We start from the raw sequence: 69,134 nt of genomic DNA, 5'->3' as shown, positions 1-69,134 counted from the left end.
TCAATGGCAGGGTGCGGGCCGGCCCGGCGGCGATTGCGGCGGGCAGCAGGCCTCTTGGACAGGTTGAGAGATAAAAAAATAATAATTCCCGTGCAGTCTCAATGGCGGGGTGCGGGCCGGGGAATAGGCCTCTTGGCCGGGGTGAATAGTGTTGGAACACGGCCCGCGGAAATAGTAGCGGCTGGAGGTACCGGGGGCGATGCCCGCCCCGGGCCGGCGGCCAAGTTAAAAAAATAAATAATCCCCGTTCAGTCTCAATGGCAGGGTGCGGGCCGGCCCGGCGGCGAGTGCGGTGGGCAGCAGGCCTCTTGGACAGGTTGAGAGATATAAAAATAATAATTCCCGTGCAGTCTCAACGGCGGGGTGCGGGCCGGCCCGGCGGACGAGTGTGGCCGGGGAATAGGCCTCTTGGCCGGGGTGAATATGTTGGAACGCGGCGCGCGTAAATAGAAGCGGCTGGAGGTACCGGGGGCGAAGCCCGCCCCGGCCCGGAGGCCGAGTTAAAAAAAATAATAATCCCCGTTCAGTCTCAATGGCGGGGTGCGGGCCGGCCCGGCGGCGATTGCGGCGGGCAGCAGGCCTCTTGGACAGGTTGAGAGATAAAAAAATAATAATTCCCATGCAGTCTCAATGGCGGGGTGCGGGCCGGGGAATAGGCCTCTTGGCCGGGGTGAATATGTTGGTACGCGGCGCGCGTAAATAGAAGCGGCTGGAGGTACCGGGGGCGAAGCCCGCCCCGGCCCGGAGGCCGAGTTAAAAAAAAAAATAATCCCCGTTCAGTCTCAATGGCGGGGTGCGGGCGGGCCCGGCGGCGAGTGCGGCGGGCAGCAGGCCTCTTGGACAGGTTGAGAGATAAAAAAATAATAATTCCCGTGCAGTCTCAATGGCGGGGTGCGGGCCGGGGAATAGGCCTCTTGGCCGGGGTGAATATGTTGGAACGCGGCGCGCGTAAATAGAAGCGGCTGGAGGTACCGGGGGCGAAGCCCGCCCCGGCCCGGAGGCCGAGTTAAAAAAAATAATAATCCCCGTTCAGTCTCAATGGCGGGGTGCGGGCCGGCCCGGCGGCGAGTGCGGCGGGCAGCAGGCCTCTTGGACAGGTTGAGAGATAAAAAAAATAATAATTCCCGTGCAGTCTCAATGGCGGGGTGCGGGCCGGGGAATAGGCCTCTTGGCCGGGGTGAATAGTGTTGGAACACGGCCCGCGGAAATAGTAGCGGCTGGAGGTACCGGGGGCGATGCCCGCCCCGGCCCGGCGGCCAAGTTAAAAAAATAAATAATCCCCGTTCAGCCTCAATGGCAGGGTGCGGGCCGGCCCGGCGGCGATTGCGGCGGGCAGCAGGCCTCTTGGACAGGTTGAGAGATAAAAAAATAATAATTCCCGTGCAGTCTCAATGGCGGGGTGCGGGCCGGGGAATAGGCCTCTTGGCCGGGGTGAATAGTGTTGGAACACGGCCCGCGGAAATAGTAGCGGCTGGAGGTACCGGGGGCGATGCCCGCCCCGGGCCGGCGGCCAAGTTAAAAAAATAAATAATCCCCGTTCAGTCTCAATGGCAGGGTGCGGGCCGGCCCGGCGGCGAGTGCGGCGGGCAGCAGGCCTCTTGGACAGGTTGAGAGATAAAAAAATAATAATTCCCGTTCAGTCTCAATGGCAGGGTGCGGGCCGGCCCGGCGGCGATTGCGGCGGGCAGAAGGCCTCTTGGACAGGTTGAGAGATAAAAAAATAATAATTCCCATGCAGTCTCAATGGCGGGGTGCGGGCCGGGGAATAGGCCTCTTGGCCGGGGTGAATATGTTGGAACGCGGCGCGCGTAAATAGAAGCGGCTGGAGGTACCGGGGGCGAAGCCCGCCCCGGGCCGGCGGCCAAGTTAAAAAAATAAATAATCCCCGTTCAGTCTCAATGGCAGGGTGCGGGCCGGCCCGGCGGCGATTGCGGCGGGCAGCAGGCCTCTTGGACAGGTTGAGAGATATAAAAATAATAATTCCCGTGCAGTCTCAATGGCGGGGTGCGGGCCGGCCCGGCGGACGAGTGTGGCCGGGGAAGAGGCCTCTTGGCCGGGGTGAATATGTTGGAACGCGGCGCGCGTAAATAGAAGCGGCTGGAGGTACCGGGGGCGAAGCCCGCCCCGGCCCGGAGGCCGAGTTAAAAAAAATAATAATCCCCGTTCAGTCTCAATGGCGGGGTGCGGGCCGGCCCGGCGGCGAGTGCGGCGGGCAGCAGGCCTCTTGGACAGGTTGAGAGATAAAAAAATAATAATTCCCGTGCAGTCTCAATGGCGGGGTGCGGGCCGGCCCGGCGGACGAGTGTGGCCGGGGAAGAGGCCTCTTGGCCGGGGTGAATATGTTGGAACGCGGCGCGCGTAAATAGAAGCGGCTGGAGGTACCGGGGGCGAAGCCCGCCCCGGCCCGGAGGCCGAGTTAAAAAAAATAATAATCCCCGTTCAGTCTCAATGGCGGGGTGCGGGCCGGCCCGGCGGCGAGTGCGGCGGGCAGCAGGCCTCTTGGACAGGTTGAGAAATAAAAAAATAATAATTCCCGTTCAGTCTCAATGGCAGGGTGCGGGCCGGCCCGGCGGCGATTGCGGCGGGCAGCAGGCCTCCTGGACAGGTTGAGAGATAAAAAAATAATAATTCCCGTGCAGTCTCAATGGCGGGGTGCGGGCCGGGGAATAGGCCTCTTGGCCGGGGTGAATATGTTGGAACGCGGCGCGCGTAAATAGAAGCGGCTGGAGGTACCGGGGGCGAAGCCCGCCCCCGCCCGGAGGCCGAGTTAAAAAAAAAAAAAATCCCCGTTCAGTCTCAATGGCGGGGTGCGGGCCGGCCCGGCGGCGAGTGCGGCGGGCAGCAGGCCTCTTGGACAGGTTGAGAGATAAAAAAATAATAATTCCCGTGCAGTCTCAATGGCGGGGTGCGGGCCGGTGAATAGGCCTCTTGGCCGGGGTGAATATGTTGGAACGCGGCGCGCGTAAATACAAGCGGCTGGAGGTACCGGGGGCGAAGCCCGCCCCGGCCCGGAGGCCGAGTTAAAAAAAATAATAATCCCCGTTCAGTCTCAATGGCGGGGTGCGGGCCGGCCCGGCAGCGAGTGCGGCGGGCAGCAGGCCTCTTGGACAGGTTGAGAGATAAAAAAATAATAATTCCCGTGCAGTCTCAATGGCGGGGTGCGGGCCGGGGAATAGGCCTCTTGGCCGGGGTGAATAGTGTTGGAACACGGCCCGCGGAAATAGTAGCGGCTGGAGGTACCGGGGGCGATGCCCGCCCCGGCCCGGCGGCCAAGTTAAAAAAATAAATAATCCCCGTTCAGTCTCAATGGCAGGGTGCGGGCCGGCCCGGCGGCGATTGCGGCGGGCAGCAGGCCTCTTGGACAGGTTGAGAGATAAAAAAATAATAATTCCCATGCAGTCTCAATGGCGGGGTGCGGGCCGGGGAATAGGCCTCTTGGCCGGGGTGAATAGTGTTGGAACACGGCCCGCGGAAATAGTAGCGGCTGGAGGTACCGGGGGCGATGCCCGCCCCGGGCCGGCGGCCAAGTTAAAAAAATAAATAATCCCCGTTCAGTCTCAATGGCAGGGTGCGGGCCGGCCCGGCGGCGAGTGCGGCGGGCAGCAGGCCTCTTGGACAGGTTGAGAGATAAAAAAATAGTAATTCCCGTTCAGTCTCAATGGCAGGGTGCGGGCCGGCCCGGCGGCAATTGCGGCGGGCAGCAGGCCTCTTGGACAGGTTGAGAGATAAAAAAATAATAATTCCCATGCAGTCTCAATGGCGGGGTGCGGGCCGGGGAATAGGCCTCTTGGCCGGGGTGAATATGTTGGAACGCGGCGCGCGTAAATAGAAGCGGCTGGAGGTACAGGGGGCGAAGCCCGCCCCGGCCCGGAGGCCGAGTTAAAAAAAATAATAATCCCCGTTCAGTCTCAATGGCGGGGTGCGGGCCGGCGCGGCGGCGAGTGCGGCGGGCAGCAGGCCTCTTGGACAGGTTGAGAGATAAAAAAATAATAATTCCCGTGCAGTCTCAATGGCGGGGTGCGGGCCGGGGAATAGGCCTCTTGGCCGGGGTGAATATGTTGGAACGCGGCGCGCGTAAATAGAAGCGGCTGGAGGTACCGGGGGCGAAGCCCGCCCCGGCCCAGAGGCCGAGTTAAAAAAAATAATAATCCCCGTTCAGTCTCAATGGCGGGGTGCGGGCCGGCCCGGCGGCGAGTGCGGCGGGCAGCAGGCCTCTTGGACAGGTTGAGAGATAAAAAAATAATAATTCCCGTGCAGTCTCAATGGCGGGGTGCGGGCCGGGGAATAGGCCTCTTGGCCGGGGTGAATAGTGTTGGAACACGGCCCGCGGAAATAGTAGCGGCTGGAGGTACCGGGGGCGATGCCCGCCCCGGCCCGGCGGCCAAGTTAAAAAAATAAATAATCCCGATCAGTCTCAATGGCAGGGTGCGGGCCGGCCCGGCGGCGATTGCGGCGGGCAGCAGGCCTCTTGGACAGGTTGAGAGATAAAAAAATAATAATTCCCATGCAGTCTCAATGGCGGGGTGCGGGCCGGGGAATAGGCCTCTTGGCCGGGGTGAATATGTTGGAACGCGGCGCGCGTAAATAGAAGCGGCTGGAGGTACCGGGGGCGAAGCCCGCCCCGGCCTGGAGGCCGAGTTAAAAAAAATAATAATCCCCGTTCAGTCTCAATGGCGGGGTGCGGGCCGGCCCGGCGGCGAGTGCGGCGGGCAGCAGGCCTCTTGGACAGGTTGAGAGATAAAAAAATAATAATTCCCGTGCAGTCTCAATGGCGGGGTGCGGGCCGGGGAATAGGCCTCTTGGCCGGGGTGAATAGTGTTGGAACACGGCCCGCGGAAATAGTAGCGGCTGGAGGTACCGGGGTCGATGCCCGCCCCGGCCCGGCGGCCAAGTTAAAAAAATAAATAATCCCCGTTCAGTCTCAATGGCAGGGTGCGGGCCGGCCCGGCGGCGATTGCGGCGGGCAGCAGGCCTCTTGGACAGGTTGAGAGATAAAAAAATAATAATTCCCGTTCAGTCTCAATGGCAGGGTGCGGGCCGGCCCGGCGGCAATTGCGGCGGGCAGTAGGCCTCTTGGACAGGTTGAGAGATAAAAAAATAATAATTCCCATGCAGTCTCAATGGCGGGGTGCGGGCCGGGGAATAGGCCTCTTGGCCGGGGTGAATATGTTGGAACGCGGCGCGCGTAAATAGAAGCGGCTGGAGGTACCGGGGGCGAAGCCTGCCCCGGCCCGGAGGCCGAGTTAAAAAAAATAATAATCCCCGTTCAGTCTCAATGGCGGGGTGCGGGCCGGCCCGGCGGCGAGTGCGGCGGGCAGCAGGCCTCTTGGACAGGTTGAGAGATAAAAAAATAATAATTCCCGTGCAGTCTCAATGGCGGGGTGCGGGCCGGGGAATAGGCCTCTTGGCCGGGGTGAATAGTGTTGGAACACGGCCCGCGGAAATAGTAGCGGCTGGAGGTACCGGGGGCGATGCCCGCCCCGGCCCGGCGGCCAAGTTAAAAAAATAAATAATCCCGTTCAGTCTCAATGGCAGGGTGCGGGCCGGCCCGGCGGCAATTGCGGCGGGCAGCAGGCCTCTTGGACAGGTTGAGAGATAAAAAAATAATAATTCCCATGCAGTCTCAATGGCGGGGTGCGGGCCGGGGAATAGGCCTCTTGGCCGGGGTGAATATGTTGGAACGCGGCGCGCGTAAATAGAAGCGGCTGGAGGTACCGGGGGCGAAGCCCGCCCCGGCCCGGAGGCCGAGTTAAAAAAAAAAATAATCCCCGTTCAGTCTCAATGGCGGGGTGCGGGCCGGCCCGGCGGCGAGTGCGGCGGGCAGCAGGCCTCTTGGACAGGTTGAGAGATAAAAAAATAATAATTCCCGTGCAGTCTCAATGGCGGGGTGCGGGCCGGGGAATAGGCCTCTTGGCCGGGGTGAATATGTTGGAACGCGGCGCGCGTAAATAGAAGCGGCTGGAGGTACCGGGGGCGAAGCCCGCCCCGGCCCGGAGGCCGAGTTAAAAAAAATAATAATCCCCGTTCAGTCTCAATGGCGGGGTGCGGGCCGGCCCGGCGGCGAGTGCGGCGGGCAGCAGGCCTCTTGGACAGGTTGAGAGATAAAAAAATAATAATTCCCGTGCAGTCTCAATGGCGGGGTGCGGGCCGGGGAATAGGCCTCTTGGCCGGGGTGAATAGTGTTGGAACACGGCCCGCGGAAATAGTAGCGGCTGGAGGTACCGGGGGCGATGCCCGCCCCGGCCCGGCGGCCAAGTTAAAAAAATAAATAATCCCGTTCAGTCTCAATGGTAGGGTACGGGCCGGCCCGGCGGCGATTGCGGCGGGCAGCAGGCCTCTTGGACAGGTTGAGAGATAAAAAAATAATAATTCCCATGCAGTCTCAATGGCGGGGTGCGGGCCGGGGAATAGGCCTCTTGGCCGGGGTGAATATGTTGGAACGCGGCGCGCGTAAATAGAAGCGGCTGGAGGTACCGGGGGCGAAGCCCGCCCCGGCCCGGAGGCCGAGTTAAAAAAAATAATAATCCCCGTTCAGTCTCAATGGCGGGGTGCGGGCCGGCCCGGCGGCGAGTGCGGCGGGCAGCAGGCCTCTTGGACAGGTTGAGAGATAAAAAAATAATAATTCCCGTGCAGTCTCAATGGCGGGGTGCGGGCCGGGGAATAGGCCTCTTGGCCGGGGTGAATATGTTGGAACGCGGCGCGCGTAAATAGAAGCGGCTGGAGGTACCGGGGGCGAAGCCCGCCCCGGCCCGGAGGCCGAGTTAAAAAAAATAATAATCCCCGTTCAGTCTCAATGGCGGGGTGCGGGCCGGCCCGGCAGCGAGTGCGGCGGGCAGCAGGCCTCTTGGACAGGTTGAGAGATAAAAAAATAATAATTCCCGTGCAGTCTCAATGGCGGGGTGCGGGCCGGGGAATAGGCCTCTTGGCCGGGGTGAATAGTGTTGGAACACGGCCCGCGGAAATAGTAGCGGCTGGAGGTACCGGGGGCGATGCCCGCCCCGGCCCGGCGGCCAAGTTAAAAAAATAAATAATCCCCGTTCAGTCTCAATGGCAGGGTGCGGGCCGGCCCGGCGGCGATTGCGGCGGGCAGCAGGCCTCTTGGACAGGTTGAGAGATAAAAAAATAATAATTCCCATGCAGTCTCAATGGCGGGGTGCGGGCCGGGGAATAGGCCTCTTGGCCGGGGTGAATAGTGTTGGAACACGGCCCGCGGAAATAGTAGCGGCTGGAGGTACCGGGGGCGATGCCCGCCCCGGGCCGGCGGCCAAGTTAAAAAAATAAATAATCCCCGTTCAGTCTCAATGGCAGGGTGCGGGCCGGCCCGGCGGCGAGTGCGGCGGGCAGCAGGCCTCTTGGACAGGTTGAGAGATAAAAAAAATAATAATTCCCGTTCAGTCTCAATGGCAGGGTGCGGGCCGGCCCGGCGGCAATTGCGGCGGGCAGCAGGCCTCTTGGACAGGTTGAGAGATAAAAAAATAATAATTCCCATGCAGTCTCAATGGCGGGGTGCGGGCCGGGGAATAGGCCTCTTGGCCGGGGTGAATATGTTGGAACGCGGCGCGCGTAAATAGAAGCGGCTGGAGGTACAGGGGGCGAAGCCCGCCCCGGCCCGGAGGCCGAGTTAAAAAAAATAATAATCCCCGTTCAGTCTCAATGGCGGGGTGCGGGCCGGCCCGGCGGCGAGTGCGGCGGGCAGCAGGCCTCTTGGACAGGTTGAGAGATAAAAAAATAATAATTCCCGTGCAGTCTCAATGGCGGGGTGCGGGCCGGGGAATAGGCCTCTTGGCCGGGGTGAATATGTTGGAACGCGGCGCGCGTAAATAGAAGCGGCTGGAGGTACCGGGGGCGAAGCCCGCCCCGGCCCAGAGGCCGAGTTAAAAAAAATAATAATCCCCGTTCAGTCTCAATGGCGGGGTGCGGGCCGGCCCGGCGGCGAGTGCGGCGGGCAGCAGGCCTCTTGGACAGGTTGAGAGATAAAAAAATAATAATTCCCGTGCAGTCTCAATGGCGGGGTGCGGGCCGGGGAATAGGCCTCTTGGCCGGGGTGAATAGTGTTGGAACACGGCCCGCGGAAATAGTAGCGGCTGGAGGTACCGGGGGCGATGCCCGCCCCGGCCCGGCGGCCAAGTTAAAAAAATAAATAATCCCGATCAGTCTCAATGGCAGGGTGCGGGCCGGCCCGGCGGCGATTGCGGCGGGCAGCAGGCCTCTTGGACAGGTTGAGAGATAAAAAAATAATAATTCCCATGCAGTCTCAATGGCGGGGTGCGGGCCGGGGAATAGGCCTCTTGGCCGGGGTGAATATGTTGGAACGCGGCGCGCGTAAATAGAAGCGGCTGGAGGTACCGGGGGCGAAGCCCGCCCCGGCCCGGAGGCCGAGTTAAAAAAAATAATAATCCCCGTTCAGTCTCAATGGCGGGGTGCGGGCCGGCCCGGCGGCGAGTGCGGCGGGCAGCAGGCCTCTTGGACAGGTTGAGAGATAAAAAAATAATAATTCCCGTGCAGTCTCAATGGCGGGGTGCGGGCCGGGGAATAGGCCTCTTGGCCGGGGTGAATAGTGTTGGAACACGGCCCGTGGAAATAGTAGCGGCTGGAGGTACCGGGGTCGATGCCCGCCCCGGCCCGGCGGCCAAGTTAAAAAAATAAATAATCCCCGTTCAGTCTCAATGGCAGGGTGCGGGCCGGCCCGGCGGCGATTGCGGCGGGCAGCAGGCCTCTTGGACAGGTTGAGAGATAAAAAAATAATAATTCCCGTTCAGTCTCAATGGCAGGGTGCGGGCCGGCCCGGCGGCAATTGCGGCGGGCAGTAGGCCTCTTGGACAGGTTGAGAGATAAAAAAATAATAATTCCCATGCAGTCTCAATGGCGGGGTGCGGGCCGGGGAATAGGCCTCTTGGCCGGGGTGAATATGTTGGAACGCGGCGCGCGTAAATAGAAGCGGCTGGAGGTACCGGGGGCGAAGCCTGCCCCGGCCCGGAGGCCGAGTTAAAAAAAATAATAATCCCCGTTCAGTCTCAATGGCGGGGTGCGGGCCGGCCCGGCGGCGAGTGCGGCGGGCAGCAGGCCTCTTGGACAGGTTGAGAGATAAAAAAATAATAATTCCCGTGCAGTCTCAATGGCGGGGTGCGGGCCGGGGAATAGGCCTCTTGGCCGGGGTGAATAGTGTTGGAACACGGCCCGCGGAAATAGTAGCGGCTGGAGGTACCGGGGGCGATGCCCGCCCCGGCCCGGCGGCCAAGTTAAAAAAATAAATAATCCCGTTCAGTCTCAATGGCAGGGTGCGGGCCGGCCCGGCGGCAATTGCGGCGGGCAGCAGGCCTCTTGGACAGGTTGAGAGATAAAAAAATAATAATTCCCATGCAGTCTCAATGGCGGGGTGCGGGCCGGGGAATAGGCCTCTTGGCCGGGGTGAATATGTTGGAACGCGGCGCGCGTAAATAGAAGCGGCTGGAGGTACCGGGGGCGAAGCCCGCCCCGGCCCGGAGGCCGAGTTAAAAAAAAAAATAATCCCCGTTCAGTCTCAATGGCGGGGTGCGGGCCGGCCCGGCGGCGAGTGCGGCGGGCAGCAGGCCTCTTGGACAGGTTGAGAGATAAAAAAATAATAATTCCCGTGCAGTCTCAATGGCGGGGTGCGGGCCGGGGAATAGGCCTCTTGGCCGGGGTGAATATGTTGGAACGCGGCGCGCGTAAATAGAAGCGGCTGGAGGTACCGGGGGCGAAGCCCGCCCCGGCCCGGAGGCCGAGTTAAAAAAAATAATAATCCCCGTTCAGTCTCAATGGCGGGGTGCGGGCCGGCCCGGCGGCGAGTGCGGCGGGCAGCAGGCCTCTTGGACAGGTTGAGAGATAAAAAAATAATAATTCCCGTGCAGTCTCAATGGCGGGGTGCGGGCCGGGGAATAGGCCTCTTGGCCGGGGTGAATAGTGTTGGAACACGGCCCGCGGAAATAGTAGCGGCTGGAGGTACCGGGGGCGATGCCCGCCCCGGCCCGGCGGCCAAGTTAAAAAAATAAATAATCCCGTTCAGTCTCAATGGTAGGGTACGGGCCGGCCCGGCGGCGATTGCGGCGGGCAGCAGGCCTCTTGGACAGGTTGAGAGATAAAAAAATAATAATTCCCATGCAGTCTCAATGGCGGGGTGCGGGCCGGGGAATAGGCCTCTTGGCCGGGGTGAATATGTTGGAACGCGGCGCGCGTAAATAGAAGCGGCTGGAGGTACCGGGGGCGAAGCCCGCCCCGGCCCGGAGGCCGAGTTAAAAAAAATAATAATCCCCGTTCAGTCTCAATGGCGGGGTGCGGGCCGGCCCGGCGGCGAGTGCGGCGGGCAGCAGGCCTCTTGGACAGGTTGAGAGATAAAAAAATAATAATTCCCGTGCAGTCTCAATGGCGGGGTGCGGGCCGGGGAATAGGCCTCTTGGCCGGGGTGAATATGTTGGAACGCGGCGCGCGTAAATAGAAGCGGCTGGAGGTACCGGGGGCGAAGCCCGCCCGGGCCCGGAGGCTGAGTTAAAAAAAATAATAATCCCCGTTCAGTCTCAATGGCGGGGTGCGGGCCGGCCCGGCGGCGAGTGCGGCGGGCAGCAGGCCTCTTGGACAGGTTGAGAGATAAAAAAATAATAATTCCCGTGCAGTCTCAATGGCGGGGTGCGGGCCGGGGAATAGGCCTCTTGGCCGGGGTGAATAGTGTTGGAACACGGCCCGCGGAAATAGTAGCGGCTGGAGGTACCGGGGGCGATGCCCGCCCCGGCCCGGCGGCCAAGTTAAAAAAATAAATAATCCCCGTTCAGCCTCAATGGCAGGGTGCGGGCCGGCCCGGCGGCGATTGCGGCGGGCAGCAGGCCTCTTGGACAGGTTGAGAGATAAAAAAATAATAATTCCCGTGCAGTCTCAATGGCGGGGTGCGGGCCGGGGAATAGGCCTCTTGGCCGGGGTGAATAGTGTTGGAACACGGCCCGCGGAAATAGTAGCGGCTGGAGGTACCGGGGGCGATGCCCGCCCCGGGCCGGCGGCCAAGTTAAAAAAATAAATAATCCCCGTTCAGTCTCAATGGCAGGGTGCGGGCCGGCCCGGCGGCGAGTGCGGCGGGCAGCAGGCCTCTTGGACAGGTTGAGAGATAAAAAAATAATAATTCCCGTTCAGTCTCAATGGCAGGGTGCGGGCCGGCCCGGCGGCGATTGCGGCGGGCAGAAGGCCTCTTGGACAGGTTGAGAGATAAAAAAATAATAATTCCCATGCAGTCTCAATGGCGGGGTGCGGGCCGGGGAATAGGCCTCTTGGCCGGGGTGAATATGTTGGAACGCGGCCCGCGGAAATAGTAGCGGCTGGAGGTACCGGGGGCGAAGCCCGCCCCGGCCCGGAGGCCGAGTTAAAAAAAAAAATAATCCCCGTTCAGTCTCAATGGCGGGGTGCGGGCCGGCCCGGCGGCGAGTGCGGCGGGCAGCAGGCCTCTTGGACAGGTTGAGAGATAAAAAAATAATAATTCCCGTGCAGTCTCAATGGCGGGGTGCGGGCCGGTGAATAGGCCTCTTGGCCGGGGTGAATATGTTGGAACGCGGCGCGCGTAAATACAAGCGGCTGGAGGTACCGGGGGCGAAGCCCGCCCCGGCCCGGAGGCCGAGTTAAAAAAAATAATAATCCCCGTTCAGTCTCAATGGCGGGGTGCGGGCCGGCCCGGCAGCGAGTGCGGCGGGCAGCAGGCCTCTTGGACAGGTTGAGAGATAAAAAAATAATAATTCCCGTGCAGTCTCAATGGCGGGGTGCGGGCCGGGGAATAGGCCTCTTGGCCGGGGTGAATAGTGTTGGAACACGGCCCGCGGAAATAGTAGCGGCTGGAGGTACCGGGGGCGATGCCCGCCCCGGCCCGGCGGCCAAGTTAAAAAAATAAATAATCCCCGTTCAGTCTCAATGGCAGGGTGCGGGCCGGCCCGGCGGCGATTGCGGCGGGCAGCAGGCCTCTTGGACAGGTTGAGAGATAAAAAAATAATAATTCCCATGCAGTCTCAATGGCGGGGTGCGGGCCGGGGAATAGGCCTCTTGGCCGGGGTGAATAGTGTTGGAACACGGCCCGCGGAAATAGTAGCGGCTGGAGGTACCGGGGGCGATGCCCGCCCCGGGCCGGCGGCCAAGTTAAAAAAATAAATAATCCCCGTTCAGTCTCAATGGCAGGGTGCGGGCCGGCCCGGCGGCGAGTGCGGCGGGCAGCAGGCCTCTTGGACAGGTTGAGAGATAAAAAAATAATAATTCCCGTTCAGTCTCAATGGCAGGGTGCGGGCCGGCCCGGCGGCAATTGCGGCGGGCAGCAGGCCTCTTGGACAGGTTGAGAGATAAAAAAATAATAATTCCCATGCAGTCTCAATGGCGGGGTGCGGGCCGGGGAATAGGCCTCTTGGCCGGGGTGAATATGTTGGAACGCGGCGCGCGTAAATAGAAGCGGCTGGAGGTACAGGGGGCGAAGCCCGCCCCGGCCCGGAGGCCGAGTTAAAAAAAATAATAATCCCCGTTCAGTCTCAATGGCGGGGTGCGGGCCGGCCCGGCGGCGAGTGCGGCGGGCAGCAGGCCTCTTGGACAGGTTGAGAGATAAAAAAATAATAATTCCCGTGCAGTCTCAATGGCGGGGTGCGGGCCGGGGAATAGGCCTCTTGGCCGGGGTGAATAGTGTTGGAACGCGGCCCGCGGAAATAGTAGCGGCTGGAGGTACCGGGGGCGATGCCCGCCCCGGCCCGGCGGCCAAGTTAAAAAAATAAATAATCCCGTTCAGTCTCAATGGCAGGGTGCGGGCCGGCCCGGCGGCAATTGCGGCGGGCAGCAGGCCTCTTGGACAGGTTGAGAGATAAAAAAATAATAATTCCCATGCAGTCTCAATGGCGGGGTGCGGGCCGGGGAATAGGCCTCTTGGCCGGGGTGAATATGTTGGAACGCGGCGCGCGTAAATAGAAGCGGCTGGAGGTACCGGGGGCGAAGCCCGCCCCGGCCCGGAGGCCGAGTTAAAAAAAAAAATAATCCCCGTTCAGTCTCAATGGCGGGGTGCGGGCCGGCCCGGCGGCGAGTGCGGCGGGCAGCAGGCCTCTTGGACAGGTTGAGAGATAAAAAAATAATAATTCCCGTGCAGTCTCAATGGCGGGGTGCGGGCCGGGGAATAGGCCTCTTGGCCGGGGTGAATATGTTGGAACGCGGCGCGCGTAAATAGAAGCGGCTGGAGGTACCGGGGGCGAAGCCCGCCCCGGCCCGGAGGCCGAGTTAAAAAAAAAAATAATCCCCGTTCAGTCTCAATGGCGGGGTGCGGGCCGGCCCGGCGGCGAGTGCGGCGGGCAGCAGGCCTCTTGGACAGGTTGAGAGATAAAAAAATAATAATTCCAGTGCAGTCTCAATGGCGGGGTGCGGGCCGGGGAATAGGCCTCTTGGCCGGGGTGAATAGTGTTGGAACACGGCCCGCGGAAATAGTAGCGGCTGGAGGTACCGGGGGCGATGCCCGCCCCGGCCCGGCGGCCAAGTTAAAAAAATAAATATTCCCGTTCAGTCTCAATGGCAGGGTGCGGGCCGGCCCGGCGGCGATTGCGGCGGGCAGCAGGCCTCTTGGACAGGTTGAGAGATAAAAAAATAATAATTCCCATGCAGTCTCAATGGCGGGGTGCGGGCCGGGGAATAGGCCTCTTGGCCGGGGTGAATATGTTGGAACGCGGCGCGCGTAAATAGAAGCGGCTGGAGGTACCGGGGGCGAAGCCCGCCCCGGCCCGGAGGCCGAGTTAAAAAAAAAAATAATCCCCGTTCAGTCTCAATGGCGGGGTGCGGGCCGGCCCGGCGGCGAGTGCGGCGGGCAGCAGGCCTCTTGGACAGGTTGAGAGATAAAAAAATAATAATTCCCGTGCAGTCTCAATGGCGGGGTGCGGGCCGGGGAATAGGCCTCTTGGCCGGGGTGAATATGTTGGAACGCGGCGCGCGTAAATAGAAGCGGCTGGAGGTACCGGGGGCGAAGCCCGCCCCGGCCCGGAGGCCGAGTTAAAAAAAATAATAATCCCCGTTCAGTCTCAATGGCGGGGTGCGGGCCGGCCCGGCGGCGAGTGCGGCGGGCAGCAGGCCTCTTGGACAGGTTGAGAGATAAAAAAATAATAATTCCCGTGCAGTCTCAATGGCGGGGTGCGGGCCGGGGAATAGGCCTCTTGGCCGGGGTGAATAGTGTTGGAACACGGCCCGCGGAAATAGTAGCGGCTGGAGGTACCGGGGGCGATGCCCGCCCCGGCCCGGCGGCCAAGTTAAAAAAATAAATAATCCCCGTTCAGTCTCAATGGCAGGGTGCGGGCCGGCCCGGCGGCGATTGCGGCGGGCAGCAGGCCTCTTGGACAGGTTGAGAGATATAAAAATAATAATTCCCGTGCAGTCTCAATGGCGGGGTGCGGGCCGGCCCGGCGGACGAGTGTGGCCGGGGAAGAGGCCTCTTGGCCGGGGTGAATATGTTGGAACGTGGCGCGCGTAAATAGAAGCGGCTGGAGGTACCGGGGGCGAAGCCCGCCCCGGCCCGGAGGCCGAGTTAAAAAAAATAATAATCCCCGTTCAGTCTCAATGGCGGGGTGCGGGCCGGCCCGGCGGCGAGTGCGGCGGGCAGCAGGCCTCTTGGACAGGTTGAGAGATAAAAAAATAATAATTCCCGTGCAGTCTCAATGGCGGGGTGCGGGCCGGCCCGGCGGACGAGTGTGGCCGGGGAAGAGGCCTCTTGGCCGGGGTGAATATGTTGGAACGCGGCGCGCGTAAATAGAAGCGGCTGGAGGTACCGGGGGCGAAGCCCGCCCCGGCCCGGAGGCCGAGTTAAAAAAAATAATAATCCCCGTTCAGTCTCAATGGCGGGGTGCGGGCCGGCCCGGCGGCGAGTGCGGCGGGCAGCAGGCCTCTTGGACAGGTTGAGAAATAAAAAAATAATAATTCCCGTTCAGTCTCAATGGCAGGATGCGGGCCGGCCCGGCGGCGATTGCGGCGGGCAGCAGGCCTCTTGGACAGGTTGAGAGATAAAAAAATAATAATTCCCGTGCAGTCTCAATGGCGGGGTGCGGGCCGGGGAATAGGCCTCTTGGCCGGGGTGAATATGTTGGAACGCGGCGCGCGTAAATAGAAGCGGCTGGAGGTACCGGGGGCGAAGCCCGCCCCGGCCCGGAGGCCGAGTTAAAAAAAATAATAATCCCCGTTCAGTCTCAATGGCGGGGTACGGGCCGGCCCGGCGGCGAGTGCGGCGGGCAGCAGGCCTCTTGGACAGGTTGAGAGATAAAAAAATAATAATTCCCGTGCAGTCTCAATGGCGGGGTGCGGGCCGGGGAATAGGCCTCTTGGCCGGGGTGAATAGTGTTGGAACGCGGCGCGCGTAAATAGAAGCGGCTGGAGGTACCGGGGGCGAAGCCCGCCCCGGCCCGGAGGCCGAGTTAAAAAAAATAATAATCCCCGTTCAGTCTCAATGGCGGGGTGCGGGCCGGCCCGGCGGCGAGTGCGGCGGGCAGCAGGCCTCTTGGACAGGTTGAGAGATAAAAAAATAATAATTCCCGTGCAGTCTCAATGGCGGGGTGCGGGCCGGCCCGGCGGACGAGTGTGGCCGGGGAAGAGGCCTCTTGGCCGGGGTGAATATGTTGGAACGCGGCGCGCGTAAATAGAAGCGGCTGGAGGTACCGGGGGCGAAGCCCGCCCCGGCCCGGAGGCCGAGTTAAAAAAAATAATAATCCCCGTTCAGTCTCAATGGCGGGGTGCGGGCCGGCCCGGCGGCGAGTGCGGCGGGCAGCAGGCCTCTTGGACAGGTTGAGAAATAAAAAAATAATAATTCCCGTTCAGTCTCAATGGCAGGATGCGGGCCGGCCCGGCGGCGATTGCGGCGGGCAGCAGGCCTCTTGGACAGGTTGAGAGATAAAAAAATAATAATTCCCGTGCAGTCTCAATGGCGGGGTGCGGGCCGGGGAATAGGCCTCTTGGCCGGGGTGAATATGTTGGAACGCGGCGCGCGTAAATAGAAGCGGCTGGAGGTACCGGGGGCGAAGCCCGCCCCGGCCCGGAGGCCGAGTTAAAAAAAATAATAATCCCCGTTCAGTCTCAATGGCGGGGTGCGGGCCGGCCCGGCGGCGAGTGCGGCGGGCAGCAGGCCTCTTGGACAGGTTGAGAGATAAAAAAATAATAATTCCCGTGCAGTCTCAATGGCGGGGTGCGGGCCGGGGAATAGGCCTCTTGGCCGGGGTGAATAGTGTTGGAACGCGGCGCGCGTAAATAGAAGCGGCTGGAGGTACCGGGGGCGAAGCCCGCCCCGGCCCGGAGGCCGAGTTAAAAAAAATAATAATCCCCGTTCAGTCTCAATGGCGGGGTGCGGGCCGGCCCGGCGGCGAGTGCGGCGGGCAGCAGGCCTCTTGGACAGGTTGAGAGATAAAAAAATAATAATTCCCGTGCAGTCTCAATGGCGGGGTGCGGGCCGGGGAATAGGCCTCTTGGCCGGGGTGAATAGTGTTGGAACACGGCCCGCGGAAATAGTAGCGGCTGGAGGTACCGGGGGCGATGCCCGCCCCGGCCCGGCGGCCAAGTTAAAAAAATAAATAATCCCCGTTCAGTCTCAATGGCAGGGTGCGGGCCGGCCCGGCGGCGATTGCGGCGGGCAGCAGGCCTCTTGGACAGGTTGAGAGATAAAAAAATAATAATTCCCATGCAGTCTCAATTGCGGGGTGCGGGCCGGGGAATAGGCCTCTTGGCCGGGGTGAATAGTGTTGGAACACGGCCCGCGGAAATAGTAACGGCTGGAGGTACCGGGGGCGATGCCCCCCCAGGCCCGGCGGCCAAGTTAAAAAAATAAATAATCCCCGTTCAGTCTCAATGGCAGGGTGCGGGCCGGCCCGGCGGCGATTGCGGCGGGCAGCAGGCCTCTTGGACAGGTTGAGAGATATAAAAAATAATAATTCCCGTGCAGTCTCAATGGCGGGGTGCGGGCCGGCCCGGCGGACGAGTGTGGCCGAGGAAGAGGCCTCTTGGCCGGGGTGAATATGTTGGAACGCGGCGCGCGTAAATAGAAGCGGCTGGAGGTACCGGGGGCGAAGCCCGCCCCGGAGGCCGAGTTAAAAAAAATAATAATCCCCGTTCAGTCTCAATGGCGGGGTGCGGGCCGGCCCGGCGGCGAGTGCGGCGGGCAGGAGGCCTCTTGGACAGGTTGAGAGATAAAAAAATAATAATTCCCGTGCAGTCTCAATGGCGGGGTGCGGGCCGGCCCGGCGGACGAGTGTGGCCGGGGAAGAGGCCTCTTGGCCGGGGTGAATATGTTGGAACGCGGCGCGCGTAAATAGAAGCGGCTGGAGGTACCGGGGGCGAAGCCCGCCCCGGCCCGGCGGCCGAGTTAAAAAAAATAATAATCCCCGTACAGTCTCAATGGCGGGGTGCGGGCCGGCCCGGCGGCGAGTGCGGCGGGCAGCAGGCCTCTTGGACAGGTTGAGAGATAAAAAAACAATAATTCCCGTGCAGTCTCAATGGCGGGGTGCGGGCCGGGGAATAGGCCTCTTGGCCGGGGTGAATAGTGTTGGAACACGGCCCGCGGAAATAGTAGCGGCTGGAGGTACCGGGGGCGATGCCCGCCCCGGCCCGGCGGCCAAGTTAAAAAAATAAATAATCCCCGTTCAGTCTCAATGGCAGGGTGCGGGCCGGCCCGGCGGCGATTGCGGCGGGCAGCAGGCCTCTTGGACAGGTTGAGAGATAAAAAAATAATAATTCCCATGCAGTCTCAATGGCGGGGTGCGGGCCGGGGACTAGGCCTCTTGGCCGGGGTGAATAGTGTTGGAACACGGCCCGCGGAAATAGTAGCGGCTGGAGGTACCGGGGGCGATGCCCGCCCCGGGCCGGCGGCCAAGTTAAAAAAATAAATAATCCCGGTTCAGTCTCAATGGCAGGGTGCGGGCCGGCCCGGCGGCGATTGCGGCGGGCCGCAGGTCTCTTGGACAGGTTGAGAGATATAAAAATAATAATTCCCGTGCAGTCTCAACGGCGGGGTGCGGGCCGGCCCGGCGGACGAGTGTGGCCGGGTAATAGGCCTCTTGGCCGGGGTGAATATGTTGGAACGCGGCGCGCGTAAATAGAAGCGGCTGGAGGTACCGGGGGCGAAGCCCGCCCCGGCCCGGAGGCCGAGTTAAAAAAAATAATAATCCCCGTTCAGTCTCAATGGCGGGGTGCGGGCCGGCCCGGCGGCGAGTGCGGCGGGCAGCAGGCCTCTTGGACAGGTTGAGAGATAAAAAAATAATAATTCCCGTGCAGTCTCAATGGCGGGGTGCGGGCCGGGGAATAGGCCTCTTGGCCGGGGTGAATATGTTGGAACGCGGCGCGCGTAAATAGAAGCGGCTGGAGGTACCGGGGGCGAAGCCCGCCCCGGCCCGGAGGCCGAGTTAAAAAAAATAATAATCCCCGTTCAGTCTCAATGGCGGGGTGCGGGCCGGCCCGGCGGCAATTGCGGCGGGCAGTAGGCCTCTTGGACAGGTTGAGAGATAAAAAAATAATAATTCCCATGCAGTCTCAATGGCGGGGTGCGGGCCGGGGAATAGGCCTCTTGGCCGGGGTGAATATGTTGGAACGCGGCGCGCGTAAATAGAAGCGGCTGGAGGTACCGGGGGCGAAGCCTGCCCCGGCCCGGAGGCCGAGTTAAAAAAAATAATAATCCCCGTTCAGTCTCAATGGCGGGGTGCGGGCCGGCCCGGCGGCGAGTGCGGCGGGCAGCAGGCCTCTTGGACAGGTTGAGAGATAAAAAAATAATAATTCCCGTGCAGTCTCAATGGCGGGGTGCGGGCCGGGGAATAGGCCTCTTGGCCGGGGTGAATAGTGTTGGAACACGGCCCGCGGAAATAGTAGCGGCTGGAGGTACCGGGGGCGATGCCCGCCCCGGCCCGGCGGCCAAGTTAAAAAAATAAATAATCCCGTTCAGTCTCAATGGCAGGGTGCGGGCCGGCCCGGCGGCAATTGCGGCGGGCAGCAGGCCTCTTGGACAGGTTGAGAGATAAAAAAATAATAATTCCCATGCAGTCTCAATGGCGGGGTGCGGGCCGGGGAATAGGCCTCTTGGCCGGGGTGAATATGTTGGAACGCGGCGCGCGTAAATAGAAGCGGCTGGAGGTACCGGGGGCGAAGCCCGCCCCGGCCCGGAGGCCGAGTTAAAAAAAAAAATAATCCCCGTTCAGTCTCAATGGCGGGGTGCGGGCCGGCCCGGCGGCGAGTGCGGCGGGCAGCAGGCCTCTTGGACAGGTTGAGAGATAAAAAAATAATAATTCCCGTGCAGTCTCAATGGCGGGGTGCGGGCCGGGGAATAGGCCTCTTGGCCGGGGTGAATATGTTGGAACGCGGCGCGCGTAAATAGAAGCGGCTGGAGGTACCGGGGGCGAAGCCCGCCCCGGCCCGGAGGCCGAGTTAAAAAAAATAATAATCCCCGTTCAGTCTCAATGGCGGGGTGCGGGCCGGCCCGGCGGCGAGTGCGGCGGGCAGCAGGCCTCTTGGACAGGTTGAGAGATAAAAAAATAATAATTCCCGTGCAGTCTCAATGGCGGGGTGCGGGCCGGGGAATAGGCCTCTTGGCCGGGGTGAATAGTGTTGGAACACGGCCCGCGGAAATAGTAGCGGCTGGAGGTACCGGGGGCGATGCCCGCCCCGGCCCGGCGGCCAAGTTAAAAAAATAAATAATCCCGTTCAGTCTCAATGGTAGGGTACGGGCCGGCCCGGCGGCGATTGCGGCGGGCAGCAGGCCTCTTGGACAGGTTGAGAGATAAAAAAATAATAATTCCCATGCAGTCTCAATGGCGGGGTGCGGGCCGGGGAATAGGCCTCTTGGCCGGGGTGAATATGTTGGAACGCGGCGCGCGTAAATAGAAGCGGCTGGAGGTACCGGGGGCGAAGCCCGCCCCGGCCCGGAGGCCGAGTTAAAAAAAATAATAATCCCCGTTCAGTCTCAATGGCGGGGTGCGGGCCGGCCCGGCGGCGAGTGCGGCGGGCAGCAGGCCTCTTGGACAGGTTGAGAGATAAAAAAATAATAATTCCCGTGCAGTCTCAATGGCGGGGTGCGGGCCGGGGAATAGGCCTCTTGGCCGGGGTGAATATGTTGGAACGCGGCGCGCGTAAATAGAAGCGGCTGGAGGTACCGGGGGCGAAGCCCGCCCGGGCCCGGAGGCTGAGTTAAAAAAAATAATAATCCCCGTTCAGTCTCAATGGCGGGGTGCGGGCCGGCCCGGCGGCGAGTGCGGCGGGCAGCAGGCCTCTTGGACAGGTTGAGAGATAAAAAAATAATAATTCCCGTGCAGTCTCAATGGCGGGGTGCGGGCCGGGGAATAGGCCTCTTGGCCGGGGTGAATAGTGTTGGAACACGGCCCGCGGAAATAGTAGCGGCTGGAGGTACCGGGGGCGATGCCCGCCCCGGCCCGGCGGCCAAGTTAAAAAAATAAATAATCCCCGTTCAGCCTCAATGGCAGGGTGCGGGCCGGCCCGGCGGCGATTGCGGCGGGCAGCAGGCCTCTTGGACAGGTTGAGAGATAAAAAAATAATAATTCCCGTGCAGTCTCAATGGCGGGGTGCGGGCCGGGGAATAGGCCTCTTGGCCGGGGTGAATAGTGTTGGAACACGGCCCGCGGAAATAGTAGCGGCTGGAGGTACCGGGGGCGATGCCCGCCCCGGGCCGGCGGCCAAGTTAAAAAAATAAATAATCCCCGTTCAGTCTCAATGGCAGGGTGCGGGCCGGCCCGGCGGCGAGTGCGGCGGGCAGCAGGCCTCTTGGACAGGTTGAGAGATAAAAAAATAATAATTCCCGTTCAGTCTCAATGGCAGGGTGCGGGCCGGCCCGGCGGCGATTGCGGCGGGCAGAAGGCCTCTTGGACAGGTTGAGAGATAAAAAAATAATAATTCCCATGCAGTCTCAATGGCGGGGTGCGGGCCGGGGAATAGGCCTCTTGGCCGGGGTGAATATGTTGGAACGCGGCCCGCGGAAATAGTAGCGGCTGGAGGTACCGGGGGCGAAGCCCGCCCCGGCCCGGAGGCCGAGTTAAAAAAAAAAATAATCCCCGTTCAGTCTCAATGGCGGGGTGCGGGCCGGCCCGGCGGCGAGTGCGGCGGGCAGCAGGCCTCTTGGACAGGTTGAGAGATAAAAAAATAATAATTCCCGTGCAGTCTCAATGGCGGGGTGCGGGCCGGTGAATAGGCCTCTTGGCCGGGGTGAATATGTTGGAACGCGGCGCGCGTAAATACAAGCGGCTGGAGGTACCGGGGGCGAAGCCCGCCCCGGCCCGGAGGCCGAGTTAAAAAAAATAATAATCCCCGTTCAGTCTCAATGGCGGGGTGCGGGCCGGCCCGGCAGCGAGTGCGGCGGGCAGCAGGCCTCTTGGACAGGTTGAGAGATAAAAAAATAATAATTCCCGTGCAGTCTCAATGGCGGGGTGCGGGCCGGGGAATAGGCCTCTTGGCCGGGGTGAATAGTGTTGGAACACGGCCCGCGGAAATAGTAGCGGCTGGAGGTACCGGGGGCGATGCCCGCCCCGGCCCGGCGGCCAAGTTAAAAAAATAAATAATCCCCGTTCAGTCTCAATGGCAGGGTGCGGGCCGGCCCGGCGGCGATTGCGGCGGGCAGCAGGCCTCTTGGACAGGTTGAGAGATAAAAAAATAATAATTCCCATGCAGTCTCAATGGCGGGGTGCGGGCCGGGGAATAGGCCTCTTGGCCGGGGTGAATAGTGTTGGAACACGGCCCGCGGAAATAGTAGCGGCTGGAGGTACCGGGGGCGATGCCCGCCCCGGGCCGGCGGCCAAGTTAAAAAAATAAATAATCCCCGTTCAGTCTCAATGGCAGGGTGCGGGCCGGCCCGGCGGCGAGTGCGGCGGGCAGCAGGCCTCTTGGACAGGTTGAGAGATAAAAAAATAATAATTCCCGTTCAGTCTCAATGGCAGGGTGCGGGCCGGCCCGGCGGCAATTGCGGCGGGCAGCAGGCCTCTTGGACAGGTTGAGAGATAAAAAAATAATAATTCCCATGCAGTCTCAATGGCGGGGTGCGGGCCGGGGAATAGGCCTCTTGGCCGGGGTGAATATGTTGGAACGCGGCGCGCGTAAATAGAAGCGGCTGGAGGTACAGGGGGCGAAGCCCGCCCCGGCCCGGAGGCCGAGTTAAAAAAAATAATAATCCCCGTTCAGTCTCAATGGCGGGGTGCGGGCCGGCCCGGCGGCGAGTGCGGCGGGCAGCAGGCCTCTTGGACAGGTTGAGAGATAAAAAAATAATAATTCCCGTGCAGTCTCAATGGCGGGGTGCGGGCCGGGGAATAGGCCTCTTGGCCGGGGTGAATAGTGTTGGAACGCGGCCCGCGGAAATAGTAGCGGCTGGAGGTACCGGGGGCGATGCCCGCCCCGGCCCGGCGGCCAAGTTAAAAAAATAAATAATCCCGTTCAGTCTCAATGGCAGGGTGCGGGCCGGCCCGGCGGCAATTGCGGCGGGCAGCAGGCCTCTTGGACAGGTTGAGAGATAAAAAAATAATAATTCCCATGCAGTCTCAATGGCGGGGTGCGGGCCGGGGAATAGGCCTCTTGGCCGGGGTGAATATGTTGGAACGCGGCGCGCGTAAATAGAAGCGGCTGGAGGTACCGGGGGCGAAGCCCGCCCCGGCCCGGAGGCCGAGTTAAAAAAAAAAATAATCCCCGTTCAGTCTCAATGGCGGGGTGCGGGCCGGCCCGGCGGCGAGTGCGGCGGGCAGCAGGCCTCTTGGACAGGTTGAGAGATAAAAAAATAATAATTCCCGTGCAGTCTCAATGGCGGGGTGCGGGCCGGGGAATAGGCCTCTTGGCCGGGGTGAATATGTTGGAACGCGGCGCGCGTAAATAGAAGCGGCTGGAGGTACCGGGGGCGAAGCCCGCCCCGGCCCGGAGGCCGAGTTAAAAAAAATAATAATCCCCGTTCAGTCTCAATGGCGGGGTGCGGGCCGGCCCGGCGGCGAGTGCGGCGGGCAGCAGGCCTCTTGGACAGGTTGAGAGATAAAAAAATAATAATTCCAGTGCAGTCTCAATGGCGGGGTGCGGGCCGGGGAATAGGCCTCTTGGCCGGGGTGAATAGTGTTGGAACACGGCCCGCGGAAATAGTAGCGGCTGGAGGTACCGGGGGCGATGCCCGCCCCGGCCCGGCGGCCAAGTTAAAAAAATAAATATTCCCGTTCAGTCTCAATGGCAGGGTGCGGGCCGGCCCGGCGGCGATTGCGGCGGGCAGCAGGCCTCTTGGACAGGTTGAGAGATAAAAAAATAATAATTCCCATGCAGTCTCAATGGCGGGGTGCGGGCCGGGGAATAGGCCTCTTGGCCGGGGTGAATATGTTGGAACGCGGCGCGCGTAAATAGAAGCGGCTGGAGGTACCGGGGGCGAAGCCCGCCCCGGCCCGGAGGCCGAGTTAAAAAAAAAAATAATCCCCGTTCAGTCTCAATGGCGGGGTGCGGGCCGGCCCGGCGGCGAGTGCGGCGGGCAGCAGGCCTCTTGGACAGGTTGAGAGATAAAAAAATAATAATTCCCGTGCAGTCTCAATGGCGGGGTGCGGGCCGGGGAATAGGCCTCTTGGCCGGGGTGAATATGTTGGAACGCGGCGCGCGTAAATAGAAGCGGCTGGAGGTACCGGGGGCGAAGCCCGCCCCGGCCCGGAGGCCGAGTTAAAAAAAATAATAATCCCCGTTCAGTCTCAATGGCGGGGTGCGGGCCGGCCCGGCGGCGAGTGCGGCGGGCAGCAGGCCTCTTGGACAGGTTGAGAGATAAAAAAATAATAATTCCCGTGCAGTCTCAATGGCGGGGTGCGGGCCGGGGAATAGGCCTCTTGGCCGGGGTGAATAGTGTTGGAACACGGCCCGCGGAAATAGTAGCGGCTGGAGGTACCGGGGGCGATGCCCGCCCCGGCCCGGCGGCCAAGTTAAAAAAATAAATAATCCCCGTTCAGTCTCAATGGCAGGGTGCGGGCCGGCCCGGCGGCGATTGCGGCGGGCAGCAGGCCTCTTGGACAGGTTGAGAGATATAAAAATAATAATTCCCGTGCAGTCTCAATGGCGGGGTGCGGGCCGGCCCGGCGGACGAGTGTGGCCGGGGAAGAGGCCTCTTGGCCGGGGTGAATATGTTGGAACGTGGCGCGCGTAAATAGAAGCGGCTGGAGGTACCGGGGGCGAAGCCCGCCCCGGCCCGGAGGCCGAGTTAAAAAAAATAATAATCCCCGTTCAGTCTCAATGGCGGGGTGCGGGCCGGCCCGGCGGCGAGTGCGGCGGGCAGCAGGCCTCTTGGACAGGTTGAGAGATAAAAAAATAATAATTCCCGTGCAGTCTCAATGGCGGGGTGCGGGCCGGCCCGGCGGACGAGTGTGGCCGGGGAAGAGGCCTCTTGGCCGGGGTGAATATGTTGGAACGCGGCGCGCGTAAATAGAAGCGGCTGGAGGTACCGGGGGCGAAGCCCGCCCCGGCCCGGAGGCCGAGTTAAAAAAAATAATAATCCCCGTTCAGTCTCAATGGCGGGGTGCGGGCCGGCCCGGCGGCGAGTGCGGCGGGCAGCAGGCCTCTTGGACAGGTTGAGAAATAAAAAAATAATAATTCCCGTTCAGTCTCAATGGCAGGATGCGGGCCGGCCCGGCGGCGATTGCGGCGGGCAGCAGGCCTCTTGGACAGGTTGAGAGATAAAAAAATAATAATTCCCGTGCAGTCTCAATGGCGGGGTGCGGGCCGGGGAATAGGCCTCTTGGCCGGGGTGAATATGTTGGAACGCGGCGCGCGTAAATAGAAGCGGCTGGAGGTACCGGGGGCGAAGCCCGCCCCGGCCCGGAGGCCGAGTTAAAAAAAATAATAATCCCCGTTCAGTCTCAATGGCGGGGTGCGGGCCGGCCCGGCGGCGAGTGCGGCGGGCAGCAGGCCTCTTGGACAGGTTGAGAGATAAAAAAATAATAATTCCCGTGCAGTCTCAATGGCGGGGTGCGGGCCGGGGAATAGGCCTCTTGGCCGGGGTGAATAGTGTTGGAACGCGGCGCGCGTAAATAGAAGCGGCTGGAGGTACCGGGGGCGAAGCCCGCCCCGGCCCGGAGGCCGAGTTAAAAAAAATAATAATCCCCGTTCAGTCTCAATGGCGGGGTGCGGGCCGGCCCGGCGGCGAGTGCGGCGGGCAGCAGGCCTCTTGGACAGGTTGAGAGATAAAAAAATAATAATTCCCGTGCAGTCTCAATGGCGGGGTGCGGGCCGGCCCGGCGGACGAGTGTGGCCGGGGAAGAGGCCTCTTGGCCGGGGTGAATATGTTGGAACGCGGCGCGCGTAAATAGAAGCGGCTGGAGGTACCGGGGGCGAAGCCCGCCCCGGCCCGGAGGCCGAGTTAAAAAAAATAATAATCCCCGTTCAGTCTCAATGGCGGGGTGCGGGCCGGCCCGGCGGCGAGTGCGGCGGGCAGCAGGCCTCTTGGACAGGTTGAGAAATAAAAAAATAATAATTCCCGTTCAGTCTCAATGGCAGGATGCGGGCCGGCCCGGCGGCGATTGCGGCGGGCAGCAGGCCTCTTGGACAGGTTGAGAGATAAAAAAATAATAATTCCCGTGCAGTCTCAATGGCGGGGTGCGGGCCGGGGAATAGGCCTCTTGGCCGGGGTGAATATGTTGGAACGCGGCGCGCGTAAATAGAAGCGGCTGGAGGTACCGGGGGCGAAGCCCGCCCCGGCCCGGAGGCCGAGTTAAAAAAAATAATAATCCCCGTTCAGTCTCAATGGCGGGGTGCGGGCCGGCCCGGCGGCGAGTGCGGCGGGCAGCAGGCCTCTTGGACAGGTTGAGAGATAAAAAAATAATAATTCCCGTGCAGTCTCAATGGCGGGGTGCGGGCCGGGGAATAGGCCTCTTGGCCGGGGTGAATAGTGTTGGAACGCGGCGCGCGTAAATAGAAGCGGCTGGAGGTACCGGGGGCGAAGCCCGCCCCGGCCCGGAGGCCGAGTTAAAAAAAATAATAATCCCCGTTCAGTCTCAATGGCGGGGTGCGGGCCGGCCCGGCGGCGAGTGCGGCGGGCAGCAGGCCTCTTGGACAGGTTGAGAGATAAAAAAATAATAATTCCCGTGCAGTCTCAATGGCGGGGTGCGGGCCGGGGAATAGGCCTCTTGGCCGGGGTGAATAGTGTTGGAACACGGCCCGCGGAAATAGTAGCGGCTGGAGGTACCGGGGGCGATGCCCGCCCCGGCCCGGCGGCCAAGTTAAAAAAATAAATAATCCCCGTTCAGTCTCAATGGCAGGGTGCGGGCCGGCCCGGCGGCGATTGCGGCGGGCAGCAGGCCTCTTGGACAGGTTGAGAGATAAAAAAATAATAATTCCCATGCAGTCTCAATTGCGGGGTGCGGGCCGGGGAATAGGCCTCTTGGCCGGGGTGAATAGTGTTGGAACACGGCCCGCGGAAATAGTAACGGCTGGAGGTACCGGGGGCGATGCCCCCCCAGGCCCGGCGGCCAAGTTAAAAAAATAAATAATCCCCGTTCAGTCTCAATGGCAGGGTGCGGGCCGGCCCGGCGGCGATTGCGGCGGGCAGCAGGCCTCTTGGACAGGTTGAGAGATATAAAAAATAATAATTCCCGTGCAGTCTCAATGGCGGGGTGCGGGCCGGCCCGGCGGACGAGTGTGGCCGAGGAAGAGGCCTCTTGGCCGGGGTGAATATGTTGGAACGCGGCGCGCGTAAATAGAAGCGGCTGGAGGTACCGGGGGCGAAGCCCGCCCCGGAGGCCGAGTTAAAAAAAATAATAATCCCCGTTCAGTCTCAATGGCGGGGTGCGGGCCGGCCCGGCGGCGAGTGCGGCGGGCAGGAGGCCTCTTGGACAGGTTGAGAGATAAAAAAATAATAATTCCCGTGCAGTCTCAATGGCGGGGTGCGGGCCGGCCCGGCGGACGAGTGTGGCCGGGGAAGAGGCCTCTTGGCCGGGGTGAATATGTTGGAACGCGGCGCGCGTAAATAGAAGCGGCTGGAGGTACCGGGGGCGAAGCCCGCCCCGGCCCGGCGGCCGAGTTAAAAAAAATAATAATCCCCGTACAGTCTCAATGGCGGGGTGCGGGCCGGCCCGGCGGCGAGTGCGGCGGGCAGCAGGCCTCTTGGACAGGTTGAGAGATAAAAAAATAATAATTCCCGTGCAGTCTCAATGGCGGGGTGCGGGCCGGGGAATAGGCCTCTTGGCCGGGGTGAATAGTGTTGGAACACGGCCCGCGGAAATAGTAGCGGCTGGAGGTACCGGGGGCGATGCCCGCCCCGGCCCGGCGGCCAAGTTAAAAAAATAAATAATCCCCGTTCAGTCTCAATGGCAGGGTGCGGGCCGGCCCGGCGGCGATTGCGGCGGGCAGCAGGCCTCTTGGACAGGTTGAGAGATAAAAAAATAATAATTCCCATGCAGTCTCAATGGCGGGGTGCGGGCCGGGGACTAGGCCTCTTGGCCGGGGTGAATAGTGTTGGAACACGGCCCGCGGAAATAGTAGCGGCTGGAGGTACCGGGGGCGATGCCCGCCCCGGGCCGGCGGCCAAGTTAAAAAAATAAATAATCCCCGTTCAGTCTCAATGGCAGGGTGCGGGCCGGCCCGGCGGCGATTGCGGCGGGCCGCAGGTCTCTTGGACAGGTTGAGAGATATAAAAATAATAATTCCCGTGCAGTCTCAACGGCGGGGTGCGGGCCGGCCCGGCGGACGAGTGTGGCCGGGTAATAGGCCTCTTGGCCGGGGTGAATATGTTGGAACGCGGCGCGCGTAAATAGAAGCGGCTGGAGGTACCGGGGGCGAAGCCCGCCCCGGCCCGGAGGCCGAGTTAAAAAAAATAATAATCCCCGTTCAGTCTCAATGGCGGGGTGCGGGCCGGCCCGGCGGCGAGTGCGGCGGGCAGCAGGCCTCTTGGACAGGTTGAGAGATAAAAAAATAATAATTCCCGTGCAGTCTCAATGGCGGGGTGCGGGCCGGGGAATAGGCCTCTTGGCCGGGGTGAATAGTGTTGGAACACGGCCCGCGGAAATAGTAGCGTCTGGAGGTACCGGGGGCGATGCCCGCCCCGGCCCGGCGGCCAAGTTAAAAAAATAAATAATCCCCGTTCAGTCTCAATGGCAGGGTGCGGGCCGGCCCGGCGGCGATTGCGGCGGGCAGCAGGCCTCTTGGACAGGTTGAGAGATAAAAAAATAATAATTCCCGTGCAGTCTCAATGGCGGGGTGCGGGCCGGGGAATAGGCCTCTTGGCCGGGGTGAATAGTGTTGGAACACGGCCCGCGGAAATAGTAGCGGCTGGAGGTACCGGGGGCGATGCCCGCCCCGGCCCGGCGGCCAAGTTAAAAAAATAAATAATCCCGTTCAGTCTCAATGGCAGGGTGCGGGCCGGCCCGGCGGCGATTGCGGCGGGCAGCAGGCCTCTTGGACAGGTTGAGAGATTAAAAAATAATAATTCCCATGCAGTCTCAATGGCGGGGTGCGGGCCGGGGAATAGGCCTCTTGGCCGGGGTGAATAGTGTTGGAACACGGCCCGCGGAAATAGTAGCGGCTGGAGGTACCGGGGGCGATGCCCGCCCCGGGCCGGCGGCCAAGTTAAAAAAATAAATAATCCCCGTTCAGTCTCAATGGCAGGGTGCGGGCCGGCCCGGCGGCGATTGCGGCGGGCAGCAGGCCTCTTGGACAGGTTGAGAGATATAAAAATAATAATTCCCGTGCAGTCTCAACGGCGGGGTGCGGGCCGGCCCGGCGGACGAGTGTGGCCGGGGAATAGGCCTCTTGGCCGGGGTGAATATGTTGGAACACGGCCCGCGGAAATAGTAGCGGCTGGAGGTACCGGGGGCGATGCCCGCCCCGGGCCGGCGGCCAAGTTAAAAAAATAAATAATCCCCGTTCAGTCTCAATGGCAGGGTGCGGGCCGGCCCGGCGGCGATTGCGGCGGGCAGCAGGCCTCTTGGACAGGTTGAGAGATAAAAAAATAATAATTCCCGTGCAGTCTCAATGGCGGGGTGCGGGCCGGGGAATAGGCCTCTTGGCCGGGGTGAATAGTGTTGGAACACGGCCCGCGGAAATAGTAGCGTCTGGAGGTACCGGGGGCGATGCCCGCCCCGGCCCGGCGGCCAAGTTAAAAAAATAAATAATCCCCGTTCAGTCTCAATGGCAGGGTGCGGGCCGGCCCGGCGGCGATTGCGGCGGGCAGCAGGCCTCTTGGACAGGTTGAGAGATAAAAAAATAATAATTCCCGTGCAGTCTCAATGGCGGGGTGCGGGCCGGGGAATAGGCCTCTTGGCCGGGGTGAATAGTGTTGGAACACGGCCCGCGGAAATAGTAGCGGCTGGAGGTACCGGGGGCGATGCCCGCCCCGGCCCGGCGGCCAAGTTAAAAAAATAAATAATCCCGTTCAGTCTCAATGGCAGGGTGCGGGCCGGCCCGGCGGCGATTGCGGCGGGCAGCAGGCCTCTTGGACAGGTTGAGAGATTAAAAAATAATAATTCCCATGCAGTCTCAATGGCGGGGTGCGGGCCGGGGAATAGGCCTCTTGGCCGGGGTGAATAGTGTTGGAACACGGGCCGCGGAAATAGTAGCGGCTGGAGGTACCGGGGGCGATGCCCGCCCCGGGCCGGCGGCCAAGTTAAAAAAATAAATAATCCCCGTTCAGTCTCAATGGCAGGGTGCGGGCCGGCCCGGCGGCGATTGCGGCGGGCAGCAGGCCTCTTGGACAGGTTGAGAGATATAAAAATAATAATTCCCGTGCAGTCTCAACGGCGGGGTGCGGGCCGGCCCGGGGGACGAGTGTGGCCGGGGAATAGGCCTCTTGGCCGGGGTGAATATGTTGGAACACGGCCCGCGGAAATAGTAGCGGCTGGAGGTACCGGGGGCGATGCCCGCCCCGGGCCGGCGGCCAAGTTAAAAAAATAAATAATCCCCGTTCAGTCTCAATGGCAGGGTGCGGGCCGGCCCGGCGGCGATTGCGGCGGGCAGCAGGCCTCTTGGACAGGTTGAGAGATATAAAAATAATAATTCCCGTGCAGTCTCAATGGCGGGGTGCGGGCCGGGGAATAGGCCTCTTGGCCGGGGTGAATAGTGTTGGAACACGGCCCGCGGAAATAGTAGCGGCTGGAGGTACCGGGGGCGATGCCCGCCCCGGGCCGGCGGCCAAGTTAAAAAAATAAATAATCCCCGTTCAGTCTCAATGGCAGGGTGCGGGCCGGCCCGGCGGCGAGTGCGGCGGGCAGCAGGCCTCTTGGACAGGTTGAGAGATAAAAAAATAATAATTCCCGTTCAGTCTCTATGGCAGGGTGCGGGCCGGCCCGGCGGCGATTGCGGCGGGCAGCAGGCCTCTTGGACAGGTTGAGAGATAAAAAAATAATAATTCCCATGCAGTCTCAATGGCGGGGTGCGGGCCGGGGAATAGGCCTCTTGGCCGGGGTGAATATGTTGGAACGCGGCGCGCGTAAATAGAAGCGGCTGGAGGTACCGGGGGCGAAGCCCGCCCCGGCCCGGAGGCCGAGTTAAAAAAAATAATAATCCCCGTTCAGTCTCAATGGCGGGGTGCGGGCCGGCCCGGCGGCGAGTGCGGCGGGCAGCAGGCCTCTTGGACAGGTTGAGAGATAAAAAAATAATAATTCCCATGCAGTCTCAATGGCGGGGTGCGGGCCGGGGAATAGGCCTCTTGGCCGGGGTGAATAGTGTTGGAACACGGCCCGCGGAAATAGTAGCGGCTGGAGGTACCGGGGGCGATGCCCGCCCCGGCCCGGCGGCCAAGTTAAAAAAATAAATAATCCCCGTTCAGTCTCAATGGCAGGGTGCGGGCCGGCCCGGCGGCGAGTGCGGCGGGCAGCAGGCCTCTTGGACAGGTTGAGAGATAAAAAAATAATAATTCCCGTTCAGTCTCAATGGCAGGGTGCGGGCCGGCCCGGCGGCGATTGCGGCGGGCAGCAGGCCTCTTGGACAGGTTGAGAGATAAAAAAATAATAATTCCCATGCAGTCTCAATGGCGGGGTGCGGGCCGGGGAATAGGCCTCTTGGCCGGGGTGAATAGTGTTGGAACACGGCCCGCGGAAATAGTAGCGGCTGGAGGTACCGGAGGCGATGCCCGCCCCGGCCCGGCGGCCAAGTTAAAAAAATAAATAATCCCCGTTCAGTCTCAATGGCAGGGTGCGGGCCGGCCCGGCGGCGATTGCGGCGGGCAGCAGGCCTCTTGGACAGGTTGAGAGATAAAAAAATAATAATTCCCATGCAGTCTCAATGGCGGGGTGCGGGCCGGGGAATAGGCCTCTTGGCCGGGGTGAATAGTGTTGGAACACGGCCCGCGGAAATAGTAGCGGCTGGAGGTACCGGGGGCGATGCCCGCCCCGGGCCGGCGGCCAAGTTAAAAAAATAAATAATCCCCGTTCAGTCTCAATGGCAGGGTGCGGGCCGGCCCGGCGGCGATTGCGGCGGGCCGCAGGTCTCTTGGACAGGTTGAGAGATATAAAAATAATAATTCCCGTGCAGTCTCAACGGCGGGGTGCGGGCCGGCCCGGCGGACGAGTGTGGCCGGGTAATAGGCCTCTTGGCCGGGGTGAATATGTTGGAACGCGGCGCGCGTAAATAGAAGCGGCTGGAGGTACCGGGGGCGAAGCCCGCCCCGGCCCGGAGGCCGAGTTAAAAAAAATAATAATCCCCGTTCAGTCTCAATGGCGGGGTGCGGGCCGGCCCGGCGGCGAGTGCGGCGGGCAGCAGGCCTCTTGGACAGGTTGAGAGATAAAAAAATAATAATTCCCGTGCAGTCTCAATGGCGGGGTGCGGGCCGGGGAATAGGCCTCTTGGCCGGGGTGAATAGTGTTGGAACACGGCCCGCGGAAATAGTAGCGTCTGGAGGTACCGGGGGCGATGCCCGCCCCGGCCCGGCGGCCAAGTTAAAAAAATAAATAATCCCCGTTCAGTCTCAATGGCAGGGTGCGGGCCGGCCCGGCGGCGATTGCGGCGGGCAGCAGGCCTCTTGGACAGGTTGAGAGATAAAAAAATAATAATTCCCGTGCAGTCTCAATGGCGGGGTGCGGGCCGGGGAATAGGCCTCTTGGCCGGGGTGAATAGTGTTGGAACACGGCCCGCGGAAATAGTAGCGGCTGGAGGTACCGGGGGCGATGCCCGCCCCGGCCCGGCGGCCAAGTTAAAAAAATAAATAATCCCGTTCAGTCTCAATGGCAGGGTGCGGGCCGGCCCGGCGGCGATTGCGGCGGGCAGCAGGCCTCTTGGACAGGTTGAGAGATTAAAAAATAATAATTCCCATGCAGTCTCAATGGCGGGGTGCGGGCCGGGGAATAGGCCTCTTGGCCGGGGTGAATAGTGTTGGAACACGGCCCGCGGAAATAGTAGCGGCTGGAGGTACCGGGGGCGATGCCCGCCCCGGGCCGGCGGCCAAGTTAAAAAAATAAATAATCCCCGTTCAGTCTCAATGGCAGGGTGCGGGCCGGCCCGGCGGCGATTGCGGCGGGCAGCAGGCCTCTTGGACAGGTTGAGAGATATAAAAATAATAATTCCCGTGCAGTCTCAACGGCGGGGTGCGGGCCGGCCCGGCGGACGAGTGTGGCCGGGGAATAGGCCTCTTGGCCGGGGTGAATATGTTGGAACACGGCCCGCGGAAATAGTAGCGGCTGGAGGTACCGGGGGCGATGCCCGCCCCGGGCCGGCGGCCAAGTTAAAAAAATAAATAATCCCCGTTCAGTCTCAATGGCAGGGTGCGGGCCGGCCCGGCGGCGATTGCGGCGGGCAGCAGGCCTCTTGGACAGGTTGAGAGATATAAAAATAATAATTCCCGTGCAGTCTCAATGGCGGGGTGCGGGCCGGGGAATAGGCCTCTTGGCCGGGGTGAATAGTGTTGGAACACGGCCCGCGGAAATAGTAGCGGCTGGAGGTACCGGGGGCGATGCCCGCCCCGGGCCGGCGGCCAAGTTAAAAAAATAAATAATCCCCGTTCAGTCTCAATGGCAGGGTGCGGGCCGGCCCGGCGGCGAGTGCGGCGGGCAGCAGGCCTCTTGGACAGGTTGAGAGATAAAAAAATAATAATTCCCGTTCAGTCTCAATGGCAGGGTGCGGGCCGGCCCGGCGGCGATTGCGGCGGGCAGCAGGCCTCTTGGACAGGTTGAGAGATAAAAAAATAATAATTCCCATGCAGTCTCAATGGCGGGGTGCGGGCCGGGGAATAGGCCTCTTGGCCGGGGTGAATATGTTGGAACGCGGCGCGCGTAAATAGAAGCGGCTGGAGGTACCGGGGGCGAAGCCCGCCCCGGCCCGGAGGCCGAGTTAAAAAAAATAATAATCCCCGTTCAGTCTCAATGGCGGGGTGCGGGCCGGCCCGGCGGCGAGTGCGGCGGGCAGCAGGCCTCTTGGACAGGTTGAGAGATAAAAAAATAATAATTCCCATGCAGTCTCAATGGCGGGGTGCGGGCCGGGGAATAGGCCTCTTGGCCGGGGTGAATAGTGTTGGAACACGGCCCGCGGAAATAGTAGCGGCTGGAGGTACCGGGGGCGATGCCCGCCCCGGCCCGGCGGCCAAGTTAAAAAAATAAATAATCCCCGTTCAGTCTCAATGGCAGGGTGCGGGCCGGCCCGGCGGCGAGTGCGGCGGGCAGCAGGCCTCTTGGACAGGTTGAGAGACAAAAAAATAATAATTCCCGTTCAGTCTCAATGGCAGGGTGCGGGCCGGCCCGGCGGCGATTGCGGCGGGCAGCAGGCCTCTTGGACAGGTTGAGAGATAAAAAAATAATAATTCCCATGCAGTCTCAATGGCGGGGTGCGGGCCGGGGAATAGGCCTCTTGGCCGGGGTGAATATGTTGGAACGCGGCGCGCGTAAATAGAAGCGGCTGGAGGTACCGGGGGCGAAGCCCGCCCCGGCCCGGAGGCCGAGTTAAAAAAAATAATAATCCCCGTTCAGTCTCAATGGCGGGGTGCGGGCCGGCCCGGCGGCGAGTGCGGCGGGCAGCAGGCCTCTTGGACAGGTTGAGAGATAAAAAAATAATAATTCCCATGCAGTCTCAATGGCGGGGTGCGGGCCGGGGAATAGGCCTCTTGGCCGGGGTGAATAGTGTTGGAACACGGCCCGCGGAAATAGTAGCGGCTGGAGGTACCGGGGGCGATGCCCGCCCCGGCCCAGCGGCCAAGTTAAAAAAATAAATAATCCCCGTTCAGTCTCAATGGCAGGGTGCGGGCCGGCCCGGCGGCGATTGCGGCGGGCATCAGGCCTCTTGGACAGGTTGAGAGATAAAAAAATAATAATTCCCATGCAGTCTCAATGGCGGGGTGCGGGCCGGGGAATAGGCCTCTTGGCCGGGGTGAATAGTGTTGGAACACGGCCCGCGGAAATAGTAGCGGCTGGAGGTACCGGGGGCGATGCCCGCCCCGGCCCGGCGGCCAAGTTAAAAAAATAAATAATCCCCGTTCAGTCTCAATGGCAGGGTGCGGGCCGGCCCGGCGGCGAGTGCGGCGGGCAGCAGGCCTCTTGGACAGGTTGAGAGATAAAAAAATAATAATTCCCGTTCAGTCTCAATGGCAGGGTGCGGGCCGGCCCGGCGGCAATTGCGGCGGGCAGCAGGCCTCTTGGACAGGTTGAGAGATAAAAAAATAATAATTCCCATGCATTCTCAATGGCGGGGTGCGGGCCGGGGAATAGGCCTCTTGGCCGGGGTGAATATGTTGGAACGCGGCGCGCGTAAATAGAAGCGGCTGGAGGTACCGGGGGCGAAGCCCGCCCCGGCCCGGAGGCCGAGTTAAAAAAAATAATAATCCCGTTCAGTCTCAATGGCGGGGTGCGGGCCGGCCCGGCGGCGAGTGCGGCGGGCAGCAGGCCTCTTGGACAGGTTGAGAGATAAAAAAATAATAATTCCCGTGCAGTCTCAATGGTGGGGTGCGGGCCGGGGAATAGGCCTCTTGGCCGGGGTGAATATGTTGGAACGCGGCGCGCGTAAATAGAAGCGGCTGGAGGTACCGGGGGCGAAGCCCGCCCCGGCCCGGAGGCCGAGTTAAAAAAAATAATAATCCCCGTTCAGTCTCAATGGCGGGGTGCGGGCCGGCCCGGCGGCGAGTGCGGCGGGCAGCAGGCCTCTTGGACAGGTTGAGAGATAAAAAAATAATAATTCCCGTGCAGTCTCAATGGCGGGGTGCGGGCCGGGGAATAGGCCTCTTGGCCGGGGTGAATAGTGTTGGAACACGGCCCGCGGAAATAGTAGCGGCTGGAGGTACCGGGGGCGATGCCCGCCCCGGCCCGGCGGCCAAGTTAAAAAAATAAATAATCCCGTTCAGTCTCAATGGCAGGGTGCGGGCCGGCCCGGCGGCGATTGCGGCGGGCAGCAGGCCTCTTGGACAGGTTGAGAGATAAAAAAATAATAATTCCCATGCAGTCTCAATGGCGGGGTGCGGGCCGGGGAATAGGCCTCTTGGCCGGGGTGAATATGTTGGAACGCGGCGCGCGTAAATCAAAGCGGCTGGAGGTACCGGGGGCGAAGCCCGCCCAGGCCCGGAGGCCGAGTTAAAAAAAATAATAATCCCCGTTCAGTCTCAATGGCGGGGTGCGGGCCGGCCCGGCGGCGAGTGCGGCGGGCAGCAGGCCTCTTGGACAGGTTGAGAGATAAAAAAATAATAATTCCCGTGCAGTCTCAATGGCGGGGTGCGGGCCGGGGAATAGGCCTCTTGGCCGGGGTGAATAGTGTTGGAACACGGCCCGCGGAAATAGTAGCGGCTGGAGGTACCGGGGGCGATGCCCGCCCCGGCCCGGCGGCCAAGTTAAAAAAATAAATAATCCCCGTTCAGTCTCAATGGCAGGGTGCGGGCCGGCCCGGCGGCGATTGCGGCGGGCAGCAGGCCTCTTGGACAGGTTGAGAGATAAAAAAATAATAATTCCCATGCAGTCTCAATGGCGGGGTGCGGGCCGGGGAATAGGCCTCTTGGCCGGGGTGAATAGTGTTGGAACACGGCCCGCGGAAATAGTAACGGCTGGAGGTACCGGGGGCGATGCCCCCCCCGGCCCGGCGGCCAAGTTAAAAAAATAAATAATCCCCGTTCAGTCTCAATGGCAGGGTGCGGGCCGGCCCGGCGGCGATTGCGGCGGGCAGCAGGCCTCTTGGACAGGTTGAGAGATATAAAAATAATAATTCCCGTGCAGTCTCAATGGCGGGGTGCGGGCCGGCCCGGCGGACGAGTGTGGCCGAGGAAGAGGCCTCTTGGCCGGGGTGAATATGTTGGAACGCGGCGCGCGTAAATAGAAGCGGCTGGAGGTACCGGGGGCGAAGCCCGCCCCGGCCCGGAGGCCGAGTTAAAAAAAATAATAATCCCCGTTCAGTCTCAATGGCGGGGTGCGGGCCGGCCCGGCGGCGAGTGCGGCGGGCAGCAGGCCTCTTGGACAGGTTGAGAGATAAAAAAATAATAATTCCCGTGCAGTCTAAATGGCGGGGTGCGGGCCGGCCCGGCGGACGAGTGTGGCCGGGGAAGAGGCCTCTTGGCCGGGGTGAATATGTTGGAACGCGGCGCGCGTAAATAGAAGCGGCTGGAGGTACCGGGGGCGAAGCCCGCCCCGGCCCGGCGGCCGAGTTAAAAAAATAAATAATCCCCGTTCAGTCTCAATGGCAGGGTGCGGGCCGGCCCGGCGGCGATTGCGGCGGGCAGCAGGCCTCTTGGACAGGTTGAGAGATAAAAAAATAATAATTCCCATGCAGTCTCAATGGCGGGGTGCGGGCCGGGGAATAGGCCTCTTGGCCGGGGTGAATAGTGTTGGAACACGGCCCGCGGAAATAGTAGCGGCTGGAGGTACCGGGGGCGATGCCCGCCCCGGGCCGGCGGCCAAGTTAAAAAAATAAATAATCCCCGTTCAGTCTCAATGGCAGGGTGCGGGCCGGCCCGGCGGCGATTGCGGCGGGCAGCAGGCCTCTTGGACAGGTTGAGAGATAAAAAAATAATAATTCCCGTGCAGTCTCAATGGCGGGGTGCGGGCCTGGGAATAGGCCTCTTGGCCGGGGTGAATAGTGTTGGAACACGGCCCGCGGAAATAGTAGCGGCTGGAGGTACCGGGGGCGATGCCCGCCCCGGCCCGGCGGCCAAGTTAAAAAAATAAATAATCCCGTTCAGTCTCAATGGCAGGGTGCGGGCCGGCCCGGCGGCGATTGCGGCGGGCAGCAGGCCTCTTGGACAGGTTGAGAGATTAAAAAATAATAATTCCCATGCAGTCTCAATGGCGGGGTGCGGGCCGGGGAATAGGCCTCTTGGCCGGGGTGAATAGTGTTGGAACACGGCCCGCGGAAATAGTAGCGGCTGGAGGTACCGGGGGCGATGCCCGCCCCGGGCCGGCGGCCAAGTTAAAAAAATAAATAATCCCCGTTCAGTCTCAATGGCAGGGTGCGGGCCGGCCCGGCGGCGATTGCGGCGGGCAGCAGGCCTCTTGGACAGGTTGAGAGATATAAAAATAATAATTCCCGTGCAGTCTCAACGGCGGGGTGCGGGCCGGCCCGGCGGACGAGTGTGGCCGGGGAATAGGCCTCTTGGCCGGGGTGAATATGTTGGAACACGGCCCGCGGAAATAGTAGCGGCTGGAGGTACCGGGGGCGATGCCCGCCCCGGGCCGGCGGCCAAGTTAAAAAAATAAATAATCCCCGTTCAGTCTCAATGGCAGGGTGCGGGCCGGCCCGGCGGCGATTGCGGCGGGCAGCAGGCCTCTTGGACAGGTTGAGAGATATAAAAATAATAATTCCCGTGCAGTCTCAATGGCGGGGTGCGGGCCGGGGAATAGGCCTCTTGGCCGGGGTGAATAGTGTTGGAACACGGCCCGCGGAAATAGTAGCGGCTGGAGGTACCGGGGGCGATGCCCGCCCCGGGCCGGCGGCCAAGTTAAAAAAATAAATAATCCCCGTTCAGTCTCAATGGCAGGGTGCGGGTCGGCCCGGCGGCGAGTGCGGCGGGCAGCAGGCCTCTTGGACAGGTTGAGAGATAAAAAAATAATAATTCCCGTTCAGTCTCAATGGCAGGGTGCGGGCCGGCCCGGCGGCGATTGCGGCGGGCAGCAGGCCTCTTGTACAGGTTGAGAGATAAAAAAATAATAATTCCCATGCAGTCTCAATGGCGGGGTGCGGGCCGGGGAATAGGCCTCTTGGCCGGGGTGAATATGTTGGAACGCGGCGCGCGTAAATAGAAGCGGCTGGAGGTACCGGGGGCGAAGCCCGCCCCGGCCCGGAGGCCGAGTTAAAAAAAATAATAATCCCCGTTCAGTCTCAATGGCGGGGTGCGGGCCGGCCCGGCGGCGAGTGCGGCGGGCAGCAGGCCTCTTGGACAGGTTGAGAGATAAAAAAATAATAATTCCCATGCAGTCTCAATGGCGGGGTGCGGGCCGGGGAATAGGCCTCTTGGCCGGGGTGAATAGTGTTGGAACACGGCCCGCGGAAATAGTAGCGGCTGGAGGTACCGGGGGCGATGCCCGCCCCGGCCCGGCGGCCAAGTTAAAAAAATAAATAATCCCCGTTCAGTCTCAATGGCAGGGTGCGGGCCGGCCCGGCGGCGAGTGCGGCGGGCAGCAGGCCTCTTGGACAGGTTGAGAGATAAAAAAATAATAATTCCCATTCAGTCTCAATGGCAGGGTGCGGGCCGGCCCGGCGGCGATTGCGGCGGGCAGCAGGCCTCTTGGACAGGTTGAGAGATAAAAAAATAATAATTCCCATGCAGTCTCAATGGCGGGGTGCGGGCCGGGGAATAGGCCTCTTGGCCGGGGTGAATATGTTGGAACGCGGCGCGCGTAAATAGAAGCGGCTGGAGGTACCGGGGGCGAAGCCCGCCCCGGCCCGGAGGCCGAGTTAAAAAAAATAATAATCCCCGTTCAGTCTCAATGGCGGGGTGCGGGCCGGCCCGGCGGCGAGTGCGGCGGGCAGCAGGCCTCTTGGACAGGTTGAGAGATAAAAAAATAATAATTCCCATGCAGTCTCAATGGCGGGGTGCGGGCCGGGGAATAGGCCTCTTGGCCGGGGTGAATAGTGTTGGAACACGGCCCGCGGAAATAGTAGCGGCTGGAGGTACCGGGGGCGATGCCCGCCCCGGCCCAGCGGCCAAGTTAAAAAAATAAATAATCCCCGTTCAGTCTCAATGGCAGGGTGCGGGCCGGCCCGGCGGCGATTGCGGCGGGCAGCAGGCCTCTTGGACAGGTTGAGAGATAAAAAAATAATAATTCCCATGCAGTCTCAATGGCGGGGTGCGGGCCGGGGAATAGGCCTCTTGGCCGGGGTGAATAGTGTTGGAACACGGCCCGCGGAAATAGTAGCGGCTGGAGGTACCGGGGGCGATGCCCGCCCCGGCCCGGCGGCCAAGTTAAAAAAATAAATAATCCCCGTTCAGTCTCAATGGCAGGGTGCGGGCCGGCCCGGCGGCGAGTGCGGCGGGCAGCAGGCCTCTTGGACAGGTTGAGAGATAAAAAAATAATAATTCCCGTTCAGTCTCAATGGCAGGGTGCGGGCCGGCCCGGCGGCAATTGCGGCGGGCAGCAGGCCTCTTGGACAGGTTGAGAGATAAAAAAATAATAATTCCCATGCATTCTCAATGGCGGGGTGCGGGCCGGGGAATAGGCCTCTTGGCCGGGGTGAATATGTTGGAACGCGGCGCGCGTAAATAGAAGCGGCTGGAGGTACCGGGGGCGAAGCCCGCCCCGGCCCGGAGGCCGAGTTAAAAAAAATAATAATCCCGTTCAGTCTCAATGGCGGGGTGCGGGCCGGCCCGGCGGCGAGTGCGGCGGGCAGCAGGCCTCTTGGACAGGTTGAGAGATAAAAAAATAATAATTCCCGTGCAGTCTCAATGGTGGGGTGCGGGCCGGGGAATAGGCCTCTTGGCCGGGGTGAATATGTTGGAACGCGGCGCGCGTAAATAGAAGCGGCTGGAGGTACCGGGGGCGAAGCCCGCCCCGGCCCGGAGGCCGAGTTAAAAAAAATAATAATCCCCGTTCAGTCTCAATGGCGGGGTGCGGGCCGGCCCGGCGGCGAGTGCGGCGGGCAGCAGGCCTCTTGGACAGGTTGAGAGATAAAAAAATAATAATTCCCGTGCAGTCTCAATGGCGGGGTGCGGGCCGGCCCGGCGGCGATTGCGGCGGGCAGCAGGCCTCTTGGACAGGTTGAGAGATTAAAAAATAATAATTCCCATGCAGTCTCAATGGCGGGGTGCGGGCCGGGGAATAGGCCTCTTGGCCGGGGTGAATAGTGTTGGAACACGGCCCGCGGAAATAGTAGCGGCTGGAGGTACCGGGGGCGATGCCCGCCCCGGGCCGGCGGCCAAGTTAAAAAAATAAATAATCCCCGTTCAGTCTCAATGGCAGGGTGCGGGCCGGCCCGGCGGCGATTGCGGCGGGCAGCAGGCCTCTTGGACAGGTTGAGAGATATAAAAATAATAATTCCCGTGCAGTCTCAACGGCGGGGTGCGGGCCGGCCCGGCGGACGAGTGTGGCCGGGGAATAGGCCTCTTGGCCGGGGTGAATATGTTGGAACACGGCCCGCGGAAATAGTAGCGGCTGGAGGTACCGGGGGCGATGCCCGCCCCGGGCCGGCGGCCAAGTTAAAAAAATAAATAATCCCCGTTCAGTCTCAATGGCAGGGTGCGGGCCGGCCCGGCGGCGATTGCGGCGGGCAGCAGGCCTCTTGGACAGGTTGAGAGATATAAAAATAATAATTCCCGTGCAGTCTCAATGGCGGGGTGCGGGCCGGGGAATAGGCCTCTTGGCCGGGGTGAATAGTGTTGGAACACGGCCCGCGGAAATAGTAGCGGCTGGAGGTACCGGGGGCGATGCCCGCCCCGGGCCGGCGGCCAAGTTAAAAAAATAAATAATCCCCGTTCAGTCTCAATGGCAGGGTGCGGGTCGGCCCGGCGGCGAGTGCGGCGGGCAGCAGGCCTCTTGGACAGGTTGAGAGATAAAAAAATAATAATTCCCGTTCAGTCTCAATGGCAGGGTGCGGGCCGGCCCGGCGGCGATTGCGGCGGGCAGCAGGCCTCTTGTACAGGTTGAGAGATAAAAAAATAATAATTCCCATGCAGTCTCAATGGCGGGGTGCGGGCCGGGGAATAGGCCTCTTGGCCGGGGTGAATATGTTGGAACGCGGCGCGCGTAAATAGAAGCGGCTGGAGGTACCGGGGGCGAAGCCCGCCCCGGCCCGGAGGCCGAGTTAAAAAAAATAATAATCCCCGTTCAGTCTCAATGGCGGGGTGCGGGCCGGCCCGGCGGCGAGTGCGGCGGGCAGCAGGCCTCTTGGACAGGTTGAGAGATAAAAAAATAATAATTCCCATGCAGTCTCAATGGCGGGGTGCGGGCCGGGGAATAGGCCTCTTGGCCGGGGTGAATAGTGTTGGAACACGGCCCGCGGAAATAGTAGCGGCTGGAGGTACCGGGGGCGATGCCCGCCCCGGCCCGGCGGCCAAGTTAAAAAAATAAATAATCCCCGTTCAGTCTCAATGGCAGGGTGCGGGCCGGCCCGGCGGCGAGTGCGGCGGGCAGCAGGCCTCTTGGACAGGTTGAGAGATAAAAAAATAATAATTCCCATTCAGTCTCAATGGCAGGGTGCGGGCCGGCCCGGCGGCGATTGCGGCGGGCAGCAGGCCTCTTGGACAGGTTGAGAGATAAAAAAATAATAATTCCCATGCAGTCTCAATGGCGGGGTGCGGGCCGGGGAATAGGCCTCTTGGCCGGGGTGAATATGTTGGAACGCGGCGCGCGTAAATAGAAGCGGCTGGAGGTACCGGGGGCGAAGCCCGCCCCGGCCCGGAGGCCGAGTTAAAAAAAATAATAATCCCCGTTCAGTCTCAATGGCGGGGTGCGGGCCGGCCCGGCGGCGAGTGCGGCGGGCAGCAGGCCTCTTGGACAGGTTGAGAGATAAAAAAATAATAATTCCCATGCAGTCTCAATGGCGGGGTGCGGGCCGGGGAATAGGCCTCTTGGCCGGGGTGAATAGTGTTGGAACACGGCCCGCGGAAATAGTAGCGGCTGGAGGTACCGGGGGCGATGCCCGCCCCGGCCCAGCGGCCAAGTTAAAAAAATAAATAATCCCCGTTCAGTCTCAATGGCAGGGTGCGGGCCGGCCCGGCGGCGATTGCGGCGGGCAGCAGGCCTCTTGGACAGGTTGAGAGATAAAAAAATAATAATTCCCATGCAGTCTCAATGGCGGGGTGCGGGCCGGGGAATAGGCCTCTTGGCCGGGGTGAATAGTGTTGGAACACGGCCCGCGGAAATAGTAGCGGCTGGAGGTACCGGGGGCGATGCCCGCCCCGGCCCGGCGGCCAAGTTAAAAAAATAAATAATCCCCGTTCAGTCTCAATGGCAGGGTGCGGGCCGGCCCGGCGGCGAGTGCGGCGGGCAGCAGGCCTCTTGGACAGGTTGAGAGATAAAAAAATAATAATTCCCGTTCAGTCTCAATGGCAGGGTGCGGGCCGGCCCGGCGGCAATTGCGGCGGGCAGCAGGCCTCTTGGACAGGTTGAGAGATAAAAAAATAATAATTCCCATGCATTCTCAATGGCGGGGTGCGGGCCGGGGAATAGGCCTCTTGGCCGGGGTGAATATGTTGGAACGCGGCGCGCGTAAATAGAAGCGGCTGGAGGTACCGGGGGCGAAGCCCGCCCCGGCCCGGAGGCCGAGTTAAAAAAAAATAATAATCCCGTTCAGTCTCAATGGCGGGGTGCGGGCCGGCCCGGCGGCGAGTGCGGCGGGCAGCAGGCCTCTTGGACAGGTTGAGAGATAAAAAAATAATAATTCCCGTGCAGTCTCAATGGTGGGGTGCGGGCCGGGGAATAGGCCTCTTGGCCGGGGTGAATATGTTGGAACGCGGCGCGCGTAAATAGAAGCGGCTGGAGGTACCGGGGGCGAAGCCCGCCCCGGCCCGGAGGCCGAGTTAAAAAAAATAATAATCCCCGTTCAGTCTCAATGGCGGGGTGCGGGCCGGCCCGGCGGCGAGTGCGGCGGGCAGCAGGCCTCTTGGACAGGTTGAGAGATAAAAAAATAATAATTCCCGTGCAGTCTCAATGGCGGGGTGCGGGCCGGGGAATAGGCCTCTTGGCCGGGGTGAATAGTGTTGGAACACGGCCCGCGGAAATAGTAGCGGCTGGAGGTACCGGGGGCGAAGCCCGCCCCGGCCCGGAGGCCGAGTTAAAAAAAATAATAATCCCCGTTCAGTCTCAATGGCGGGGTGCGGGCCGGCCCGGAGGCGAGTGCGGCGGGCAGCAGGCCTCTTGGACAGGTTGAGAGATAAAAAAATAATAATTCCCGTGCAGTCTCAATGGCGGGGTGCGGGCCGGGGAATAGGCCTCTTGGCCGGGGTGAATAGTGTTGGAACACGGCCCGCGGAAATAGTAGCGGCTGGAGGTACCGGGGGCGATGCCCGCCCCGGCCCGGCGGCCAAGTTAAAAAAATAAATAATCCCGTTCAGTCTCAATGGCAGGGTGCGGGCCGGCCCGGCGGCGATTGCGGCGGGCAGCAGGCCTCTTGGACAGGTTGAGAGATAAAAAAATAATAATTCCCATGCAGTCTCAATGGCGGGGTGCGGGCCGGGGAATAGGCCTCTTGGCCGGGGTGAATATGTTGGAACGCGGCGCGCGTAAATCGAAGCGGCTGGAGGTACCGGGGGCAAAGCCCGCCCAGGCCCGGAGGCCGAGTTAAAAAAAAAAATAATCCCCATTCAGTCTCGATGGCGGGGTGCGGGCCGGCCCGGCGGCGAGTGCGGCGGGCAGCAGGCCTCTTGGACAGGTTGAGAGATAAAAAAATAATAATTCCCGTGCAGTCTCAATGGCGGGGTGCGGGCCGGGGAATAGGCCTCTTGGCCGGGGTGAATAGTGTTGGAACACGGCCCGCGGAAATAGTAGCGGCTGGAGGTACCGGGGGCGATGCCCGCCCCGGCCCGGCGGCCAAGTTAAAAAAATAAATAATCCCCGTTCAGTCTCAATGGCAGGGTGCGGGCCGGCCCGGCGGCGATTGCGGCGGGCAGCAGGCCTCTTGGACAGGTTGAGAGATAAAAAAATAATAATTCCCATGCAGTCTCAATGGCGGGGTGCGGGCCGGGGAATAGGCCTCTTGGCCGGGGTGAATAGTGTTGGAACACGGCCCGCGGAAATAGTAACGGCTGGAGGTACCGGGGGCGATGCCCCCCCCGGCCCGGCGGCCAAGTTAAAAAAATAAATAATCCCCGTTCAGTCTCAATGGCAGGGTGCGGGCCGGCCCGGCGGCGATTGCGGCGGGCAGCAGGCCTCTTGGACAGGTTGAGAGATATAAAAATAATAATTCCCGTGCAGTCTCAATGGCGGGGTGCGGGCCGGCCCGGCGGACGAGTGTGGCCGAGGAAGAGGCCTCTTGGCCGGGGTGAATATGTTGGAACGCGGCGCGCGTAAATAGAAGCGGCTGGAGGTACCGGGGGCGAAGCCCGCCCCGGCCCGGAGGCCGAGTTAAAAAAAATAATAATCCCCGTTCAGTCTCAATGGCGGGGTGCGGGCCGGCCCGGCGGCGAGTGCGGCGGGCAGCAGGCCTCTTGGACAGGTTGAGAGATAAAAAAATAATAATTCCCGTGCAGTCTAAATGGCGGGGTGCGGGCCGGCCCGGCGGACGAGTGTGGCCGGGGAAGAGGCCTCTTGGCCGGGGTGAATATGTTGGAACGCGGCGCGCGTAAATAGAAGCGGCTGGAGGTACCGGGGGCGAAGCCCGCCCCGGCCCGGCGGCCGAGTTAAAAAAAAAAATAATCCCCGTACAGTCTCAATGGCGGGGTGCGGGCCGGCCCGGCGGCGAGTGCGGCGGGCAGCAGGCCTCTTGGACAGGTTGAGAGATAAAAAAATAATAATTCCCGTGCAGTCTCAATGGCGGGGTGCGGGCCGGGGAATAGGCCTCTTGGCCGGGGTGAATAGTGTTGGAACACGGCCCGCGGAAATAGTAGCGGCTGGAGGTACCGGGGGCGATGCCCGCCCCGGCCCGGCGGCCAAGTTAAAAAAATAAATAATCCCCGTTCAGTCTCAATGGCAGGGTGCGGGCCGGCCCGGCGGCGATTGCGGCGGGCAGCAGGCCTCTTGGACAGGTTGAGAGATAAAAAAATAATAATTCCCATGCAGTCTCAATGGCGGGGTGCGGGCCGGGGAATAGGCCTCTTGGCCGGGGTGAATAGTGTTGGAACACGGCCCGCGGAAATAGTAGCGGCTGGAGGTACCGGGGGCGATGCCCGCCCCGGGCCGGCGGCCAAGTTAAAAAAATAAATAATCCCCGTTCAGTCTCAATGGCAGGGTGCGGGCCGGCCCGGCGGCGATTGCGGCGGGCCGCAGGTCTCTTGGACAGGTTGAGAGATATAAAAATAATAATTCCCGTGCAGTCTCAACGGCGGGGTGCGGGCCGGCCCGGCGGACGAGTGTGGCCGGGGAATAGGCCTCTTGGCCGGGGTGAATATGTTGGAACGCGGCGCGCGTAAATAGAAGCGGCTGGAGGTACCGGGGGCGAAGCCCGCCCCGGCCCGGAGGCCGAGTTAAAAAAAATAATAATCCCCGTTCAGTCTCAATGGCGGGGTGCGGGCCGGCCCGGCGGCGAGTGCGGCGGGCAGCAGGCCTCTTGGACAGGTTGAGAGATAAAATAATAATAATTCCCGTGCAGTCTCAATGGCGGGGTGCGGGCCGGGGAATAGGCCTCTTGGCCGGGGTGAATAGTGTTGGAACACGGCCCGCGGAAATAGTAGCGGCTGGAGGTACCGGGGGCGATGCCCGCCCCGGCCCGGCGGCCAAGTTAAAAAAATAAATAATCCCGTTCAGTCTCAATGGCAGGGTGCGGGCCGGCCCGGCGGCGATTGCGGCGGGCAGCAGGCCTCTTGGACAGGTTGAGAGATAAAAAAATAATAATTCCCATGCAGTCTCAATGGCGGGGTGCGGGCCGGGGAATAGGCCTCTTGGCCGGGGTGAATATGTTGGAACGCGGCGCGCGTAAATCGAAGCGGCTGGAGGTACCGGGGGCGAAGCCCGCCCTGGCCCGGAGGCCGAGTTAAAAAAAATAATAATCCCCGTTCAGTCTTAATGGCGGGGTGCGGGCCGGCCCGGCGGCGAGTGCGGCGGGCAGCAGGCCTCTTGGACAGGTTGAGAGATAAAAAAATAATAATTCCCGTGCAGTCTCAATGGCGGGGTGCGGGCCGGGGAATAGGCCTCTTGGCCGGGGTGAATAGTGTTGGAACACGGCCCACGGAAATAGTAGCGGCTGGAGGTACCGGGGGCGATGCCCACCCCGGCCCGGCGGCCAAGTTAAAAAAATAAATAATCCCCGTTCAGTCTCAATGGCAGGGTGCGGGCCGGCCCGGCGGCGATTGCGGCGGGCAGCAGGCCTCTTGGACAGGTTGAGAGATAAAAAAATAATAATTCCCATGCAGTCTCAATGGCGGGGTGCGGGCCGGGGAATAGGCCTCTTGGCCGGGGTGAATAGTGTTGGAACACGGCCCGCGGAAATAGTAACGGCTGGAGGTACCGGGGGCGATGCCCCCCCCGGCCCGGCGGCCAAGTTAAAAAAATAAATAATCCCCGTTCAGTCTCAATGGCAGGGTGCGGGCCGGCCCGGCGGCGATTGCGGCGGGCAGCAGGCCTCTTGGACAGGTTGAGAGATATAAAAATAATAATTCCCGTGCAGTCTCAATGGCGGGGTGCGGGCCGGCCCGGCGGACGAGTGTGGCCGAGGAAGAGGCCTCTTGGCCGGGGTGAATATGTTGGAACGCGGCGCGCGTAAATAGAAGCGGCTGGAGGTACCGGGGGCGAAGCCCGCCCCGGCCCGGAGGCCGAGTTAAAAAAAATAATAATCCCCGTTCAGTCTCAATGGCGGGGTGCGGGCCGGCCCGGCGGCGAGTGCGGCGGGCAGCAGGCCTCTTGGACAGGTTGAGAGATAAAAAAATAATAATTCCCGTGCAGTCTCAATGGCGGGGTGCGGGCCGGCCCGGCGGACGAGTGTGGCCGGGGAAGAGGCCTCTTGGCCGGGGTGAATATGTTGGAACGCGGCGCGCGTAAATAGAAGCGGCTGGAGGTACCGGGGGCGAAGCCCGCCCCGGCCCGGCGGCCGAGTTAAAAAAAATAATAATCCCCGTACAGTCTCAATGGCGGGGTGCGGGCCGGCCCGGCGGCGAGTGCGGCGGGCAGCAGGCCTCTTGGACAGGTTGAGAGATAAAAAAATAATAATTCCCGTGCAGTCTCAATGGCGGGGTGCGGGCCGGGGAATAGGCCTCTTGGCCGGGGTGAATAGTGTTGGAACACGGCCCGCGGAAATAGTAGCGGCTGGAGGTACCGGGGGCGATGCCCGCCCCGGCCCGGCGGCCAAGTTAAAAAAATAAATAATCCCCGTTCAGTCTCAATGGCAGGGTGCGGGCCGGCCCGGCGGCGATTGCGGCGGGCAGCAGGCCTCTTGGACAGGTTGAGAGATAAAAAAATAATAATTCCCATGCAGTCTCAATGGCGGGGTGCGGGCCGGGGAATAGGCCTCTTGGCCGGGGTGAATAGTGTTGGAACACGGCCCGCGGAAATAGTAGCGGCTGGAGGTACCGGGGGCGATGCCCGCCCCGGGCCGGCGGCCAAGTTAAAAAAATAAATAATCCCCGTTCAGTCTCAATGGCAGGGTGCGGGCCGGCCCGGCGGCGATTGCGGCGGGCCGCAGGTCTCTTGGACAGGTTGAGAGATATAAAAATAATAATTCCCGTGCAGTCTCAACGGCGGGGTGCGGGCCGGCCCGGCGGACGAGTGTGGCCGGGTAATAGGCCTCTTGGCCGGGGTGAATATGTTGGAACGCGGCGCGCGTAAATAGAAGCGGCTGGAGGTACCGGGGGCGAAGCCCGCCCCGGCCCGGAGGCCGAGTTAAAAAAAATAATAATCCCCGTTCAGTCTCAATGGCGGGGTGCGGGCCGGCCCGGCGGCGAGTGCGGCGGGCAGCAGGCCTCTTGGACAGGTTGAGAGATAAAAAAATAATAATTCCCGTGCAGTCTCAATGGCGGGGTGCGGGCCGGGGAATAGGCCTCTTGGCCGGGGTGAATAGTGTTGGAACACGGCCCGCGGAAATAGTAGCGTCTGGAGGTACCGGGGGCGATGCCCGCCCCGGCCCGGCGGCCAAGTTAAAAAAATAAATAATCCCCGTTCAGTCTCAATGGCAGGGTGCGGGCCGGCCCGGCGGCGATTGCGGCGGGCAGCAGGCCTCTTGGACAGGTTGAGAGATAAAAAAATAATAATTCCCGTTCAGTCTCAATGGCAGGGTGCGGGCCGGCCCGGCGGCAATTGCGGCGGGCAGCAGGCCTCTTGGACAGGTTGAGAGATAAAAAAATAATAATTCCCGTGCAGTCTCAATGGCGGGGTGCGGGCCGGGGAATAGGCCTCTTGGCCGGGGTGAATAGTGTTGGAACACGGCCCGCGGAAATAGTAGCGGCTGGATGTACCGGGGGCGATGCCCGCCCCGGCCCGGCGGCCAAGTTAAAAAAATAAATAATCCCCGTTCAGTCTCAATGGCAGGGTGCGGGCCGGCCCGGCGGCGATTGCGGCGGGCAGCAGGCCTCTTGGACAGGTTGAGAGATATAAAAATAATAATTCCCGTGCAGTCTCAATGGCGGGGTGCGGGCCGGGGAATAGGCCTCTTGGCCGGGGTGAATAGTGTTGGAACACGGCCCGCGGAAATAGTAGCGGCTGGAGGTACCGGGGGCGATGCCCGCCCCGGGCCGGCGGCCAAGTTAAAAAAATAAATAATCCCCGTTCAGTCTCAATGGCAGGGTGCGGGCCGGCCCGGCGGCGAGTGCGGCGGGCAGCAGGCCTCTTGGACAGGTTGAGAGATAAAAAAATAATAATTCCCGTTCAGTCTCAATGGCAGGGTGCGGGCCGGCCCGGCGGCGATTGCGGCGGGCAGCAGGCCTCTTGGACAGGTTGAGAGATAAAAAAATAATAATTCCCATGCAGTCTCAATGGCGGGGTGCGGGCCGGGGAATACGCCTCTTGGCCGGGGTGAATATGTTGGAACGCGGCGCGCGTAAATAGAAGCGGCTGGAGGTACCGGGGGCGAAGCCCGCCCCGGCCCGGAGGCCGAGTTAAAAAAAATAATAATCCCCGTTCAGTCTCAATGGCGGGGTGCGGGCCGGCCCGGCGGCGAGTGCGGCGGGCAGCAGGCCTCTTGGACAGGTTGAGAGATAAAAAAATAATAATTCCCATGCAGTCTCAATGGCGGGGTGCGGGCCGGGGAATAGGCCTCTTGGCCGGGGTGAATAGTGTTGGAACACGGCCCGCGGAAATAGTAGCGGCTGGAGGTACCGGGGGCGATGCCCGCCCCGGCCCGGCGGCCAAGTTAAAAAAATAAATAATCCCCGTTCAGTCTCAATGGCAGGGTGCGGGCCGGCCCGGCGGCGATTGCGGCGGGCAGCAGGCCTCTTGGACAGGTTGAGAGATAAAAAAATAATAATTCCCATGCAGTCTCAATGGCGGGGTGCGGGCCGGGGAATAGGCCTCTTGGCCGGGGTGAATAGTGTTGGAACACGGCCCGCGGAAATAGTAGCGGCTGGAGGTACCGGGGGCGATGCCCGCCCCGGCCCGGCGGCCAAGTTAAAAAAATAAATAATCCCCGTTCAGTCTCAATGGCAGGGTGCGGGCCGGCCCGGCGGCGAGTGCGGCGGGCAGCAGGCCTCTTGGACAGGTTGAGAGATAAAAAAATAATAATTCCCGTTCAGTCTCAATGGCAGGGTGCGGGCCGGCCCGGCGGCAATTGCGGCGGGCAGCAGGCCTCTTGGACAGGTTGAGAGATAAAAAAATAATAATTCCCATGCATTCTCAATGGCGGGGTGCGGGCCGGGGAATAGGCCTCTTGGCCGGGGTGAATATGTTGGAACGCGGCGCGCGTAAATAGAAGCGGCTGGAGGTACCGGGGGCGAAGCCCGCCCCGGCCCGGAGGCCGAGTTAAAAAAAATAATAATCCCGTTCAGTCTCAATGGCGGGGTGCGGGCCGGCCCGGCGGCGAGTGCGGCGGGCAGCAGGCCTCTTGGACAGGTTGAGAGATAAAAAAATAATAATTCCCGTGCAGTCTCAATGGTGGGGTGCGGGCCGGGGAATAGGCCTCTTGGCCGGGGTGAATATGTTGGAACGCGGCGCGCGTAAATAGAAGCGGCTGGAGGTACCGGGGGCGAAGCCCGCCCCGGCCCGGAGGCCGAGTTAAAAAAAATAATAATCCCCGTTCAGTCTCAATGGCGGGGTGCGGGCCGGCCCGGCGGCGAGTGCGGCGGGCAGCAGGCCTCTTGGACAGGTTGAGAGATAAAAAAATAATAATTCCCGTGCAGTCTCAATGGCGGGGTGCGGGCCGGGGAATAGGCCTCTTGGCCGGGGTGAATAGTGTTGGAACACGGCCCGCGGAAATAGTAGCGGCTGGAGGTACCGGGGGCGATGCCCGCCCCGGCCCGGCGGCCAAGTTAAAAAAATAAATAATCCCGTTCAGTCTCAATGGCAGGGTGCGGGCCGGCCCGGCGGCGATTGCGGCGGGCAGCAGGCCTCTTGGACAGGTTGAGAGATAAAAAAATAATAATTCCCATGCAGTCTCAATGGCGGGGTGCGGGCCGGGGAATAGGCCTCTTGGCCGGGGTGAATATGTTGGAACGCGGCGCGCGTAAATCGAAGCGGCTGGAGGTACCGGGGGCGAAGCCCGCCCAGGCCCGGAGGCCGAGTTAAAAAAAATAATAATCCCCGTTCAGTCTCAATGGCGGGGTGCGGGCCGGCCCGGCGGCGAGTGCGGCGGGCAGCAGGCCTCTTGGACAGGTTGAGAGATAAAAAAATAATAATTCCCGTGCAGTCTCAATGGCGGGGTGCGGGCCGGGGAATAGGCCTCTTGGCCGGGGTGAATAGTGTTGGAACACGGCCCGCGGAAATAGTAGCGGCTGGAGGTACCGGGGGCGATGCCCGCCCCGGCCCGGCGGCCAAGTTAAAAAAATAAATAATCCCCGTTCAGTCTCAATGGCAGGGTGCGGGCCGGCCCGGCGGCGATTGCGGCGGGCAGCAGGCCTCTTGGACAGGTTGAGAGATAAAAAAATAATAATTCCCATGCAGTCTCAATGGCGGGGTGCGGGCCGGGGAATAGGCCTCTTGGCCGGGGTGAATAGTGTTGGAACACGGCCCGCGGAAATAGTAGCGGCTGGAGGTACCGGGGGCGATGCCCGCCCCGGCCCGGCGGCCAAGTAAAAAAAAAATAAATAATCCCCGTTCAGTCTCAATGGCAGGGTGCGGGCCGGCCCGGCGGCGATTGCGGCGGGCAGCAGGCCTCTTGGACAGGTTGAGAGATATAAAAATAATAATTCCCGTGCAGTCTCAATGGCGGGGTGCGGGCCGGCCCGGCGGACGAGTGTGGCCGGGGAAGAGGCCTCTTGGCCGGGGTGAATATGTTGGAACGCGGCGCGCGTAAATAGAAGCGGCTGGAGGTACCGGGGGCGAAGCCCGCCCCGGCCCGGAGGCCGAGTTAAAAAAAATAATAATCCCCGTTCAGTCTCAATGGCGGGGTGCGGGCCGGCCCGGCGGCGAGTGCGGCGGGCAGCAGGCCTCTTGGACAGGTTGAGAGATAAAAAAATAATAATTCCCAATGGCGGGGTGCGGGCCGGGGAATAAGCCTCTTGGCCGGGGTGAATAGTGTTGGAACACGGCCCGCGGAAATAGTAGCGGCTGGAGGTACCGGGGGCGATGCCCGCCCCGGGCCGGCGGCCAAGTTAAAAAAATAAATAATCCCCGTTCAGTCTCAATGGCAGGGTGCGGGCCGGCCCGGCGGCGATTGCGGCGGGCAGCAGGTCTCTTGGACAGGTTGAGAGATAAAAAAATAATAATTCCCGTTCAGTCTCAATGGCAGGGTGCGGGCCGGCCCGGCGGCAATTGCGGCGGGCAGCAGGCCTCTTGGACAGGTTGAGAGATAAAAAAATAATAATTCCCGTGCAGTCTCAATGGCGGGGTGCGGGCCGGGGAATAGGCCTCTTGGCCGGGGTGAATAGTGTTGGAACACGGCCCGCGGAAATAGTAGCGGCTGGAGGTACCGGGGGCGATGCCCGCCCCGGCCCGGCGGCCAAGTTAAAAAAATAAATAATCCCGTTCAGTCTCAATGGCAGGGTGCGGGCCGCCCGCGGCGATTGCGGCGGGCAGCAGGCCTCTTGGACAGGTTGAGAGATAAAAAAATAATAATTCCCATGCAGTCTCAATGGCGGGGTGCGGGCCGGGGAATAGGCCTCTTGGCCGGGGTGAATATGTTGGAACGCGGCGCGCGTAAATAGAAGCGGCTGGAGGTACCGGGGGCGAAGCCCGCCCCGGCCCGGAGGCCAAGTTAAAAAAAATAATAATCCCCGTTCAGTCTCAATGGCGGGGTGCGGGCCGGCCCGGCGGCGAGTTCGGCGGGCAGCAGGCCTCTTGGACAGGTTGAGAGATAAAAAAATAATAATTCCCGTGCAGTCTAGATGGCGGGGTGCGGGCCGGGGAATAGGCCTCTTGGCCGGGGTGAATATGTTGGAACGCGGCGCGCGTAAATAGAAGCGGCTGGAGGTACCGGGGGCGAAGCCCGCCCCGGCCCGGAGGCCGAGTTAAAAAAAATAATAATCCCCGTTCAGTCTCAATGGCGGGGTGCGGGCCGGCCCGGCGGCGAGTGCGGCGGGCAGCAGGCCTCTTGGACAGGTTGAGAGATAAAAAAATAATAATTCCCGTGCAGTCTCAATGGCGGGGTGCGGGCCGGGGAATAGGCCTCTTGGCCGGGGTGAATAGTGTTGGAACACGGCCCGCGGAAATAGTAGCGGCTGGAGGTACCGGGGGCGATGCCCGCCCCGGCCCGGCGGCCAAGTTAAAAAAATAAATAATCCCGTTCAGTCTCAATGGCAGGGTGCGGGCCGGCCCGGCGGCGATTGCGGCGGGCAGCAGGCCTCTTGGACAGGTTGAGAGATAAAAAAATAATAATTCCCATGCAGTCTCAATGGCGGGGTGCGGGCCGGGGAATAGGCCTCTTGGCCGGGGTGAATATGTTGGAACGCGGCGCGCGTAAATAGAAGCGGCTGGAGGTACCGGGGGCGAAGCCCGCCCAGGCCCGGAGGCCGAGTTAAAAAAAATAATAATCCCCGTTCAGTCTCAATGGCGGGGTGCGGGCCGGCCCGGCGGCGAGTGCGGCGGGCAGCAGGCCTCTTGGACAGGTTGAGAGATAAAAAAATAATAATTCCCGTGCAGTCTCAATGGCGGGGTGCGGGCCGGGGAATAGGCCTCTTGGCCGGGGTGAATATGTTGGAACGCGGCGCGCGTAAATAGAAGCGGCTGGAGGTACCGGGGGCGAAGCCCGGCCCGGAGGCCGAGTTAAAAAAAATAATAATCCCCGTTCAGTCTCAATGGCGGGGTGCGGGCCGGCCCGGCGGCGAGTGCGGCGGGCAGCAGGCCTCTTGGACAGGTTGAGAGATAAAAAAATAATAATTCCCAATGGCGGGGTGCGGGCCGGGGAATAGGCCTCTTGGCCGGGGTGAATAGTGTTGGAACACGGCCCGCGGAAATAGTAGCGGCTGGAGGTACCGGGGGCGATGCCCGCCCCGGGCCGGCGGCCAAGTTAAAAAAATAAATAATCCCCGTTCAGTCTCAATGGCAGGGTGCGGGCCGGCCCGGCGGCGATTGCGGCGGGCAGCAGGTCTCTTGGACAGGTTGAGAGATAAAAAAATAATAATTCCCGTTCAGTCTCAATGGCAGGGTGCGGGCCGGCCCGGCGGCAATTGCGGCGGGCAGCAGGCCTCTTGGACAGGTTGAGAGATAAAAAAATAATAATTCCCGTGCAGTCTCAATGGCGGGGTGCGGGCCGGGGAATAGGCCTCTTGGCCGGGGTGAATAGTGTTGGAACACGGCCCGCGGAAATAGTAGCGGCTGGAGGTACCGGGGGCGATGCCCGCCCCGGCCCGGCGGCCAAGTTAAAAAAATAAATAATCCCGTTCAGTCTCAATGGCAGGGTGCGGGCCGCCCGCGGCGATTGCGGCGGGCAGCAGGCCTCTTGGACAGGTTGAGAGATAAAAAAATAATAATTCCCATGCAGTCTCAATGGCGGGGTGCGGGCCGGGGAATAGGCCTCTTGGCCGGGGTGAATATGTTGGAACGCGGCGCGCGTAAATAGAAGCGGCTGGAGGTACCGGGGGCGAAGCCCGCCCCGGCCCGGAGGCCAAGTTAAAAAAAATAATAATCCCCGTTCAGTCTCAATGGCGGGGTGCGGGCCGGCCCGGCGGCGAGTTCGGCGGGCAGCAGGCCTCTTGGACAGGTTGAGAGATAAAAAAATAATAATTCCCGTGCAGTCTCAATGGCGGGGTGCGGGCCGGGGAATAGGCCTCTTGGCCGGGGTGAATATGTTGGAACGCGGCGCGCGTAAATAGAAGCGGCTGGAGGTACCGGGGGCGAAGCCCGCCCCGGCCCGGAGGCCGAGTTAAAAAAAATAATAATCCCCGTTCAGTCTCAATGGCGGGGTGCGGGCCGGCCCGGCGGCGAGTGCGGCGGGCAGCAGGCCTCTTGGACAGGTTGAGAGATAAAAAAATAATAATTCCCGTGCAGTCTCAATGGCGGGGTGCGGGCCGGGGAATAGGCCTCTTGGCCGGGGTGAATAGTGTTGGAACACGGCCCGCGGAAATAGTAGCGGCTGGAGGTACCGGGGGCGATGCCCGCCCCGGCCCGGCGGCCAAGTTAAAAAAATAAATAATCCCGTTCAGTCTCAATGGCAGGGTGCGGGCCGGCCCGGCGGCGATTGCGGCGGGCAGCAGGCCTCTTGGACAGGTTGAGAGATAAAAAAATAATAATTCCCATGCAGTCTCAATGGCGGGGTGCGGGCCGGGGAATAGGCCTCTTGGCCGGGGTGAATATGTTGGAACGCGGCGCGCGTAAATAGAAGCGGCTGGAGGTACCGGGGGCGAAGCCCGCCCAGGCCCGGAGGCCGAGTTAAAAAAAATAATAATCCCCGTTCAGTCTCAATGGCGGGGTGCGGGCCGGCCCGGCGGCGAGTGCGGCGGGCAGCAGGCCTCTTGGACAGGTTGAGAGATAAAAAAATAATAATTCCCGTGCAGTCTCAATGGCGGGGTGCGGGCCGGGGAATAGGCCTCTTGGCCGGGGTGAATATGTTGGAACGCGGCGCGCGTAAATAGAAGCGGCTGGAGGTACCGGGGGCGAAGCCCGGCCCGGAGGCCGAGTTAAAAAAAATAATAATCCCCGTTCAGTCTCAATGGCGGGGTGCGGGCCGGCCCGGCGGCGAGTGCGGCGGGCAGCAGGCCTCTTGGACAGGTTGAGAGATAAAAAAATAATAATTCCCAATGGCGGGGTGCGGGCCGGGGAATAGGCCTCTTGGCCGGGGTGAATAGTGTTGGAACACGGCCCGCGGAAATAGTAGCGGCTGGAGGTACCGGGGGCGATGCCCGCCCCGGGCCGGCGGCCAAGTTAAAAAAATAAATAATCCCCGTTCAGTCTCAATGGCAGGGTGCGGGCCGGCCCGGCGGCGAGTGCGGCGGGCAGCAGGCCTCTTGGACAGGTTGAGAGATAAAAAAATAATAATTCCCGTGCAGTCTCAATGGCGGGGTGCGGGCCGGGGAATAGGCCTCTTGGCCGGGGTGAATAGTGTTGGAACACGGCCCGCGGAAATAGTAGCGGCTGGAGGTACCGGGGGCGATGCCCGCCCCGGCCCGGCGGCCAAGTTAAAAAAATAAATAATCCCCGTTCAGTCTCAATGGCAGGGTGCGGGCCGGCCCGGCGGCGAGTGCGGCGGGCAGCAGGCCTCTTGGACAGGTTGAGAGATAAAAAAATAATAATTCCCGTTCAGTCTCAATGGCAGGGTGCGGGCCGGCCCGGCGGCGATTGCGGCGGGCAGCAGGCCTCTTGGACAGGTTGAGAGATAAAAAAATAATAATTCCCATGCAGTCTCAATGGCGGGGTGCGGGCCGGGGAATAGGCCTCTTGGCCGGGGTGAATATGTTGGAACGCGGCGCGCGTAAATAGAAGCGGCTGGAGGTACCGGGGGCGAAGCCCGCCCCGGCCCGGAGGCCGAGTTAAAAAAAATAATAATCCCCGTTCAGTCTCAATGGCGGGGTGCGGGCCGGCCCGGCGGCGAGTGCGGCGGGCAGCAGGCCTCTTGGACAGGTTGAGAGATAAAAAAATAATAATTCCCGTGCAGTCTCAATGGCGGGGTGCGGGCCGGGGAATAGGCCTCTTGGCCGGGGTGAATAGTGTTGGAACACGGCCCGCGGAAATAGTAGCGGCTGGAGGTACCGGGGGCGATGCCCGCCCCGGCCCGGCGGCCAAGTTAAAAAAATAAATAATCCCCGTTCAGTCTCAATGGCAGGGTGCGGGCCGGCCCGGCGGCGATTGCGGCGGGCAGCAGGCCTCTTGGACAGGTTGAGAGATAAAAAAATAATAATTCCCATGCAGTCTCAATGGCGGGGTGCGGGCCGGGGAATAGGCCTCTTGGCCGGGGTGAATATGTTGGAACGCGGCGCGCGTAAATAGAAGCGGCTGGAGGTACCGGGGGCGAAGCCCGCCCCGGCCGGAGGCCGAGTTAAAAAAAATAATAATCCCCGTTCAGTCTCAATGGCGGGGTGCGGGCCGGCCCGGCGGCGAGTGCGGCGGGCAGCAGGCCTCTTGGACAGGTTGAGAGATAAAAAAATAATAATTCCCGTGCAGTCTCAATGGCGGGGTGCGGGCCGGGGAATAGGCCTCTTGGCCGGGGTGAATAGTGTTGGAACACGGCCCGCGGAAATAGTAGCGGCTGGAGGTACCGGGGGCGATGCCCGTCCCGGGCCGGCGGCCAAGTTAAAAAAATAAATAATCCCCGTTCAGTCTCAATGGCAGGGTGCGGGCCGGCCCGGCGGCGATTGCGGCGGGCAGCAGGCCTCTTGGACAGGTTGAGAGATAAAAAAATAATAATTCCCGTGCAGTCTCAATGGCGGGGTGCGGGCCGGCCCGGCGGACGAGTGTGGCCGGGGAAGAGGCCTCTTTGCCGGGGTGAATATGTTGGAACGCGGCGCGCGTAAATAGAAGCGGCTGGAGGTACCGGGGGCGAAGCCCGCCCCGGCCCGGAGGCCGAGTTAAAAAAAATAATAATCCCCGTTCAGTCTCAATGGCGGGGTGCGGGCCGGCCCGGCGGCGAGTGCGGCGGGCAGCAGGCCTATTGGACAGGTTGAGAGATAAAAAAATAATAATTCCCGTGCAGTCTCAATGGCGGGGTGCGGGCCGGCCCGGCGGACGAGTGTGGCCGGGGAAGAGGCCTCTTGGCCGGGGTGAATATGTTGGAACGCGGCGCGCGTAAATAGAAGCGGCTGGAGGTACCGGGGGCGAAGCCCGCCCCGGCCCGGCGGCCGAGTTAAAAAAAAAAATAATCCCCGTTCAGTCTCAATGGCGGGGTGCGGGCCGGCCCGGCGGCGAGTGCGGCGGGCAGCAGGCCTCTTGGACAGGTTGAGAGATAAAAAAATAATAATTCCCGTGCAGTCTCAATGGCGGGGTGCGGGCCGGGGAATAGGCCTCTTGGCCGGGGTGAATAGTGTTGGAACACGGCCCGCGGAAATAGTAGCGGCTGGAGGTACCGGGGGCGATGCCCGCCCCGGCCCGGCGGCCAAGTTAAAAAAAATAAATAATCCCCGTTCAGTCTCAATGGCAGGGTGCGGGCCGGCCCGGCGGCGATTGCGGCGGGCAGCAGGCCTCTTGGACAGGTTGAGAGATAAAAAAATAATAATTCCCATGCAGTCTCAATGGCGGGGTGCGGGCCGGGGAATAGGCCTCTTGGCCGGGGTGAATAGTGTTGGAACACGGCCCGCGGAAATAGTAGCGGCTGGAGGTACCGGGGGCGATGCCCGCCCCGGGCCGGCGGCCAAGTTAAAAAAATAAATAATCCCCGTTCAGTCTCAATGGCAGGGTGCGGGCCGGCCCGGCGGCGATTGCGGCGGGCAGCAGGCCTCTTGGACAGGTTGAGAGATATAAAAATAATAATTCCCGTGCAGTCTCAATGGCGGGGTGCGGGCCGGCCCGGCGGACGAGTGTGGCCGGGGAAGAGGCCTCTTGGCCGGGGTGAATATGTTGGAACGCGGCGCGCGTAAATAGAAGCGGCTGGAGGTACCGGGGGCGATGCCCGCCCCGGCCCGGCGGCCAAGTTAAAAAAATAAATAATCCCCGTTCAGTCTCAATGGCAGGGTGCGGGCCGGCCCGGCGGCGATTGCGGCGGGCAGCAGGCCTCTTGGACAGGTTGAGAGATATAAAAATAATAATTCCCGTGCAGTCTCAATGGCGGGGTGCGGGCCGGCCCGGCGGACGAGTGTGGCCGGGGAAGAGGCCTCTTGGCCGGGGTGAATATGTTGGAACGCGGCGCGCGTAAATAGAAGCGGCTGGAGGTACCGGGGGCGAAGCCCGCCCCGGCCCGGAGGCCGAGTTAAAAAAAATAATAATCCCCGTTCAGTCTCAATGGCGGGGTGCGGGCCGGCCCGGCGGCGAGTGCGGCGGGCAGCAGGCCTCTTGGACAGGTTGAGAGATAAAAAAATAATAATTCCCGTGCAGTCTCAATGGCGGGGTGCGGGCCGGCCCGGCGGACGAGTGTGGCCGGGGAAGAGGCCTCTTGGCCGGGGTGAATATGTTGGAACGCGGCGCTCGTAAATAAAAGCGGCTGGAGGTACCGGGGGCGAAGCCCGCCCCGGCCCGGAGGCCGAGTTAAAAAAAATAATAATCCCCGTTCAGTCTCAATGGCGGGGTGCGGGCTGGCCCGGCGGCGAGTGCGGCGGGCAGCAGGCCTCTTGGACAGGTTGAGAGATAAAAAAATAATAATTCCCGCTCAGTCTCAATGGCAGGGTGCGGGCCGGCCCGGCGGCGATTGCGGCGGGCAGCAGGCCTCTTGGACAGGTTGAGAGATAAAAAAATAATAATTCCCATGCAGTCTCAATGGCGGGGTGCGGGCCGGGGAATAGGCCTCTTGGCCGGGGTGAATAGTGTTGGAACACGGCCCGCGGAAATAGTAGCGGCTGGAGGTACCGGGGGCGATGCCCGCCCCGGCCCGGCGGCCAAGTTAAAAAAATAAATAATCCCCGTTCAGTCTCAATGGCAGGGTGCGGGCCGGCCCGGCGGCGAGTGCGGCGGGCAGCAGGCCTCTTGGACAGGTTGAGAGATAAAAAAATAATAATTCCCGTGCAGTCTCAATGGCGGGGTGCGGGCCGGGGAATAGGCCTCTTGGCCGGGGTGAATAGTGTTGGAACACGGCCCGCGGAAATAGTAGCGGCTGGAGGTACCGGGGGCGATTCCCGCCCCGGCCCGGCGGCCAAGTTAAAAAAATAAATAATCCCCGTTCAGTCTCAATGGCAGGGTGCGGGCGGGCCCGGCGGCGATTGCGGCGGGCAGCAGGCCTCTTGGACAGGTTGAGAGATAAAAAAATAATAATTCCCATGCAGTCTCAATGGCGGGGTGCGGGCCGGGGAATAGGCCTCTTGGCCGGGGTGAATAGTGTTGGAACACGGCCCGCGGAAATAGTAGCGGCTGGAGGTACCGGGGGCGATGCCCGCCCCGGGCCGGCGGCCAAGTTAAAAAAATAAATAATCCCCGTTCAGTCTCAATGGCAGGGTGCGGGCCGGCCCGGCGGCGATTGCGGCGGGCAGCAGGCCTCTTGGACAGGTTGAGAGATAAAAAAATAATAATTCCCGTGCAGTCTCAATGGCGGGGTGCGGGCCGGGGAATAGGCCTCTTGGCCGGGGTGAATAGTGTTGGAACACGGCCCGCGGAAATAGTAGCGGCTGGAGGTACCGGGGGCGATGCCCGCCCCGGCCCGGCGGCCAAGTTAAAAAAATAAATAATCCCCGTTCAGTCTCAATGGCAGGGTGCGGGCCGGCCCGGCGGCGATTGCGGCGGGCAGCAGGCCTCTTGGACAGGTTGAGAGATAAAAAAATAATAATTCCCATGCAGTCTCAATGGCGGGGTGCGGGCCGGGGAATAGGCCTCTTGGCCGGGGTGAATATGTTGGAACGCGGCGCGCGTAAATAGAAGCGGCTGGAGGTACCGGGGGCGAAGCCCGCCCCGGCCAGAGGCCGAGTTAAAAAAAATAATAATCCCCGTTCAGTCTCAATGGCGGGGTGCGGGCCGGCCCGGCGGCGAGTGCGGCGGGCAGCAGGCCTCTTGGACAGGTTGAGAGATAAAAAAATAATAATTCCCGTGCAGTCTCAATGGCGGGGTGCGGGCCGGGGAATAGGCCTCTTGGCCGGGGTGAATAGTGTTGGAACACGGCCCGCGGAAATAGTAGCGGCTGGAGGTACCGGGGGCGATGCCCGCCCCGGCCCGGCGGCCAAGTTAAAAAAATAAATAATCCCCGTTCAGTCTCAATGGCAGGGTGCGGGCCGGCCCGGCGGCGAGTGCGGCGGGCAGCAGGCCTCTTGGACAGGTTGAGAGATAAAAAAATAATAATTCCCGTTCAGACTCAATGGCAGGGTGCGGGCCGGCCCGGCGGCGATTGCGGCGGGCAGCAGGCCTCTTGGACAGGTTGAGAGATAAAAAAATAATAATTCCCATGCAGTCTCAATGGCGGGGTGCGGGCCGGGGAATAGGCCTCTTGGCCGGGGTGAATATGTTGGAACGCGGCGCGCGTAAATAGAAGCGGCTGGAGGTACCGGGGGCGAAGCCCGCCCCGGCCCGGAGGCCGAGTTAAAAAAAATAATAATCCCCGTTCAGTCTCAATGGCGGGGTGCGGGCCGGCCCGGCGGCGAGTGCGGCGGGCAGCAGGCCTCTTGGACAGGTTGAGAGATAAAAAAAAAAATAATTCCCGTGCAGTCTCAATGGCGGGGTGCGGGCCGGGGAATAGGCCTCTTGGCCGGGGTGAATAGTGTTGGAACACGGCCCGCGGAAATAGTAGCGGCTGGAGGTACCGGGGGCGATGCCCGCCCCGGGCCGGCGGCCAAGTTAAAAAAATAAATAATCCCGTTCAGTCTCAATGGTAGGGTGCGGGCCGGCCCGGCGGCGAGTGCGGCGGGCAGCAGGCCTCTTGGACAGGTTGAGAGATAAAAAAATAATAATTCCCGTGCAGTCTCAATGGCGGGGTGCGGGCCGGGGAATAGGCCTCTTGGCCGGGGTGAATAGTGTTGGAACACGGCCCGCGGAAATAGTAGCGGCTGGAGGTACCGGGGGCGATGCCCGCCCCGGGCCGGCGGCCAAGTTAAAAAAATAAATAATCCCGTTCAGTCTCAATGGTAGGGTGCGGGCCGGCCCGGCGGCGAGTGCGGCGGGCAGCAGGCCTCTTGGACAGGTTGAGAGATAAAAAAATAATAATTCCCGTTCAGTCTCAATGACAGGGTGCGGGTCGGCCCGGCGGCGATTGCGGCGGGCAGCAGGCCTCTTGGACAGGTTGAGAGATAAAAAAATAATAATTCCCATGCAGTCTCAATGGCGGGGTGCGGGCCGGGGAATAGGCCTCTTGGCCGGGGTGAATAGTGTTGGAACACGGCCCGCGGAAATAGTAGCGGCTGGAGGTACCGGGGGCGATGCCCGCCCCGGCCGGCGGCCAAGTTAAAAAAATAAATAATCCCCGTTCAGTCTCAATGGCAGGGTGCGGGCCGGCCCGGCGGCGATTGCGGCGGGCAGCAGGCCTCTCGGACAGGTTGAGAGATATAAAAATAATAATTCCCGTGCAGTCTCAATGGCGGGGTGCGGGCCGGGGAATAGGCCTCTTGGCCGGGGTGAATAGTGTTGGAACACGGCCCGCGGAAATAGTAGCGGCTGGAGGTACCGGGGGCGATGCCCGCCCCGGCCCGGCGGCCAAGTTAAAAAAATAAATAATCCCCGTTCAGTCTCAATGGCAGGGTGCGGGCCGGCCCGGCGGCGATTGCGGCGGGCAGCAGGCCTCTTGGACAGGTTGAGAGATAAAAAAATAATAATTCCCATGCAGTCTCAATGGCGGGGTGCGGGCCGGGGAATAGGCCTCTTGGCCGGGGTGAATATGTTGGAACGCGGCGCGCGTAAATAGAAGCGGCTGGAGGTACCGGGGGCGAAGCCCGCCCCGGCCAGAGGCCGAGTTAAAAAAAATAATAATCCCCGTTCAGTCTCAATGGCGGGGTGCGGGCCGGCCCGGCGGCGAGTGCGGCGGGCAGCAGGCCTCTTGGACAGGTTGAGAGATAAAAAAATAATAATTCCCGTGCAGTCTCAATGGCGGGGTGCGGGCCGGGGAATAGGCCTCTTGGCCGGGGTGAATAGTGTTGGAACACGGCCCGCGGAAATAGTAGCGGCTGGAGGTACCGGGGGCGATGCCCGCCCCGGCCCGGCGGCCAAGTTAAAAAAATAAATAATCCCCGTTCAGTCTCAATGGCAGGGTGCGGGCCGGCCCGGCGGCGAGTGCGGCGGGCAGCAGGCCTATTGGACAGGTTGAGAGATAAAAAAATAATAATTCCCGTGCAGTCTCAATGGCGGGGTGCGGGCCGGCCCGGCGGACGAGTGTGGCCGGGGAAGAGGCCTCTTGGCCGGGGTGAATATGTTGGAACGCGGCGCGCGTAAATAGAAGCGGCTGGAGGTACCGGGGGCGAAGCCCGCCCCGGCCCGGCGGCCGAGTTAAAAAAAATAATAATCCCCGTTCAGTCTCAATGGCGGGGTGCGGGCCGGCCCGGCGGCGAGTGCGGCGGGCAGCAGGCCTCTTGGACAGGTTGAGAGATAAAAAAATAATAATTCCCGTGCAGTCTCAATGGCGGGGTGCGGGCCGGGGAATAGGCCTCTTGGCCGGGGTGAATAGTGTTGGAACACGGCCCGCGGAAATAGTAGCGGCTGGAGGTACCGGGGGCGATGCCCGCCCCGGCCCGGCGGCCAAGTTAAAAAAAATAAATAATCCCCGTTCAGTCTCAATGGCAGGGTGCGGGCCGGCCCGGCGGCGATTGCGGCGGGCAGCAGGCCTCTTGGACAGGTTGAGAGATAAAAAAATAATAATTCCCATGCAGTCTCAATGGCGGGGTGCGGGCCGGGGAATAGGCCTCTTGGCCGGGGTGAATAGTGTTGGAACACGGCCCGCGGAAATAGTAGCGGCTGGAGGTACCGGGGGCGATGCCCGCCCCGGCCCGGCGGCCAAGTTAAAAAAATAAATAATCCCCGTTCAGTCTCAATGGCAGGGTGCGGGCCGGCCCGGCGGCGATTGCGGCGGGCAGCAGGCCTCTTGGACAGGTTGAGAGATATAAAAATAATAATTCCCGTGCAGTCTCAATGGCGGGGTGCGGGCCGGCCCGGCGGACGAGTGTGGCCGGGGAAGAGGCCTCTTGGCCGGGGTGAATATGTTGGAACGCGGCGCGCGTAAATAGAAGCGGCTGGAGGTACCGGGGGCGAAGCCCGCCCCGGCCCGGAGGCCGAGTTAAAAAAAATAATAATCCCCGTTCAGTCTCAATGGCGGGGTGCGGGCCGGCCCGGCGGCGAGTGCGGCGGGCAGCAGGCCTCTTGGACAGGTTGAGAGATAAAAAAATAATAATTCCCGTGCAGTCTCAATGGCGGGGTGCGGGCCGGCCCGGCGGACGAGTGTGGCCGGGGAAGAGGCCTCTTGGCCGGGGTGAATATGTTGGAACGCGGCGCTCGTAAATAAAAGCGGCTGGAGGTACCGGGGGCGAAGCCCGCCCCGGCCCGGAGGCCGAGTTAAAAAAAATAATAATCCCCGTTCAGTCTCAATGGCGGGGTGCGGGCCGGGGAATAGGCCTCTTGGCCGGGGTGAATAGTGTTGGAACACGGCCCGCGGAAATAGTAGCGGCTGGAGGTACCGGGGGCGATGCCCGCCCCGGCCCGGCGGCCAAGTTAAAAAAATAAATAATCCCCGTTCAGTCTCAATGGCAGGGTGCGGGCCGGCCCGGCGGCGATTGCGGCGGGCAGCAGGCCTCTTGGACAGGTTGAGAGATAAAAAAATAATAATTCCCATGCAGTCTCAATGGCGGGGTGCGGGCCGGGGAATAGGCCTCTTGGCCGGGGTGAATAGTGTTGGAACACGGCCCGCGGAAATAGTAGCGGCTGGAGGTACCGGGGGCGATGCCCGCCCCGGCCCGGCGGCCAAGTTAAAAAAATAAATAATCCCCGTTCAGTCTCAATGGCAGGGTGCGGGCCGGCCCGGCGGCGATTGCGGCGGGCAGCAGGCCTCTTGGACAGGTTGAGAGATATAAAAATAATAATTCCCGTGCAGTCTCAATGGCGGGGTGCGGGCCGGCCCGGCGGACGAGTGTGGCCGGGGAAGAGGCCTCTTGGCCGGGGTGAATATGTTGGAACGCGGCGCGCGTAAATAGAAGCGGCTGGAGGTACCGGGGGCGAAGCCCGCCCCGGCCCGGAGGCCGAGTTAAAAAAAATAATAATCCCCGTTCAGTCTCAATGGCGGGGTGCGGGCCGGCCCGGCGGCGAGTGCGGCGGGCAGCAGGCCTCTTGGACAGGTTGAGAGATAAAAAAATAATAATTCCCGTGCAGTCTCAATGGCGGGGTGCGGGCCGGCCCGGCGGACGAGTGTGGCCGGGGAAGAGGCCTCTTGGCCGGGGTGAATATGTTGGAACGCGGCGCTCGTAAATAAAAGCGGCTGGAGGTACCGGGGGCGAAGCCCGCCCCGGCCCGGAGGCCGAGTTAAAAAAAATAATAATCCCCGTTCAGTCTCAATGGCGGGGTGCGGGCTGGCCCGGCGGCGAGTGCGGCGGGCAGCAGGCCTCTTGGACAGGTTGAGAGATAAAAAAATAATAATTCCCGCTCAGTCTCAATGGCAGGGTGCGGGCCGGCCCGGCGGCGATTGCGGCGGGCAGCAGGCCTCTTGGACAGGTTGAGAGATAAAAAAATAATAATTCCCATGCAGTCTCAATGGCGGGGTGCGGGCCGGGGAATAGGCCTCTTGGCCGGGGTGAATAGTGTTGGAACACGGCCCGCGGAAATAGTAGCGGCTGGAGGTACCGGGGGCGATGCCCGCCCCGGCCCGGCGGCCAAGTTAAAAAAATAAATAATCCCCGTTCAGTCTCAATGGCAGGGTGCGGGCCGGCCCGGCGGCGAGTGCGGCGGGCAGCAGGCCTCTTGGACAGGTTGAGAGATAAAAAAATAATAATTCCCGTGCAGTCTCAATGGCGGGGTGCGGGCCGGGGAATAGGCCTCTTGGCCGGGGTGAATAGTGTTGGAACACGGCCCGCGGAAATAGTAGCGGCTGGAGGTACCGGGGGCGATTCCCGCCCCGGCCCGGCGGCCAAGTTAAAAAAATAAATAATCCCCGTTCAGTCTCAATGGCAGGGTGCGGGCGGGCCCGGCGGCGATTGCGGCGGGCAGCAGGCCTCTTGGACAGGTTGAGAGATAAAAAAATAATAATTCCCATGCAGTCTCAATGGCGGGGTGCGGGCCGGGGAATAGGCCTCTTGGCCGGGGTGAATAGTGTTGGAACACGGCCCGCGGAAATAGTAGCGGCTGGAGGTACCGGGGGCGATGCCCGCCCCGGGCCGGCGGCCAAGTTAAAAAAATAAATAATCCCCGTTCAGTCTCAATGGCAGGGTGCGGGCCGGCCCGGCGGCGATTGCGGCGGGCAGCAGGCCTCTTGGACAGGTTGAGAGATAAAAAAATAATAATTCCCGTGCAGTCTCAATGGCGGGGTGCGGGCCGGGGAATAGGCCTCTTGGCCGGGGTGAATAGTGTTGGAACACGGCCCGCGGAAATAGTAGCGGCTGGAGGTACCGGGGGCGATGCCCGCCCCGGCCCGGCGGCCAAGTTAAAAAAATAAATAATCCCCGTTCAGTCTCAATGGCAGGGTGCGGGCCGGCCCGGCGGCGATTGCGGCGGGCAGCAGGCCTCTTGGACAGGTTGAGAGATAAAAAAATAATAATTCCCATGCAGTCTCAATGGCGGGGTGCGGGCCGGGGAATAGGCCTCTTGGCCGGGGTGAATATGTTGGAACGCGGCGCGCGTAAATAGAAGCGGCTGGAGGTACCGGGGGCGAAGCCCGCCCCGGCCAGAGGCCGAGTTAAAAAAAATAATAATCCCCGTTCAGTCTCAATGGCGGGGTGCGGGCCGGCCCGGCGGCGAGTGCGGCGGGCAGCAGGCCTCTTGGACAGGTTGAGAGATAAAAAAATAATAATTCCCGTGCAGTCTCAATGGCGGGGTGCGGGCCGGCCCGGCGGACGAGTGTGGCCGGGGAAGAGGCCTCTTGGCCGGGGTGAATATGTTGGAACGCGGCGCTCGTAAATAAAAGCGGCTGGAGGTACCGGGGGCGAAGCCCGCCCCGGCCCGGAGGCCGAGTTAAAAAAAATAATAATCCCCGTTCAGTCTCAATGGCGGGGTGCGGGCTGGCCCGGCGGCGAGTGCGGCGGGCAGCAGGCCTCTTGGACAGGTTGAGAGATAAAAAAATAATAATTCCCGCTCAGTCTCAATGTCAGGGTGCGGGCCGGCCCGGCGGCGATTGCGGCGGGCAGCAGGCCTCTTGGACAGGTTGAGAGATAAAAAAATAATAATTCCCATGCAGTCTCAATGGCGGGGTGCGGGCCGGGGAATAGGCCTCTTGGCCGGGGTGAATAGTGTTGGAACACGGCCCGCGGAAATAGTAGCGGCTGGAGGTACCGGGGGCGATGCCCGCCCCGGCCCGGCGGCCAAGTTAAAAAAATAAATAATCCCCGTTCAGTCTCAATGGCAGGGTGCGGGCCGGCCCGGCGGCGAGTGCGGCGGGCAGCAGGCCTCTTGGACAGGTTGAGAGATAAAAAAATAATAATTCCCGTGCAGTCTCAATGGCGGGGTGCGGGCCGGGGAATAGGCCTCTTGGCCGGGGTGAATAGTGTTGGAACACGGCCCGCGGAAATAGTAGCGGCTGGAGGTACCGGGGGCGATTCCCGCCCCGGCCCGGCGGCCAAGTTAAAAAAATAAATAATCCCCGTTCAGTCTCAATGGCAGGGTGCGGGCGGGCCCGGCGGCGATTGCGGCGGGCAGCAGGCCTCTTGGACAGGTTGAGAGATAAAAAAATAATAATTCCCATGCAGTCTCAATGGCGGGGTGCGGGCCGGGGAATAGGCCTCTTGGCCGGGGTGAATAGTGTTGGAACACGGCCCGCGGAAATAGTAGCGGCTGGAGGTACCGGGGGCGATGCCCGCCCCGGGCCGGCGGCCAAGTTAAAAAAATAAATAATCCCCGTTCAGTCTCAATGGCAGGGTGCGGACCGGCCCGGCGGCGATTGCGGCGGGCAGCAGGCCTCTTGGACAGGTTGAGAGATAAAAAAATAATAATTCCCGTGCAGTCTCAATGGCGGGGTGCGGGCCGGGGAATAGGCCTCTTGGCCGGGGTGAATAGTGTTGGAACACGGCCCGCGGAAATAGTAGCGGCTGGAGGTACCGGGGGCGATGCCCGCCCCGGCCCGGCGGCCAAGTTAAAAAAATAAATAATCCCCGTTCAGTCTCAATGGCAGGGTGCGGGCCGGCCCGGCGGCGATTGCGGCGGGCAGCAGGCCTCTTGGACAGGTTGAGAGATAAAAAAATAATAATTCCCATGCAGTCTCAATGGCGGGGTGCGGGCCGGGGAATAGGCCTCTTGGCCGGGGTGAATATGTTGGAACGCGGCGCGCGTAAATAGAAGCGGCTGGAGGTACCGGGGGCGAAGCCCGCCCCGGCCAGAGGCCGAGTTAAAAAAAATAATAATCCCCGTTCAGTCTCAATGGCGGGGTGCGGGCCGGCCCGGCGGCGAGTGCGGCGGGCAGCAGGCCTCTTGGACAGGTTGAGAGATAAAAAAATAATAATTCCCGTGCAGTCTCAATGGCGGGGTGCGGGCCGGGGAATAGGCCTCTTGGCCGGGGTGAATAGTGTTGGAACACGGCCCGCGGAAATAGTAGCGGCTGGAGGTACCGGGGGCGATGCCCGCCCCGGCCCGGCGGCCAAGTTAAAAAAATAAATAATCCCCGTTCAGTCTCAATGGCAGGGTGCGGGCCGGCCCGGCGGCGAGTGCGGCGGGCAGCAGGCCTCTTGGACAGGTTGAGAGATAAAAAAATAATAATTCCCGTTCAGACTCAATGGCAGGGTGCGGGCCGGCCCGGCGGCGATTGCGGCGGGCAGCAGGCCTCTTGGACAGGTTGAGAGATAAAAAAATAATAATTCCCATGCAGTCTCAATGGCGGGGTGCGGGCCGGGGAATAGGCCTCTTGGCCGGGGTGAATATGTTGGAACGCGGCGCGCGTAAATAGAAGCGGCTGGAGGTACCGGGGGCGAAGCCCGCCCCGGCCCGGAGGCCGAGTTAAAAAAAATAATAATCCCCGTTCAGTCTCAATGGCGGGGTGCGGGCCGGCCCGGCGGCGAGTGCGGCGGGCAGCAGGCCTCTTGGACAGGTTGAGAGATAAAAAAAAAAATAATTCCCGTGCAGTCTCAATGGCGGGGTGCGGGCCGGGGAATAGGCCTCTTGGCCGGGGTGAATAGTGTTGGAACACGGCCCGCGGAAATAGTAGCGGCTGGAGGTACCGGGGGCGATGCCCGCCCCGGGCCGGCGGCCAAGTTAAAAAAATAAATAATCCCGTTCAGTCTCAATGGTAGGGTGCGGGCCGGCCCGGCGGCGAGTGCGGCGGGCAGCAGGCCTCTTGGACAGGTTGAGAGATAAAAAAATAATAATTCCCGTGCAGTCTCAATGGCGGGGTGCGGGCCGGGGAATAGGCCTCTTGGCCGGGGTGAATAGTGTTGGAACACGGCCCGCGGAAATAGTAGCGGCTGGAGGTACCGGGGGCGATGCCCGCCCCGGGCCGGCGGCCAAGTTAAAAAAATAAATAATCCCGTTCAGTCTCAATGGTAGGGTGCGGGCCGGCCCGGCGGCGAGTGCGGCGGGCAGCAGGCCTCTTGGACAGGTTGAGAGATAAAAAAATAATAATTCCCGTTCAGTCTCAATGACAGGGTGCGGGTCGGCCCGGCGGCGATTGCGGCGGGCAGCAGGCCTCTTGGACAGGTTGAGAGATAAAAAAATAATAATTCCCATGCAGTCTCAATGGCGGGGTGCGGGCCGGGGAATAGGCCTCTTGGCCGGGGTGAATAGTGTTGGAACACGGCCCGCGGAAATAGTAGCGGCTGGAGGTACCGGGGGCGATGCCCGCCCCGGCCGGCGGCCAAGTTAAAAAAATAAATAATCCCCGTTCAGTCTCAATGGCAGGGTGCGGGCCGGCCCGGCGGCGATTGCGGCGGGCAGCAGGCCTCTCGGACAGGTTGAGAGATATAAAAATAATAATTCCCGTGCAGTCTCAATGGCGGGGTGCGGGCCGGGGAATAGGCCTCTTGGCCGGGGTGAATAGTGTTGGAACACGGCCCGCGGAAATAGTAGCGGCTGGAGGTACCGGGG

Source organism: Hippocampus zosterae, unplaced genomic scaffold (genome assembly GCF_025434085.1).
Source record: "Hippocampus zosterae strain Florida unplaced genomic scaffold, ASM2543408v3 HiC_scaffold_33, whole genome shotgun sequence".
NCBI lineage: Eukaryota > Metazoa > Chordata > Actinopteri > Syngnathiformes > Syngnathidae > Hippocampus > Hippocampus zosterae.
Note: the sequence above shows the minus strand (reverse complement) of the source record.